Source organism: Pantherophis guttatus, chromosome 15 (assembly GCF_059756535.1).
Source record: "Pantherophis guttatus breed Tessera chromosome 15, ASM5975653v1, whole genome shotgun sequence".
Lineage (NCBI taxonomy): Eukaryota > Metazoa > Chordata > Lepidosauria > Squamata > Colubridae > Pantherophis > Pantherophis guttatus.
This window is the reverse complement of record NC_142077.1, coordinates 19,671,463-19,743,551: the sequence shown is the minus strand read 5'-3', so window position 1 is coordinate 19,743,551 and position 72,089 is coordinate 19,671,463. Positions and strand designations below refer to the sequence as shown.

The 72,089-nt window shown below is 43.4% G+C and overlaps 1 long non-coding RNA gene across 1 annotated transcript; it reads right to left on the bottom strand.

Moving 5' to 3' along the window:
• Positions 1-46,591: 46,591 nt before the first annotated feature.
• On the bottom strand, positions 46,592-51,854 carry LOC148112054 (uncharacterized). Its single transcript, XR_015729923.1, has 3 exons — positions 51,632-51,854; positions 48,408-48,465; positions 46,592-47,690 (listed from the first exon to the last, which is right to left on the bottom strand). It is a non-coding gene; the product is annotated as an uncharacterized LOC148112054 (long non-coding RNA).
• Between the last annotated feature and the right edge of the window lie 20,235 nt (positions 51,855-72,089).

Below are 72,089 nucleotides of genomic sequence, written 5' to 3'. Positions count from 1 at the left end.
GGGCCAGGCAGAGGTGGACTTTGCCGGTTCTCCAAACTGCTCAAAATTCCCATTTCACCCCTGTCTGGAAGCCTCTGACCCAGACGCCCATTTCATTCCCCAGGTGAAGATGCTGCCGAAGGAAGAGTTCCTGCACTGGATCCCAAGGGGGGAGGGGAAGCCCCACAGCTAGCGAGGACTTGGGGGTCACAGACACCCCCCAATCCAAAAGGAAGCTAAATCAGGAAGAGGCGGAGAGGATCTGCAGGGATTCCTCCTACCGTCTCCCCAGGCTCACCCCACTTTCCCGGGGAAATCCTCCGCTCGGCTCTCTCGGGAAAGGCGCAGCTTCACTTTATGGGAGAAAAAACACGATTTCCTTCCTTGAAACTCGCATCTCTCTTGCTTGGAATGACTGTACGACCCGGCTCCTTCCAATTCTCCGCCCCTCAACCCCAAATGTGAAGGAACCGCCCCCCCATCATCTCTCATAGGAAGAGGAAGACTGCCTCTTCCTATGGAAGCTCAGCTAAGCTAGAGGACTGAGCAAGACTCACTGATGCAACTCTTGCTCAGCCTCCAGTTTGATTCCCTTTGTGTTGAGATGCTGGGGGGGGGGCGGGTTGTGTGTGTGTTGCTGTTGTTGTGGCAACATCCCTCTGTCAGCTCCCTATGTTTTTGCTGCTCAGGTCCAGACCTGAGCAGCAGTCTCGTTTGATGGTATTTAAGGGCAGAGAAAGGGGAGAAATTCTCTGCCTGGGTTTTTAAATGCAGACACCATTTCTAATAGCTTAATGGGGCTTTTTCAAGGCTTGTGATTGGTTGAGGCCCTGTGTGGTCCCAGAGTATCAATTACAGGGATTTGCCTGCAGTTCCTCAGTTCCAGTTTTAAGTCAATAGATGCTGTTGTATTATAAATGCTGGTCTGTTTCTTGCCTACTGAAGCCCATTATAGAATAAAAACTCTCATAAATTGGCTCTGCTTCGACTCCATGACTGCCATGACTGAGTCACGGCATCTCCATTCTGTCTATTGTATAGTTATCTGCTTGTCTTTTCCCCTTGTTTTAAAAAGTTCCTGTTTATCGCCTCTTTCCTCTTTCTCTCTTCAAAGATAATCCATTCCCATTTGAAAAAGAAAGATTTTCAAAGTTTTGTAGCTTTCCAAAAAAACCACCCGATCATTCCAAATTGGTAATAGCAATGATTCATTAATGGGTCTTTTCCTTCTGTAAAGTATTTTACTAAATCTTCTTGCCCCGATAGTCTATAGCCGCTAATTAAGGCTAGGGGCACACTTGTAAATATCCATTATTTAAGCGCTGTTCCCACCTGGGTTGGGTCTCACTTACCCGGCTTCTGAACACTTCACTCTTTCTCTTCCTTCTTCCTCCAGCACGATGCTTCTCCAGTTGGCCCCGGCTTCAAGGCATCCGCCACGGCTGCCATTCCCTCACCACTGACTCAGAGGGCTGCCTCCGGCCCCGAGGAACCTGCCCGTTCCTCTTGGCCATCCAAGGGGTCCCTCTCTTTCCCCCTGTCTCTACAGGACAGGGTCAGTCCACAGACCTGTCGGCGGCGGCTCGACAGTCGGGGTTTTTGCGGGGTTCGTGAGAGCCCCGCCATTTCCCCAACTGAATCGCCATGGCATCAACCGGAAATCCTTGTCTGTCTGTGTGTTTTTTCAACTATGCAAAGTTCTGATAACTACTTTTTCATTAAAGTTTAATCTCTTCATCTCTTTTCACTTGTTTTTTTTCTAGTTAGGGTTTTTTTTTTTTTTTTACTAAAGTTCTTGGAGTCTGGCCACACTATTGCATCAGCCCTTTTGTGCGATACCCTTGAGCATTAGCTTTCAAAATAAAGTAAATTTTAGTTCCAACTCAGCTGGCAGCTATTTCAGATCTGTGGAAGGCTCCAGCATTAACTGGCCCCTGGAGTTTTGTCTTTCATCACTATGCAAACAAATATCAGATTTATTTGTTTCTTCAGCCGCAGGTGTCGTATATTCCCTCTGGGGCCAATTTGAAGCATGGATCCCAAACCTCTCAATTCTAGATGACCGATTTAATTCCATCTCTGCTCCTGTTATTTTGAATCACATGGGGATTATTTCCCTTTCATTTCCCTCCAGAGAATTTCCCAACAATCTCCAAGTCCAAGAACTAGCTGAATTATCCAGGGATTCCTCCTGAGAGGGAGAATTATGATAAAAGTTTCAGCTCTGCTCTTTGGCCGAATCCTCCAGGGGAGACTTTGGGCAGAGAAATATGGAGGTTTGGTACAGGCAGAGTCTGTGCTCTTGAATGTACGTCTCTCTCCTTTCCAGGTGAAGCTGAGTGTTTCTCTGTGTTTGAATCAGGAAAGCATCTGGATGTTCCACCTTGTGAGAGTCCTTTAAATTCTTCTAATTCTTCTTTAGAAACAGGAAACAGATTGATTGATTCACCCCATGAATTATGGACCTCCTGCTTCTGCCTCTGATGCTGCTTTTGTCCCATTCAGTCTCTGGGAAGCTGAGAATGAAATGCCAGCTGAGTTTGGAGAACCAGGATGGAAAACAACCACAGAGCTTTTACAGCCCAGGAGACCATCTCATTGGTATATTCACCAGTGGAAGGGAAAGATTACATACAAAGTTGCTTTTCAACGTGGCTCCTTCTGTTCAATTTGTTTTCCATGATCCGTAAGTCACTCAGGGTGATGGAGTTGCACTCCCTCCATTCTAACACTCTCCTTCTTTTCTGTTTTTTATTTTTCATTTATTCCTACATTGGGGAATATGTCTAATTTCCTGAATGATTTTGATTTCCATGGCTTCTCTCTTTGGTTTGATTTTGTGAAAGAGACTCAAGAGGGGTCTGAAAAAAAGATGAAAGGGCTGCAGATTATTTTCCTCCCTCAGTTCAATCCGTAATTTATCACTTGGATAATGAATTTTATTTAAAGTAGTGGTGGAACCAGTTGTAATTGCCGTACCTCAGCCCATTTCCATATTGTGTAACTGATCATTGCTTTTGGATCAATGCTGGTTTAAGGCTTAGTAGGCTTGTGGAGGATTATATATATTATATATAACAAAAGTATTTTTTTTAATTTAATTTGATTTATATGCCGCCCTTCTCCGGAGACTCAGGGCGGCTTACAATGCGTTAAGCAATAGCCTTCATACTTTTGTATATTTATGCAAAGTCAGCTTATTGCCCCCACAACTGGGTCCTCAATTTCCCTACCTTAGAAAGGATGGAAGGCTGAGTCAACCTTGAGCCTTGGCGAGATTTGAACCTGCAGTAATTGCAGGCAGCTGGTCTTAATAACCAGCTTAATAACAGGGTGCCTTAGACCACTGTACTACCAAGGCTCTTTTTTGTTGTGGCTGTTGATTATAATAACTTTTTTTTCAATAGGACTTCTTACGAATTTTTTTCTTGCTTACTATTCATTTTCAACATTCAACTGGCCAACAAGAATTCCCATCTCTTGCACAATCTCACACTTGGCTACAACATCCATAACAACTATGGGAGCACTTTCCACACTTCAGGGGCCTTGCTGGACATTCTCTCCACTGGAGAAGCCAATGTCCCCAACTACGGCTGTGGAAGGAAGGAGAACCTCCTGGCTCTTCTTGATGGAGAGAAGAGGGAGATCTCCATCCAAACGTCAACATTAAGAGGCACCTACAAAGTCCCACAGGTTTGTGTGTGTGTTTCTCCTTCTGGTAAAGTGAGGGGTGAGTGGTGGTGGATGAGCAATAGATGCAATCATGTCTTCTCTGTGGAATTCAAGAGCTGCTTTTCTCCATATCAGCAAAAATCTCAATATTTTACCCCATTATGTTCATGTTGAGATTAATCATAAAAGGCCTGAAATGCAAGCAATACATTCCCTGAAGAAGACATTCTAACAACTATTTAACTGATGAAAAAAGGTTCCATTTTAGGCCCAGTACTCTTCAACATCTTCATGAATGATTTGGATGAGGGGAGAAATGGAGAAATCATCAAATTTGAAGACAACACTAAAGTGGCAGGAATAGCCAACACCCCAGAAGATAGGCTCAAGAAGATCCAGATGGATCTAGATAGACTTGAACCCTGGGCCTATCTAACAAAATGAAATTTCATTGTAGAGAAAAGTAAGGTTTTATACTTAGGCTAGAAAAACCAAATGTCCACTTACAGATGAGGTGAAACCTGGCTCAATAAGTGTAACTGTGAAAGGGATCTTGGAGTCCTAGTGGACAATCACTTAAACATGAGCCAGCATCCAATAAAAAAGTTAATTAAGTCCTAGGTTGCGTTAACAGAGGGATAAAATCAAGATCACATGAAGGATTGGTACTGCTTTATAATGCTTTATATAGAGCCTTGGGAGTACAGTGGTCTGTTATTAAGACCAGCTGCCTGCAATTACTGCAGGTTCGAATCTCGCCAGGCTCAAGGTTGACTCAGCCTTCCATCCTTTCTAAGGTAGGTAAAAGGAGGACCCAGTTGTGGGGGCAATAAGCTGACTTTGTATAAATATACAAAAGGATGAAGGCTATTGCTTAGCACATTGTAAGCCACCCTGAGTCTCCGGAGAAGATGTAGAGAATCTGGAAAGAGTGCAGAAAAGTTGATTAAGGGACTGGAGACCAAAACATATGAGGAACAGTTGCAGGAATTCAGTATGTCTAGTCTAGTGTTATTACTATCTCTCTTGATCTTGATTGTATCCCTCTGTTAATGCAATTTAGGATTGTATTGGCTTTTTTGGCTGCCGCTGCACACTCTTCACTCATATTTAATTGGTTGTCCACTAAGACTCCAGGATCCTCTCACAGTTACTGCTATTATGCCTGGTTTCCTGCTTGAACAGGGGGTTGGACTAGAAGACCTCCAAGGTCCCTTCCAACCCTTTTATTTTGTTATAAGTTCTGTTCTAGGTACACATGTTTAGCCTGCTAAATTCCTATTGGAATACACTATTTATACAGATAATGTGATATTATCCTACTTACACATTGGATTGTATAGACTTGGATTGTTCTGTCTTAATAATTATCTGATAATTTATAAAACAAGTTCAAAAGTTATGGTCTTTGGGAAATGACATTGTAGTGGAATGGAAGGACTAAAAAACATTCCCAGGTCAGTCAGAGACAGCTTTATTGCGTAAGGTTCAGAGCCAGATTTGTACCTGAAGCTTTGAACAAAGAAAGAACTCTGATACAATGGTTTTTATACATTTCTAAGACAAAGGATTCAGTGAGATCATACATTTTCCATATATGGTTAATCATGAGATCATACATCCGATTTTCCTTCTATGGTTACATACACTGGATAATAAGTTTACTTAAAGCATTAATCTTAGTTTACAAAATTATCTTAGCCGCACAACTTTTCTTAAGTGCTCAGAGTTGCTAATGGGAGAGTTACTACTGTCCTTGGGTAAATTCATTGGATTAAGTAACTCTTTGTAACATATAGGTCTTTGTGTCATTCACAGTCAGGTCACTCAGATGTTTTTCCATATGGCAGTCCTTTCTGTGACATCTAGGTATCAGAAGATATATTACCACTTAAAGGGGTTTAACTGTTTGTTAATGTAATTTCCAACAAGCACTTTCCTCTCTTATAATAATGTGAATAGATAGGGTCTCTCAGAGTTCATGTATCTGACTCTGTATGATTCCTATTTTATTCACATTATTTCTTTTATCTACATTATTCTTTATTTGCTATTTACCTCAACATCATAGCCATAAATGGTCAACCAATAAAGCAAGTAACACCTTTCCTTACCTGGGGCAGGAGTGAAATGTAAAATTTGTTACTACCGGTTCTGTGGGCGTGGCTTGGGGGGGTAATGTGACTGGGTGGGCGTGGCCAACTTTTTTTTTTTTTAACTTTTCAAAGCATTTTTTCTGCAAATGCAAAAAAATGCTTTGAAAAGCCTCTGCCGATCAGGAACACAGCTGGGATCGTCAGAGCCTTTTCAAAGCATTTTTTAAACCACCTCTTCCCAGAAGAGGTTGCAGAAAAAAATGCTTTAAAAGTCTCTCTGCCGATCCCAGCTGAGTTGCCTGATTGTTTTAAAAAATGCTTTGAAAAGTCAACTCAGCTGGGATCGGCAGAGAGACTTTTAAAGCATTTTTTCTGCAACCTCTTCTGGGAAGAGGTGGTTAAAAAAATGCTTTGAAAAGGCTCTGACGATCCCAGCTGTGTTCCTGATCGGCAGAGGCTTTTCAAAGCACTTTTTTAACCACCTCTTCCCCGGAAGAGGTTGCAGAAAAATACGCTTTGAAAAGCCTCTGAGATCCCAGCTGAGCCACGTGATCATCTGCATTTTTTCGGCGGAAGAAGTTGTAGAAAAAATGCTTCTAAAAGTAAAAAAAAAAAAAGCCTCTGATGATCGTGCGATTCAACTGGGCATGGTGGGGGGGGGGCGCAGGGATTTTTGCTACCGGTTCTCCAAACCACCCACCAGCATCGCTACCAGATCGGATGATCCGGTCCGAACCGGGAGCATTTCACACCTGACCTGGGGTTGTTTTCTCTGAGCCTGAATCTTGGCTCCCTCATCATCCAAGGAGCTCAGTTAGAGAAAGGGCAGGAGTGAAAGTGGTGCTTAAATGAAAACCTCTCAGCTCTCCAGCTTCCTCAGCCCCAATGATTAAAGAATCTGAGGCCCAGTTTTTCCCCATGTTCTTCCATCAATCTGATGTTTGGGGCTTCAGAGAGAAACCACCAGCAGAACCAACCCAATCTCAGCCTCTGAGGAGGATCTTGGGGTGGGTAAAAGGACTCCAGCTGCTGCCCTCAGAGCTGATTTGGGAATTTACACCATTTCTGCTTTGTCTAAATTCAGAAAATATGAACATTGGCATAAAATTTAATCTATGGAAACTGACAGACTCATGAGAACCAGGTTGGATTTATTAAAATCTAATATTTTGGACTTGATCTGATCCGAAATGTAACACAGCGTTCTTGATTGCTTTTTCAGATCAGTTATGACATTGCTTCAGAAGCTCTGAGTGACAAAAGGAAATTCCCCTTTTTCCACCAGATGAATCCCAAAGAAGGATTCCAGTACCCAGCAATTGTCCCACTGCTCCTCCATTTCAGATGGACCCTGATTGGCCTCTTTGCTTCAGACACAGAGAAGGGAGAGAATTTCATGAGGATTTTTCCTCCTATGCTTGTCAGGAGTGGAATTTGTGTGGTTATATCACAACTGTTCTCAACAACTGGATATACAGCATCCCTCAGGAATTCCATATCTAAGTGGAGACAAGTCAACGTCTTTGTTCACTTCATGGAAATGGATTCCATTTGGGGCAGAATCCTTCCTTTCCATTTAACATTTATGCGTCTGCCAGGACCCATTGAAGGGAAAGTCTGGATCCTCACAAATTTGATAGGGTATAAAATGAACAAACGCAGACTTCTCAAATACATCCATAGTATTTGGAACTTTGGTTATCTGGCAAAAGAAAGGCCAATGGATTCTGTCTTTGAACCCCATTTCTTTGTGGAAGGAAAGTTTCAAGATTATTATTTCCGCTGTTCTCTTTCAAAGAACATATTTTCTGTCAAAGGCCGTAGAAGATGCACCCAGAAAGCCCCACTGGAGACCCAGGAGAAAAGGAACAGGATCCGGGCCCCAAATGTCTATCACTATTATAGTATCATGAAGACTCTGGCCCAGGCCTTGAATGCCGCTTATTCCTCCAGATTGAGGAGGAGGAGAAGGCAGGAGGAAGAAAAGATTTTGGGGTCTCCAAGGCTGCAGCCATGGCAGGTATGGGGGTCCCAATACGGATCCATTAGTCTTAGATCCATTGGAGAAGGAATCCAGAGGAGAAGGAGGGGAACCATCTCAAAAGATCTGTCCAATTCAATTACTCAGGGAATAATGGTTCCAAAGAGTAGATACCGTGGCATTTTGATATTACACACTGCTAAATGTAAATACAGAAAATGCTGCATTCTTTTTTAAAATGAATTCCTGTATTTGTGGGTTTGTGATGAGCACGGTGGAATTTCCCCTTTGTTCCGTCCCCACTGCAGGTGGGTCTGTGTGCAGCTCGACAGGCAGCTAAACCCCCCTCTTCTCCTCCAGTGAAAGGGAGCCTGGGGTGGATCTGGGTGTTTCATTGGGAGAAAAGGGCACGGAGAAACTGAGGAAGTGCAAAGAGTGAGAATCAAATATAAATAGGAGATAGGCAGCATTAACTAAGAGCCAACAAAGAAGCAGCTGGAACCTCTCCAGCGATGCTCCGTGTGAGGGAAGGAGGCCATCTCTGGATGACCATGTGTCTCGGTCAAACCGGCTGCTTCCGTCTCCTCCAAAGGCTGACAGAAAAGGGAGTCTGGCTTCAGACCATACAGTGAGGCTTATCTGCCCCCGGCCACTAGGTGGGGCTAGAGCAACAACAGCACAATAGATACATGTTGTGGCATAACAACCTTTATAAATTTGGAGGAGACCCTGAGACCATCTAGCCCAACCCCTCCTCTCTGCAGGAATCACAGTTAAAGCTTCTCTGACTGATGGCTGCTCAGTCTTTGCATTCAGACAATCTATGAAGAGGAGACTGAACTTCTCTGCTTTACTGGCTCAGCTCTAAAACAGCAAATTCTCCTCCAAGTGTGGTGCCTGCAAGGGGACGTGGTCCTTGAGTTGGGGTCTCCCCAAACCAGAACGTTCACTTCCTGAGATTCTTATGGTTGCATTTGCCTTCTTTCCATGAACATCTCTCTGCTAACTCAGAATCAGTTACCGTATTTTTCAAAGTATAAGACGCACCTTTTTCCCCCCTAAAAGGGGGTGAAAATTTAGGTGCGTCTTATACACCGAATTTAGCCCTGCCCACCCACTGGCCGCCACCCTTTGGCCTCTGCCTCCTTGCAAGCAAACAGCAAGAAAAAACAGCTCCTTTCAACTTCAGCACAGCCTACTTAGCACAAGTTGATTGGATCGGCCTCCTGACTCTCAGCTGATTTGCTCTCAGCTGTTTTGCGCAGGTCTCTGCTGCTTGCTGCAAAGAGGTAAATTGCTGGAGCAGATTTTTTTTTCCCCTTGTGCTAATCAAGCTATGCTGAAAACCAAAATGAAAGTAAAGCAGGCTGTTTGCTGCAACGAGGCAAAATTACTCAGAGGCAGAGGGAGATTTCTTTTTCTTCTTTTCCTCACCAAAAAAGGTAGGTGCATCTTATACTCTGGTGTGTCTTATATTCTGAAAAATACAGTAACTATAATTTTGAGATCATTTTCACAAACATAAATATGAAGTTTGGGGTCCCTCATCTTTCTTCCAGTCCATCATTCATGTTCTTATATGAGACTCTATTTAGTTAGTCAAGTTCTAGTTGCTAAAAATCAGATATTTTTCTACTGCTTTTTACATATGCACCCTTCTGCGTGCGCTGATGATAAATATTGTTTCTGGAAACTTGATATTCCTCTCATTAAATTTTATTTTATTCAAAAAGGTAAAATACAAACTTCAAAAAATGAAACTATTACAAAGTCAAAACAAAATTAGATGTAACATTTTCTTAAAAAAATGTGCATTAAAAACAGATAAAATCACATACGCATATATTGTTCCCCAGTTGAATACTGACAGATGTACATTTCTCCCCCTCGTAAAATAGGCCCACAATTATAAATTTCTACCGATATATTTGCAACCACTTGACTTGTTATCTGTCTGCTGTATATAAAAAATGTAGTTAATAGGCAATCAAAAAAAAAATTAAATTTCAAAACGTCAAAACTGTCTGTTATCTGCTATTATATTTAACTCTCAGACAATTTGCAGGGGCTTCTTATCTACCACAGACCATCACAATCATTATCTCTGATCCATCATGAATATGTTCATGATTCAATATCTTTGTGTGATTCTTTTTTTTTTATTGCAAAAGTTTTACAATTACATTTTCACCCCTTTTCCCCCCCCACCTCCCCCCCAGACTTCCCAACCTCCCTAACCCTCCCTAACCCTCCCCTCCCCCCAGACTTCCCTATAATATACTCATACTCATGAGGATTATTGATTCCATTGGTTGTGATAGGGTAACAACCAGATCATCTGCAAATGCCTTTATTCTGTAATCCTCTTGCCTAATCATTATACCTTTCAAGATATTAGAGTCCCGTATTGTGTTTAGCAAGACTTCTAGTGTTAGAATAAATAAAAGTGGGGACAACGGACATCCCTGTCTTGTTCCTTTTTCAATTTTGAACTCTGTTGTCAAACTTCCATTAATGATGATCTGTGCCTTTTGCTCTTGGTAAATTGCTGAAATCGCCTGTATAAATTGATCCCCAAAATCCATCTTTTTTAAAGTCTTTAATAGAAAATTCCAATCCACTCTATCAAAGGCCTTCTCTGCATCCAAAAAGACCAGCACTGCAGGAATCTGTTTATTCTTCTCAAGATATTCCAATAAATCTATTACTTGCCTTACATTATCCTTCATGTGTCTGCCCTCGATAAATCCCGCTTGATCATCATGAATCACCTTTTGGATTACTGGCATCAACCTGTTGGCTAATACTTTCGCATAGATTTTATAATCTGTATTCAAAAGAGATATTGGTCTATAATTCTCTGGTTTTTTAGGACCGACTTGTTCTTTTGGTATCAAGGATATATAAGCAGTTGTCCATGATGGGGGTATTTTACCCCCTTGTTGAATATTGCAAAATAAATCTCTGAGTTGTTCCACCATTTCAGCTTGCAAAGTTTTATAATACACTGCGGTCAAACCATCCGTGCCAGGAGCTTTGGCTATTTTTAACTGTTTAATTGCTACTATTATCTCCTCCTCTGTTATAGGATAATTCATTCTTTCCTTTTGTTGATCAGTAATTTTTGTAACTCTTTTATCGTTTAAATATTTTTCTATAAGTCCATTCTGCACCTCCTCTTTGGCATATAGTTTGGTATAATAGTCCACAAAAGCTTCTTTAATTAATTTTTGTTGAAAAATTTCTTTCCCTCCAATATCAATACTATCAATAGTCCGTATACTTTGTTTTTTCCTCAATGTGTAAGCCAACCATCTGCCCGGTTTATTAGCGTTACAAAATGTGTTATGCTTCGCATATTGTAAGTTTGTTGCAACTTGTTCCGCCATAAGCATTTGAAATTGGTCTTTCAAAAGTTTTATAGCACTACGTATTCTTTCATCTGTTGGATTTTTAATAAGTAACTGTTCTTTATTCTTTATTTCTATTTCCAGTTCAGATCTTTTCTTTTGTCGGAACAGTCTATGTTTAGAGTTCATGTAGATGAGTACCCCTCTCATATAAGCTTTACTTGCGTCCCACACAATTTCAATTGGGGTACCTTTATTCAAATTTATTTCAAAAAATTCTTTCAAATGCTTTTTAAGTTCTGTTGTATTTTTTTCATATCTAAACAAATTCTCATTTAATCTCCAAGAACGTCTCTCAACCTTATCCATCTCAATTTCTATCCATACTGGGCTATGGTCAGTCAAAGTTCTTGGAAAAATCTTTGTTCTTTTTGTCTTAACAAGTAAGTCATCTGTCAACAAAATGAAGTCAATCCTAGAGAAGGATCTGTGTCTGTCAGAAAAAAAAGTATAGTCCAATTCTTTTGAATTATGTATTCTCCAAACATCTTTTAGTTCCATATCTTCTTTCATGTCAAAAAAGGTCTGTGGTACCAAAATGGATTTCTGCCGGGACGCCAAATAAAGAACAACATGAGAATAATACTTAATGCTTTAGAATATTATGAATCACACCCGGAGAAGCAGGCAGCGTTGGTTTTTCTTGACGCCCAAAAGGCCTTCGATAACCAAAATTGGAAATTTATGATTGAACAACTACAAAATATGCAAATTGGGGAAAAATTTGGGAAAATTATAGCAGAAATCTATACCAAGCAATCAGCAAGGATTATTATGAATGATGACATAACAGACAAATTTAATATAACAAAAGGAGTCAGACAAGGCTGTCCACTTTCCCCCTTACTATATATTCTATCGTTGGAAATCCTGTTGAAAAAAATTAGAGAAGACCAAGGAATTGAAGGTTTAAGGATCAATAGAGAAGAATACAAAGTTCAAGCCTTTGCTGATGACTTAGTGTTTTTGACAGAAAATCCTATGGAATCTATATCTAATTTATTCCAAAAAATAGAAGAATTTGGAGAAGTGGCTGGACTAAAAATCAATAAAAGTAAATCAAAGCTAATTGTTAAAAACCTTACGGAAATCCAAACAAAAGATTTGACAGATAATATACAAATTCAAACAACAACAAAAATAAAATATCTAGGAATCTGCTTATCTACAAGAACATCAGCAATTAAAGAAAACAATTATGATAAATTACTAGAACAAACAAAGAAAGACTTAGAAAAATGGGAAAATTTACACATTTCATTCTTAGGAAGAATTTCGGCCATCAAAATGACTATATTACCTAAATTTTTATATTTGTTTCAGGTCACCCCAATTAAAATAAATAAATCGTTTTTTGAAAAGCTGAATAAAATAACATCTAAATTTATATGGCAAGGGAAAAGGCCACGAATAAAATTTAAACTGCTTCAGGATACAAAAGATAGAGGAGGAGCTGCACTCCCTGACTGGGAGATATACTACCAAGCAGCAGTACTATCGTGGGTCAAAGATTGGATAGAATTAAAGGACTCTAGAATTTTAACAATTGAGGGACACGAACTTCAAACTGGCTGGCACTCCTTTATGTGGGATGAGAAATACAAAACACATTCATATTTTAAAACACATACAATAAGGAACTCACTATTACAAATTTGGCTTAAAATTAAAAAACAACATTATATGAAGATACCAAATTGGCTAGCACCGGCTGAATCAATTAGGCACCCAAACTTAACAGATAAGACAAAAATAATTAGATATAAAGATATAATTGACTATCAAGGCAAACTAAAGACAAAACAACAATTGGAGATAGATTTACACAGAGGAATAGACTGGTGGACTTACACTCAAATACAATCCAAATATAGAGAACATATAAAAACATATGAAATTTATAATCAAAAACAAGAAATAGATAAAATTATATTAGATTCAGAAAATAAATTAATTAGTAGAATTTATAAATTTCTCCTACGCTATAAATTGGAAGAAGAGACAGTCAAAGAAACGATGATCAAGTGGGCTCAAAATATCAAACACACAATACCTTTGGAAAAATGGGAAAAGTTCTGGCAGGTAAATCTAAAGTTAACGAAAGCAACGGCGTACAAGGAAAACCAACTGAAAATGTTTTATCGGTGGCATATGTCTCCAACCAGATTGGCAAAAATACAACCTAAAAATAGCCCAATTTGTTGGAAGTGCAAAAAGGCACAAGGGACTTTCTATCATTTATGGTGGACGTGCCCGGCAGCAAAGAAATTTTGGTCTAACATCAAAAAATGGTTGGAACAAATAACAAAAACACAGATTGAAAAAGAACCAGAAACATTTTTATTAGGAATATTTAACAAATCATACCCTAAGGATATCAAATATCTTACAATCCATATATTAACTGCTGCAAGAATAACTTACGCAAGAAATTGGAAACAAGAAAAAATACCAAGTGAAACAGAAGTAATAGGGAAAATTTTAGAATGCGCTGAAATGGATAGGTTAACCAAAGAATTACAAGAAAAAGAAGAATCAGACTATTATAAAATATGGAATAATTGGTATAATTGGTTAAAAAATAGAAATATACAAAAAATATAGGGGATATATTACCGATTGATACATATATATGTAATAAAAAATATTATTAGATTAAAGAGAGGTGAAGGAATATATTATAAGTAGAATTGTAGAACGTCACTCTGAAAAAATGCTTAAGAAGAAATTACACTCTTTTTGTGTATATGTTGTATAAATGTTTGTTGTGTATATGTTATGTATGTCTTTTTTAATATTTATATTCAATAAAAACTATTTAAAAAACAAAAAAAACAAAAAAGGTCTGTGGTAATCTGATCCTAGACTTTGCCAAACTCTTTTTATCTAATTTAGAATCAATTACTCCATTCCAGTCTCCCATAATTAAAATAGATCTGTAATCCCATTGCAGTATTTTAGTATGTAACATCTTATAGAAATGGTCCTGTTGTTGATTGGGAGCATAAATTCCAATCAGAAGAATTTGGCCCTTTGCCGTAAACAATTCAATTGCTACAAACCTACCATCTTCATCTGCTTCTATAACTTTAGCTGTTAACTTTTTATTTACATAAATAACCACACCATTCTTTTTTTGCGAAGTTGAAGATATAAAATGTGTTCCTAGTTTGGAGTTTATCAAATATTTTTTATCTTGAGTTGTGATATGCGTTTCTTGTAAACAAATTATATCATTATTAAATTGTTTCAAATATGTAAATAATTTCTTCCTTTTCTGTGCTGAATTCAACCCATTAACATTCCAAGATAAGCACTTAAACGTCATCTCCCTCTTTCTGGAGCAAAGAGCAGAATAATCGAAGGTCATCCGAAAGCTTCGATCTCGCTCCCCCCATGGCTCCAGTCTCTTGTGCAGTACTCTTAACTGCCTCCTTGTCTTGTCTTTCCTGTTGTTGTTGTTGCTTTTGTTTAAGTAACTTAGATTGAGCTCGAGTTATACGTTGATCCTTAACTTCAATCATCCGAACCGGGTCCAAGATTGGAGAAGATTCCAGCAAAGGCTCATCCAGAAAACCTCCTTCTGCGCCTTGCATTTCCTCTAATTCCTGCTTAGACTGTTCTTGCAATTCTCATTGAGGTTGCTTCTCTTCACTCTCTTTAATCTCCAAAACTGTAGATGTACGTGGAGATGGTGTTCTTTCCTTAAGAATAGTAGTGTAGAAGTGCTGTGCCTTCTCCACGGTATTCAAACGATATCTTTCTCCCTTATATCTGAAAATTATACCAGCTGGTGCGTCCCACCGGAAAGGTATCTGTAAATTTTGCAATTCCTTAACAAGAAAGCCAAATTCTTTTCTAGCTTTCAGCATTTTAGGAGGTAATTCTTTATAAATTCCAATTCGTGAGCCCCCCACTTGCACAGAAGTGTAAAAGGATTTTTGCAGGATATCGTTTCTTATTTCTCTATCTGTAAAATATATGACCACATCTCTAGGTAATTGTCTTTGTCTGGCCACCCAGGAATTCACTCTGTAAATTTTGTCTATTTTGTGAAAAACCACATCAGGATTAACTTATATAATCTTGGCCAGGGCCTCAGAACAAACTTGTCTCAAATCCTGTCTTTCCTCCTCTCGAATTCCTCGAAGCCGTATAGCAAACTCCATTGCCCTGAATTGTATCATGACAATCTCGTTTTCAACTCTTTGCATTTTATTGTCAACATCAGCAATTTTATAATCATTGTATTTCATCTTAACATTAACTTCTGATTTAAGTTCTTCAACTTTAAAATCAACTTTCCCAATAAATTCTGCCAGACCAGATGCCACTTCTGATATTTTTTTGGTCACCTTGTTTTGGTTCTGTTTCACCATATCTTTAACTTCATTAATTTCCTGCATAAATTCCTGATGTGATTTTTGAAGTTTATCATCTATCTCCTGTTGAGATTTTTGAAATTTATCATCCAAAGTTTTAGAAATAAATTCTTTTAAATCTCCCACATCAAATTCTTTTTTCTGAGTCTGTAGCTGTTGAGCAGGGGGAAGCTGCGTTTCATGTTTGTGTGTGGGGGATCCCCCCCTGTTGCCTTCCCTTCCTGCTTCTTTGAAGCCATCCTGCCACGTAATCTAGTTTTTCTAAAGAGGGAAGTTCCTTTTCCTTTCCCTCCTGCACAAAGACTTCTAAAAAAGTCCCCCAGATTTGATCAAATAAAAGCTGAAGTAAAGCAAAGTCAAGTTTTGAAAAAGGAGAAATTTTCCACTTGTTTCTCTTATTACAAACAAGGCAACTTTGTAGCAACTTGGAAACTTTGTAACAAAGCAAGATAACTTCACCAATCCACACTCGCTGGCTCGTTAACTCTAAGGCTGAGCGCCATGTTTTTTCAAAGCACTTTCACTCATTCTCATTTTTCTCAGATTAAAAAGTCAACAAAGCGCTAATACTTGCGTTTCCAAGTTTCAGGGTTCAGGTAGTTTCGTTGTTTATTAAGGCTGGTTCTTTTCGCTTTAAGTTTCCTGCAGCCGGCTTGTTCTGCAAAAGCAGAATCGTCCCACGTCGCCCGGAGTTTCAGCAGGTTGGGAGGGAGCCGCGCCTGTTCTCTCCCCAGAAACTTCCCTGGGGGGTTACAGGGGCTCGACCTGTGCCCTGCGATCTCTGCTTCAACAATCCTGACGATTTTGAAGTTTTCGAGCCGCTTCTGGGTCGCGAAGCGGCTGTACAGGTGGCGGGGCTGGCGGAGCTTCAAAAGGCACCGCCGTCGCCGAAGACAAGGAAACCGGAAGTCCCTCATCTTTGTGTGATTCTTAATAATAATGCATTTCCTTAAACTTTTAATTAGGATCTTTCCCAACAACTGCTTTCCATTCCCCAAAGTCACAGGACCTCCTGTAAATTGAAACACGATGACTCTTAAGACTTGTTTTCCAGTTAAATATGACAAGTCCATTCCCCAATCTCCCTCAATCTCCTTGAAAGAATCCTTTTCTTCAGTCATCCGTTCTGCCCACTTTGAGTCTTCAGGGTCCATGGCCTCTCCAGCCATCTCCAAGCAGCCTGCCTTCAAACCAGACTCCTCCTTCAGGGATGCCAGCAGGAAATTCAGTTCCAGTCCATCCATCCAATTCATCTGATTCAACAATTGTTGCTTGCTTCTGATTATCGCCTTTAAGTTGATTTAAAACCATTGTTATTTTATCAAACTTTTAAAATGAAGTTTCAAATAAGGTTTCTAAGTAGAAAATCTTTTTTTTAAAGTTTTTTTATTTTAAACATAGTTAAAAAGACATACATAGACATACAACATATACAAGAATCTTAATTTATTTTTCAGCTACATAACAGTGATCCATTTCTTACTATATATAAATATTTACAGATATTATAATTTTAACTTATTCAGCCTTTTTCTCCTACTCTATTTCATTTCTACTAACATGTTAATTGATCTATCACATTTTTCTCTTTCCCTTCTTCATTCCTTTAATTTATTTCCTTATTTTTCAGCCATTCAGCCAATTTTTATAGTCTTTAAATTAAATCACATCAAATAGTTGACTCTAGGATCTACATCTTAGATCAAATCTTGTGTGAAGGGAATTTATCAACTTGACCGTATTAATGATAACATAGAAAAATTGATGTCCAATAGCAAACAGTTATCCCTAACCTTCAATCCCTGGCCCATTAATTAAACTATATAAAGGTTAGGCCTATTCTCTTATATGGAGCAGAAGTTTGGGATTTCTATTCAACCACAGTACTAGAACAAACACAGTCCCAGCACCTGAGCTGTATTGTGCGGGTAGATTTAAGGACATCTGCTGCAGCAGTTAGAGCTAAATTGGGAATGTATACAATTCATCCACTATCAGTCTCAATGAAATGGAGACTGATAGACTCCCCAAGTTATGCTTACTAGAGCAGATAAACTCACAATCACAAACCTCTTGGATCACTAAACTGATTAATTGTGGAAGCAGCTGTGGCCTTCCTGTCTCTTGCGTAACAGGAGAACAATTCAAAAAAACAGCTGCCCAAAGAATTAAGGATGTAGAAGCACAAAATGACAAGGCTATTCTTAGTAAGGTGGGTAAGTTGAAATGGCTGAGCAAATACAAACCTACTTTTCAACTAGACAACTATTTAAAGTTACAACTGCCAAAACATCTTAGGGAGAGATTTACGCGAGCGAGATTCAAACAGCTGGACACAATGGTCAGATATGGGAGATTCCACTCTAGACCTTATAATGGAGGTCTCTGCATTTGCAGAGTGGCAGAGGCAGAAGACCTGGCTCACATCCTGTTTGATTGCTGCCCGCAGAAGAGGGTGAGAGGCAGGTACCTTGGTCCATAGACCAAAGGAAGGACCCATTGGGAATCCCATATCAAAATGACTCACCTTATCTGCAGCCAGAATTTGAAAACAACATTTAATACAGCTCAGTACTTGAGCAAAATGGCTCAGTTGAGATCAGAGTTTGTGGGACTGATTGGGGTAGACTGAAGGGGTGATATTGAAATATAATTTTATCCTATTTTATTTATCCATATATTATTGTATTCTATTCCAATCTCATTTTAAATTGTTTTTATTAATTTTAGTAATAATTTATGTTTGGAACTCTGCACTTTGATTTGGCCCATGTAATCAAACATAACCTTCAGGTGTCGTAGGAAAAATTTAAAAAGATTAAAAATTATTTGAGTATCATTTTGAAGACAGTTTTTATCCACTTAGTTATCATACCATCCGTCCCTCAGTTTTCTAATCACATCACACAATTGTTTGTGAGTCCGTTACTGAAATCCAGTGATATCACCAGAGTTCCCATAATCTATTTAGGAAGTGCAATGATGGGTGAGAGTGACTTTTGAGATGAGGAGAAGAGAGGCTGCCTAGGGAAGGATCAGAGAAGAGGGGAGAATCCAGGGGTGAAATTCACTTACCTTCCCTACCGGTTCGCAAATGTGTGCGCACTACCACAGAGCCCTCATCAGAGCCTCCCCAGACTCCAGGACTGGCCCATGTCCCTCCCCAACCTCCTCACTGTCCGAATCTGCTGTCAGCTCCACTATACGGATTGTTGCTTCGGCTTCTGTCAATCCTGTCTCCAGGCTCAGAAGTGCATTTGAGACACAACGTGGCATCTGGAGAATTGATCTGGTGAATTTGGATTGAACTACTTCTAATGATGTAAAACATGAAGCTGACGGTCCGAGCAACGTCCCATAAAGGAGCTGTGCTAGCGACTTGGGCACAAAAAGCTTAAGAGCAGCAGGGACATAGTAGCCTCCCTTTGTGCAGAAACAATGAAGAATGGTCAGGGCCGGATTTAGATGAAAAGAGGCCCTAGGCTATTCCACTTATGAGGCCCTTTCACCTATACTGAAAGTGTAATTTTAATTTTGCTAACAATTTGAATGTAGGCCCCTCTTGATCTTGAGGCCCTAGGCTGAAGCCAAGTTAGCCTATAGGAAAATCTGGCCCTGAGAATGGTGCTGGCTGATCTTTGGCCCAGGGCAGCTGCATCTTTCTTGAACCCTTGGCCTGAATGGCCACCCCCAGGGATTTGAAGGTGCTTCCCTGCTTTATTTTGTGGCCATTTAGATACCATGAATAAAGTTTTGGCCTTTTTGATCTTTGTTTTCTCATCATTTATGCCCAGTTGATTGTAATTACAGTACTGGAGAAGGGCTCGCAAAGCTCTTTTAAGGCCTACTGGTGTCCTGGAGAGGATCACAGGTGTTGAGTTGGGTGATTGAGGAGGCAGAAGCAAGGTAGTGACAACAGCTCTTTAATGAGTTGAGTTTGTGGTGGCATACCAACTTCCACAATTCCTGGAGGAAACTGATTATCTGGACCCGTACCAATCGGGCTTCAGGCGTGGGCACAGCACGGAAACGGCATTGGTCGCCCTGATGAATGATCTCTGGCGGGCCCGGGATGGGGGGTTTTCCTCCATTCTGGTGCTACTTGACCTCTCAGTGGCTTTCGATACCATTGACCATGGTATCCTACTGCGACGGCTCCGGGGGTTGGGGGTGGGAGGCACTGTTTTACGGTGGTTCTCCTATCTCTTGGGCCGTACGCAGTTCGTTTGGGTGGGGGGTCAGAGATCCTCCGCGAGGCCCCTCATTTGTGGGGTGCCGCAGGGGTCGGTTCTCTCCCCCCTGCTCTTTAACATCTACGTGAAGCCGCTGGGTAAGATTATTCGTAGTTTTGGGGTGGGGTATCATCAGTATGTTGATGATACCCAGCTCTTCATCTCCACCCCAGACCAACCCAGGGATGCCCTTTCCGTGATGTCCCAGTGCCTGGAGGCGGTACGGGTCTGGATGGGTAGAAACAGGCTCAGACTCAACCCCTCCAAGACTGAGTGGCTGTGGATGCCGGCATCTCCCGATCTAGCTGCCCCATCACTCCAGATGGGAGGGGAGTCTTTGGCTCCCTCTGGAAGGGTTCGTAATCTTGGCGTCCTCCTTGATTCTTGGCTGTCCTTGGTGGATCATCTGATGGCCGTGACAAGGGGGGCTTTTGCACAAGTTCGCCTGGTGCGCCAGTTACGCCCTTTCCTAGACAGGTATGCCCTCTGTACAGTCACTCATGCTCTCATTATTTCTCGCCTGGATTACTGCAATACCCTCTACATCGGGCTGCCCTTGGGGTGCACCCGGAGGCTCCAGCTGGTCTAGAAAGTAGCCACGCGGGTTGTTACGGGAGCTTCTCATTACTCCCATGTGATAACTCTCCTGCGCGAGCTGCACTGGCTGCCAGTTGTTCTTTGGATCCGCTTCAAGGTGCTGGTTCTTACCTATAAAGCCCTTCATGGCATGGGCCCGGGATACTTGCAGGACCACCTCCTACCGGCCTCCCACCGCCCTGTGCGGTCACATAGGGCTGCCCTCCTCCGAGTACCATCGGCCAGACAATGTCGGCTGGTGGCCCCCAGGATGAGGACGTTCTCAGTTGCTGCACCAATCCTCTGGAATGACTTACCCATCGGACGGCCCCTGACCTCCGCACTTTCCACACCGACCTGAAGACATGGCTGTTCCAGCAATTTCCCTGATCTGCTACAAGATTTTATTTTGTTTGGGGTTTTATATTGGCTGTTTTTAGGGTTTTTATTGTTATATGTTTTAATTCTGTATGCCGCCCTGAGTCCTACAGGAGAAGGGCGGCATATAAATTTAATAAAAATAAATAAATAAATAAAATAATGTATAGTAAGATTTCAGCAAAGGTTACAGGCAAACAGCTCTCCTTAAATACTCTGCCAGCCAGGGAGCTGACCAATCACAAGTGACCTATTGTAGTTTAAATCTCCCGCCATAACTATATACATAATACCTTTCCCCTCCCAGAAGGCACTTAGTCAATACATTTGCATACAAAATCACGCAGGTGACCAGGGCGTGTCTGGGCCCTAGTTGACCTGCACAGTTCAGTCTGAGGCGTGGTGTTGAGCTGGTCGGAGGGACCTTTTGTTTCTCCCGGCTCCGGCAATGGAACCTCCTGGATTTCATCAGGGGCGTTGATGTCCTTGGCTGGGTGTGGCGTCTCGCTGGGGCGGCGCTGGATCCCGGGATTTGCAGCTAAGTCTTCTGACCTTCTCGGACTTGAGCTAGCTGTTGTGGGAAAACTTTGGTAGTCAGGGCTTGACATTTCTGCATACACTTCTGGTTCTCCAGCTGACCTTTTTCTGAGTTGGTCAATGTGACTACGCCAGATCCTCCCATCTCCCACGTCTACTGTATACGATTTTGGGCCCTTGATGTCAGAAATTATCCCGGCTACCCATAGGGGCCCCTCTCAATAATTCCTTGCAAACACCGGTATCCCTATCTGAAACTCCCTCAACTTCTGGTTGGTTCCTCTAAACCCGTCCAGGGAGTGGCCAGGTGAAATGGGGCAGAATGCATGTCTGACGCCCAACTCTGCCAGGTACCCCTCGAACTGTGTGGCGGTGAATTGGGGCCCGTTATCTGATACAAGGGTATTGGGCAATCCGTGGGTGGCAAAGAGTTTCTGAAGCACATTTATTTATTTATTTACTTATTTACTTATTTATTTATTTATTTATTTATTTATTTATTTATTTATTTATTATTCAAACTTCTATACCGCCCTTTTCCTTTTGGACTCAGGGCGGTGAACAGCCAAAATAAAAACATTTATACATAACATTGCAATTAAAAATAGATTTAAAATAATTAATAAATTTGGCCCATAATTTAAAACTTGTCAATTTAAAATCAGTATCAAAATTTTAAAACCAACCCTAAAATCAAGACAGACCGGCTAACTGAAAAAGTAAGTTTTTAGGGCCCGACGAAAAGTCCGGAGGTCGGAGATCACTCATATCTCTGGGGGTAGATAATTCCAAAGGGTAGGTGCCACCACAGAGAAGGCTCTCCTCCTGGGGGTCGCCAGCCGGCATTGTCTGGCCGACAGCACCCTGAGGAGGCCCTCTCTGTGGGAGCGAACCGGCCAGTGGGAGGCTATTGGTGGCAGAAGGCGGTCCCGTAAGTACCCGGGCCCTAAACCATGGAGCGCTTTAAAGGTGATCACCAACACCTTGAAGCGCACCCGGAAGTCCACTGGAAGCCAATGCAGCTCGCGCAGGAGAGGAGTCACATGGGAGCGCCCCGTCGCTCCCATAATCCCCCACGCGGCCGCATTCTGCACCAGTTGGAGCCTCCGGGTGTACCCCAAGGGGAGCCCCATGTAGAGAGCATTACAATAGTCCAGATGAGAGGTGACGAGTGCTTGAGTGACCGTGCGTAGGGAGTCCCGGTCCAGAAAGGGGCGCAACTGGCGTATCAGGCAAACCTGATAAAAAGCCCCCCTGGCCACGGCCGTCATGTGCCCTTCTAAAGACAGCATGCATCCAGGAGGACACCCAAGTTGCGGGCCCTCTCCGTGGGGGCCAATGATTCGTCCCCAATAACCAGCGATGGTGTCAGCTGGCTATACCGGGACGCTGGCAGCCACAGCCACTCGGTCTTGGAAGGGTTGAGTCGAAGCCTGTTTCTCCCCATCCAGACCTGCACGGCCTCCAGGCACTAGGACATCACTTCCAAGGCATCGTTGGGATGGTCTGGGGTGGAAACGTACAGCTGAGTATCATCAGCGTACTGATGGAACTCCACCCCAAAACCACGGATGATCTCACCCAGCGGCTTCACATAAATGTTGAACAGGAGGGGCGAGAGGACCGACCCTTGTGGCACCCCACAAACAAGGCGCCTTGGGGTTGACCGCTGCCCCCCTGTCAACACAGATTGCGACCGGTCGGAGAGATAGGAGGAGAACCACCGCAAAACGGTGCCACCCACTCCCAGTCCCTCCAGCCGGCGCAATATGATACCATGGTCGATGGTATCAAAAGCCACTGAGAGGTCTAATAGGACCAGGATAGAGGAATTACCCCTATCCCGGGCCCTCCAGAGATCATCCACCAACGCGACCAATGCCGTTTCCGTGCTGTACCCAGGTCTGAAGCGGGACTGGAGTGGATCCAAATAGACAGCTTCATCCAGGTACTGGGGAAGCTGTCGCACCACCACACTCTCAACAACCTTCGCAATAAAACGAAGGTTGGAGACTGGATGATAGTTAGCCAAAACAGCCGGATCCAGGGATGGCTTCTTGAGGAGAGGCCTCACCACCGCCTCTTTCAAGGCGGCCGGCAGAACACCTTCACTCAAAGAAGCATTGATAATCCCCTGGAGCCAGCCTCGTGTAACCTCCCGGGAAGCCAGCACCAACCAGGAGGGACACGGGTCCAATAAACATGTGGTCGCGTTCAGCCGTCCCAAGATCCTGTCCACGTCCTCGGGAGCCACAGGATCGAACTCCTCCCAGATAACACTCTCAAGGCCTGCCTCAGTCATCTCGTCTGAACTAACCCAGTCGGCGGCCAAGTCTTCCCGAATCTGAGTTATTTTATCATCCAGATACTGTACAAAGTCCTCAGCTCGGCCCTGCAAGGGGTCTTCCCACGCTCCCAGATGGAGAAGGGAGCGGGTCACCCTAAACAGGGTGGCTGGGCGGTTATCTGATGATGCGATAAGAGCGGCAAAATAACTAGATTTTGCCGCTTTTATCGCCACTAGGTAGGTCTTAATATGAGACCTTACCAGTGTCAAGTCAGATTCGGAATGACTGGCCCTCCAACCGCTCTCTAGGTGTCTTTTCCGGCGCTTCATCTCTCTCAGCTCCATGGAGAACCAAGGAGCTAGGTGAGTTTGGTGCCGGGTCAGAGGCCGCAAAGGCACGACCCGGTCCAAAGCTCCGGCAGCCGCCCTATCCCAGGCGGCCACCAGGTCATCAGCCGAGTCATGAGCTAGAGTCTCAGGAAATGGCCCAAGCTCCATCTGGAACCTATCAGGGACCATCAGGCGCCTGGGGCGGAACCACCTGGTCGGCTCTGCCTCCCTGCAGAGTGTGTGGCAGTCAGAAAGTCAAGTCGAAGGAGCGAGTGGTCAGACCATGACAAAGGTTCAATATCTACATCCCCTATATCAAGGCCACTCAACCACTGACCAGAGATAAAAAACTAATTCCAGAGTGTGTCCCCCCATATGAGTAGGGCCGTGAATGACTTGGGTCAGGTCCATGGCCGTCATGGAAGCCATGAACTCCCGAGCTACCTCAGATGCTTCACCGATGGATGGCAGGTTGAAATCCCCCATGACCACAAGTCTGGGGGTATCAGCCGCCACCTCGGCTATAACATTGAGGAGTTCGGGCAGGGTCGTTGCCACGTGGCAGGGAGCCAGGTACGTGATCAACAGACCCATCTGCACCCCACGACCCCATTTCACAAAAAGGGACTCACATCCGGCTATCTGAGGTACAGTGGTCTCCCTCGGATCAAGACCTTCTCTTAGAATGACCGCCAACCCCCACCCTGGCCCTGAGCTCTCGGCTGATGAAATGCACGGAAGCCTGATGGGCACATCTCCACGAGGGGAACTCCCCCTCATGGCCCAACCAGGGCTCCGTGATACCTGCCAGGTCCGCTCCCCCCTCCTGAATAAGATCACAAATGAGGGGGGCTTTATTTACTACGGACCTGGCATTACACAACATCAGCCGGAGACTCGGGCCCTGAGACTCTAAGCAGCCTGGGGAACGGGAAGAGCTAAGGGGGCCGGGGCACGCAATCGCTCGGAGATAGCGAGCGCGTGTCCCCACCACATGATACGGCCCTCTGCTCCCGCCATACCTGCCCCTCCCACTCAGCATATTAATGGAGAATCCCTCACTAGAGGGCATTCTAACAGTCCCCTTTCCCCCAGAGTCCGTACCCCCTATGGCACCATTAATAGCAGCCAGACTAGTCTCCAACCCCCGTGGGTTTTTTTCCCCCAAACCCACATAACCTCCTCACCCCTCAGAACCCCTTAAAAGTCTGTTTAAAAATGTCTTTATGACTGCTTCGGAAGTTGTGGATTGCATTAGGATGATCTCGAGCCATTTTGGCATCGACGATCACCAGGAATGTTTGGCCGTGAAATGGGCTGGCAAAATCTATGTGTATCCTCAACCAGGGCCCCTGGGGACGTTCCCATTCCCTGACCAGTGCTGTGGGGGGATCTGGCCTGGATTCTTAGCAGGGGTTACAATTCCCCACCCACTCAGTAATGTCGTTATCCATTTGGGGCCACCAGACATAGCTTCTAGCCAGCCCTTTCATCCTTACAATTCCAGGGTGCCCTTCATGCAACATTTTAAAAACTTTTTCCCTTAAGCATAAGGGCACAATGATGTTGTCACCCCATAACAAACACCCCCCTTGCATAGACAGTTCATTCTTTTTGTTTGAAAATGCTTTGAATTCCCCGCCCTCAGTCTTTGCCGGCCAACCCCTCGCGACCCAACTCATTACAGTCCTTAGCATGTGATCTTTAGCAGAGGCGCTCACCACTTCCGTCGAAGTGAGAGGCCCTGAGTCCAAAACATCAATCAGGAGGACTGGTGCCTCTGGAGTTGGGTCTTCTAGGAGGTCGGGTAATGGACAGCGGCTGAGGGCATCAGCGTATCCCAAACTTAGTCCCGGATGGTAGACAAGTTGGTAGGAGTAAGCTGCCAGGAAGATGGTCCACCATGTCATGCATGGAGACAAGGCAGCGGGTGTGGGCCGATCCCCAGCCAGGAGGCCTAAGAGAGGTCGATGGTCTGTGATCAGTTCAAAATGTCATCCGAATAGGTATTCATGAAATTTTTTGATCCCCGAAACGGCTGCGAGGGCTTCTCTGTCCAGCTGGCAGTAATTCCATTCCATGCTGGACAGGGTTCGTGAGTAGTAGGCGATGGGTGCCTCTAGCCCGTTCGGTAGTTTATGGCTCAAGACAGCTCCCACACCAAAAGGGGATGTGTCACAAACTAAGACAAGCGGTAGCGTCGCATTATACTGAATTAAGAAACTGTCCGCGGATATGAATTTTTTCACTGCATTGAATGCGGCAGCTTCAGCCTTCCCCCAGACCCAAGGTGCATTCTTGGCCAATAACCGGTGTAGAGGTTCGGCGACCATTGCCTTGTCTCTCAGGTATATGGCATAAAGGTTGAGAAGACCCAAGAAAGCCTATAGCTCTGATTTGTTTTTTGGTGTGGGTGCATTTTGGATGGCCCTTATTTTGCTCTCGGTGGGGTGTATGCCTAATTCATCCACCTGGTACCCCAGAAACTCCACAGAGGGAACTGCAATCATGCATTTGTTCCTTTTTACACCGAGTCCAGCCTCCCTGAATTTTGCCAAAACTCGTCTGAGTCTGTCCCCTAGCTGTTTCTTGTCTGTTGTGCTAATGAGTACATCATCAAAGTAGGGTACCATCCCTGGCAATCCCTGTAACAGATGTTCCTGGTACTCTGGAAAAGTCCAGGGGCTATCCTGACTCCGAATTGTAGCCTGGTGCATTTGAAGGCACCTCTGTGGGTGACTATAGTCTGTGCTTCCCCGGTAGCGCCATCTACCAGTAGTTGCTGGTACACCTGCGCAAGATCGAGTTTTGCGAATATCTTGCCAGGGCCCAGCAAATGGAGCAAATGATGCACAATTGGGATGGGGTACGTGCTCTGCTGAGGGGTAGCTCCTTCCGGTATTCACCATACGTGACCTGGAACATGCCCACTCCTTCCACAGGGATGCGGTTTCCCTGGTAATCTTGAAGCCGAATTCGCTGGATCTGCAGCTGGCTCTTCTTCATGCTGGGAAGGACGGTCTTCAGGGTGGCCCAGGACATGATGGACAGAGATGACCCAGTGTCAATCTCCATCTCGCAGGGTTGGCCTTTGATCTCGACCATGGTATGGACCTTCTTTTCAATGGTCGCGCTGGCCTGCCCGATTCTGGTGCTGCAAGTCTCGTGGCTTTGAAATTCATGCCGTTTCCTTTGGTCACCATCTTTACTGGTCCGCTTGTGCCGCGCTGGCTCTGATTGGCTGAAATTGTCCCAGGGCTTGTGGTTAATTGGTAGTTTTGCCCGGCAGACTCTCGCCAAATGCCTCTTCTTTTTGCAACATCTGCAGATGGCATCCCTGAACTTGCAGGTTTGTCTCTGGTGTGCCCCTCCGCAGTTCGAACAGCTCCCATGGCGCTCTCTCTGCTCTCGTGTCTGTCTTTCAGTTTGGAAGACGTCCTTGTCCGACTCTTCCTCGCTGCTGGTCTGGGTGGCCTCTCCATGTACCGGTGTCGACCTCAGGGTTCATTGCGAGTTGGCTGGTAATTGCAGTGTCTCTGCAGCCTTGGTGGATGACTCGTGTGCCCTAGCTTCATTGAGGGCGATAGATAGAGTCAGATTCGGCCTTGCGAGCAACCTTCTCTTTAAACATATATCTCTTACACCACAGATTAGTTGCTCTAGGAGCGCATCATCGAGGTCTCGGTATTCGCAATGTATCGCAGCCTTATGCAGGGCAGCCATGTATGCGCTGATCAGCTCTCCTTCATGCTGTACTTGTTGCCTGAGCTCGTAGCGCTGCACAAACTTCGATGGTACCGGGGCGTAATGTGCCTTAAGCGTGGCTTGTAGCACTTCCCACGAGACGGTTTGGACCGGAGTCAGTTCCAAAAGTGACTCAGCCATGTCGGAGACCTCCGGTCTGCAATGGCTCAGGAACAGGGCTCGCTTTCGGTTCCCGGGAAGGCCCTGCATGTCGCTGGCTTCCAAGGAGCACTCGAACCGGATCATGTACGACCCCCACTTCTCTCTGGCTGGGTCAAAAGGCTTTGGTGGTACATACGCAGACATCGTGGTCATCCTGCTATGTACAGGCTCGTCAGCCTGGCTGAATCCGCTGTAGGTAGCTCTTTCTTGGCTTGCTTCTCAGTGCCTCAATCCCACCTTCGTCACCAATGTTGAGTTGGGCGATTGAGGAGGCAGAAGCAAGGTAGTGACAACAGCTCTTTAATGTATAGTGAGATTTCAGCAAAGGTTACAGGCAAACAGCTCTCCTTAAATACCCTGCCGGCCAGGGAGCTGACCAATCACAAGTGACCTATTGTAGTTTAAATCTCCTGCCAAAACTATATACATAACACCAGGGGCATCTGCATAGAGCAGGAGGGCGATGCTTCAGTCACCTAATTTTTTTGGGGGGGGGATGATTTGTTTTGTTTAGCCATTTTACCATGCCAGTTATGTAAAAGTTGAAAAGCAGGGGGGGGGGCAAAATGCCCCCGTTTAACCCCCTTTTGAGTTTTAACTGATTTCGAGAGGGACCCCTGCATATCACATCTCACCTTGAGGGATGTTTTAGTATGTAGGGCAGGTAACAGATGAAGAAGCCTGTGGTCAATTGAGGCAGCTTCCAGCTTCTCCCATAGCTTAGTCCTGGGAACCGTATCAAAGGCTGCCTTGAGATCTATAAAGGAGGCGTAGAATGATGCAGGTCTATTTGATATGTATTTTTCAATCAGTTGATGAAGAACTAAGCACTGATCGGTAGTGCCTCTCCCCTCTCTAAACCCGGCTCCCTCTTCAGTGATCAAATTCTCAAGAGCCAGCCACTCTCCATCTGGAGGTGTTTTCCATCAGGATGACCAGGGAGATTAGCCTGACAACTTTCTTCTTGATCAACCCATGCTTTCTGGGAATCAACCTCTTGTTTTCAAAGAGTTTGTGAATCATGTTTTTTTCCCCTCTGTTCATTTTATTTGTCATCTGCTCTAGAATGTTCCCTATAATTGACCAATTGTGTCGATTATATTTTCTCTCTATTTTGTCGGTATATGATGGACAAATTTTTTTCAAAGTTTTTCATTCACTTATGAAGATAATGGCAGTATTTGTATCCTATTTAACCATATTTGGAGATTAGACAATTGTGGAAGAAAGATTCAATGTGGGATAAGAAATAACGTTCTCTGTTTTTCAAATTCCTGGATGTTCCCATTCTAGTTTCATCCCTTTCTGGAGAAGAATGAATTTTGGAATATTTCTGAGAGGAAACTGTACTTGGACCAAAATGGAGAGATAACAGCAGATATGGCCATTACTGGCTTCTTGGTTCTGCCCAAGGAGGATCCCAGGAGAGAAATTCTGGCGTATTCTCTAAGTCAGAGACTTACTCTCGACCAAGATGCTCTTTCACGTCTAAAGTTGCTCAATAAGGTGGGAGAAATTTTGGTGTCTTTTCTCTGTTTTCCAAAGCCTGAGGTCCCATTTCAAGTGGGGAAAGCAGGGGTGAAATACTACCGGTTTGCTCTGGTTTAGGTAAACTGGTAGTAATAAAAACTATCAGTTCAGGTGAACTGCTAGTAAAAAATACTTTTAAAAGGTAAAAAAAGGTTCCAACGATTACACAGCACAGCTGTGATCATCGGAACATTTTTTTTAAACTTTTTAAAGCATTTTTTACTACCTATTCGCCTGAACCTATAGTAAAAAAAAAATGCTTTAAAAAAGTAAAAAAAAAAAAGTTGGCCAAGGCCACCCAGTAACACGACCCCATCAAGCCACGCCCACCAAGCCACACCCACAGAACCAGTAACAACAAATTTTACATTTCACCACTGGGGCAAAGCCTAGAGTCTCCAGGGTGGTTGGCCTCCCATGCCAGGTGGTGTCATCTCACGGAAGCTTTTCAAGAGATGGGACCTAAGTGGAGTGGCTTTGCCATGTTTTATGGAAACCTCTCAAGATCTTACTGGTCAGAGTTTCTTAATCACAGTTTAATTTCATATTAAAAAATCTAATGGAGTAAAAGTTTCCTAAATATTTTACAGTAAACTTTATTATCAGTTTTAATAAAAATATATCATCATATTTAAATCTTTTTTCAATTCCATCCCTCTAGACTACATTAAATAGAAAAGTCCTTTATTGCAGTGTTAAATGCCAGAAGCAAAGGAGAGGAACTAAAGAAAGTACCTTCCAGTTGTTTTACCTCCTGCATCTGTTTGGAAGGAGTCAGAGATTTCACATTTACCTCCGTGAAGCCCAGAATCTACTTGTCTCCATCCATTTCTACCTCCATTTTCCATGGATGGAGAGTCTTAACATATTTTCTTTGGCATTCCTTTTCTTCTGCTCAGTCTCTGCCTCAGTCCAAATGTGTGGAAAGTTGTCATCCTGGATTTGTCAAGAGGGCTCGAGAAGGAGAGCCAGTTTGCTGCTACAACTGCATTCCTTGTCCGGAGGGGACCTTCTCCACTCAGGAAGGTGGGTCACACTGAGGAAAATGGGAGGCTTTGTGGAACTGGATCCCTTCAGAACATTTTCATGAAAGTGCAAGTTAAAGGATAGATTGAAGCTCACCTGGTTTTTTATTTTCAACCTGCACAATTTCTTATCTAAACAGAAGTAAAACAAAAAGACTTGGAAGGAGGGGCTGGGAAGAGATGGGAGGAGGGGGTGGCAGACTGGGCAAGCTTTACTAACAGCAGAGGAAATATCTCTTCTGCTTTTTAGTTTGGATATATGCTGCTAAGTTTACCTTTCTAGGAACATCTGAGATCTTTGAAACTTGATGAATTGTTTCAGGTCCACCTTCTGAAAGACCTTGCAATCCACTGTATATTGGATCCTCCCCTTGAGGATCTCTGAGAAGGTGTCACAGGTCCATAATATGGTGCTGTGGATAGTTATGGGGGGAACTCATTACACAAATAGTCTGCCAGTCATATACATCAATCAATCAATCCATCAATCAATCAGAATAGAGTAGAAGGAACTTTGGAGGCCTTATAGTTCAGCCCCCTTGTTAAGGATATTGGTGTTGTGTTACCAACCAGCAGAGTAAATGCACAAGGAAACGTTGCTGAGAGCAATGAATAAGAGATATGCAGACTTACTTTATAGTAGAAAAACAGTCTCATAGTCTTTAAACAAATTCCAAGTCTTTGCCATTAAATCAGTCCAGTAGTTACAGAATCTTCTTACCCAACAAACAGTAGTTGGTTAGAATAACAAACTCACTCTGGGTCATAAATCACGATGGTTGCAGATCCATCCAACGATGATTAGCAGATAACAACTCCTCTCAATGGTAGCTTATCATAGCAGCTTCATCATCAATGGCAGCATATCATAGCAGCAACTGAACATGTTACAATACCTTGCTTAAATACTCTCACAACTAGTCATTACCTAATTACAGCATGACTCAGCATTAAAGTCACATAATACATTTACAGATTAAAGTTACAGTACACTTATATTACCTGGACAACTAGTTAGGCTCAAACTATATCCTAACATTCTCCCCTTTGGACAGGTCAATATATACAGTCTAGATTCTTAATCCATAGCTTTCATGATACGTTTTATGTTTGATAGCACCTTGCGCTTTGGTAAAATTATCAGCTATATTGTCTTCCGACATACAATATTCCAACTTAACCATGTTGCTTTGGATACACTGACGAACATTCAGATACCTAATGTCAGTATACTTAGATGTAGTTTTAACTGCTAAATTTGTTGCCATTTTTATAGCAGCTTGGTTGTCCTCATGTATTACAATTGGATAATCCATCTTTAAACCAATATCCATCATTAGTTGTTTGTAATAAATTAAATCAGTACAAACTAGTGACAAACATGAGATCTCTGCCTCCATAGTCGAAAGACTAATATGTTTTTGACGAATTGATTTCCAGCCAATCAAACAATTGTCTAACATGATAGCTATACCCGATGTGGACTTTCTGGTGGTCACATCAGTAGCAAAACTGGCATCAGCATATGCTCTCAATACTAAATCATTGTTAGGTTCTAGATACAATGCATAATGCATCGTCATTTTCAGATATCTTAATATACGCTTTGCGGCCTGCCAATGCCTATCAGTTGGCTCTGCATTATATCTCACTAATTGGTTTACTCCAAATGAAATATCAGGTCTTGACCAATTGCTTATATAAGATAGACTACCTATTAGAGACTGGTAGATCTCCTTACTAAATTTAGGACTTTGGATTTCTCCTTGTTGAAAATCCTGTGCCATAGGCGTTTTAGCTGGCTTACATAGCTCCATGCCATAACGTTTTAACATTTGGCTTATTTTGCTAGATTGAGATACTTTATAACCTCTAGCTGTTTGATTGATATCTAAACCCAAATAATGCCTAATATTTCCTAAATTTCTGATCTTAAATTTGGTTTCTAACTGTTTAACAATATCTATGGCTTTATTATCAGTTTTAGTTATTATGGCTATATCATCTGTAAACAATAATAGAAATGATACTACACCATTATTTTCTCTTTTAAAGAGACACTTATCCACTACACCTTCATGAAAACCGATCGTATTTAGCTCTTTCACTATACATTGGTTCCACTCAAACCATAAAGGCTTTTGTTTAACTTCCAACAATCAGTGTGGTTTTGTGTTTCAACTCCTAAAGGCTTCCTCATATAGATGGTGTGTCTTAATGGAGCATGCAAGTATGCTGTCTCTACATCTATATGGTTAATACTATATTTATACTTAGCCACCCACACTAGCATTGTTCGTAAAGTACTAGCACGTAAACTAGGAGCAAAAACCTCATCGAACTCCTTTTCGGTCTGAGAAAAACCTTGAGCTACAAGGTGAGCTTTATGGGTTACTGTCCCATCTATGCTTTTCTTAATTTTGTAAACCCACCTACAACCTATTAATTTTTCACCAGGTGGCAATTTCAGAGTTTCATAAACACCTAACTTAGTTAAAGAATTAATTTCCTTACTTATTGCCTCCTTCCAAGCATTCTGCTCCTTTTCAGGATAAAGCCTAATATCTTCATAACTTGAAGGTTCAATATTAACCTGGCAAACTACGGTTGCTTTATATCGATCAGGTGGACGCCTTTCCCTAGTAGATCTTCTAGGTAATACAGGACTTACAGCAGATGGTTCATCTGACTCCTCCCCTAAAACTGCATCCTCTAAACCTACTTCCTGTTCTTCCTCCTTGGTAGAGGATTTTACATTATCTAAATCCTCAGGAATATCATCAGGAATATAATGCTTTATACTAACAGTATTATTATCATGTCTATAATCTGCACCTTCTAGTTTATCCCATCCTTTGTGCTCTAGAAATTTAGCACTTGCACTACAGTAAACACTAGTAGTTCCCTGTGCCCAAAATCTAAAAGATCTATGATTTGATTCTTAGCCAACGAAAAACATTTTTCTGGCTCTCTGTTGATCCTTTCTCCTTAAACTAGATGGAATATGTACCCAAGCTGGGGTTCCAAATGTGTGTAAGTAATTAAGATTTGGTTTCCTCCCATGCCATAAGATGAATGGTATTTCACCTCTAGAGGAATTAACCACGTTGTTTAACACATGGTTAGCACACATAACAGCCTCACCCCATAAATTTTCAGGCAAACCAGAATCTGCCAACATAGTTCTAGTCATGGCTTGTAATGTTTGACCTCGTCTCTCAATATATGAATTGTGCTGTGGTCTGTACGGTGCAGACTGTTTATGCTGGATCCCTGCATCCTGTAAAAACTTTTCCAACCTTTGGTTAGTAAATTCTGTACCATTATCAGTCACTAAGCATTTAACCTTAAATTTCTGTTTCCTTTCCATAAAACGTAGCCAGTTGCTAATATGCTGGAATGTTTCACTTTTTGGTTTCATAAAATAACAGAATCCGTATTTTGAATAATGGTCTACTATGCTCAGAATATAGCAGGTACCTCCTATGCTAGGTTTCTTGGGTCCAATTAGGTCTATAAACACTACCTCTAATGGATTTGTGGTTTTAAAACCATTAACACGGTTTGCTGGTGTAACCCTACTTTTTTGCTGACTACAGGCATTGCAATTTAGATATTTACTACATGCATGTAGTTTTATCTTTTCAGATAACTGAACTGTTTTCTTTAACATCCTGAAATTTAAATGCCCAAGTCTCCGGTGTAACAGATGAATACATTCATCATGTGGTTTAACATTCTTATAAACAGACTTAGATTTAGCCATCAATACTGGGTTATCACTTAAAACAAATAAATCATTTTCTAAACTTGCAGTAACAATTTTGCCATCTTTCTCAATAAAATACTTATCATTTTTAAATGTTACTGAAAAACCCAAATTGCAATAATGATTTAACAAATAATAAATTGAATTTTAACCCAGGAATATATAACATAGGCAATGGTTCATTACTAAATGACCAATGAGCAACACCTTCTCCAGCTACCTTAACCTTCCAGCCATTTGCTAATTTTACATGCTGGTTATTCTTCTCCATTTTAACAAAAAAATTTCTATTCCTAGAAATTGATTGAGAAGCACCACTGTCAACAACCCAACAATCCTGGTTAACATCAGTAGTTGAACTGGATATAGCTAAATTACAACCCTTCTTGAGTCTAGTATTGTTCCTAACAGACATTTTCTTATTCTTACAATACTTAGCTATATGCCCTTTAGCCCCACAAGCAATACAACGTTTTACAAAATAGGCAGTTGAGTACATTTTTTCCTCTTTTGGTTGTTGCACTCTCAACTGATCCCTTTCTTGTCTTCTTTTGGATTCTTCCAATAACCTACCAGTTATGCCAGCCAATGTCAGTTCATCTCTGGACAAAACCTCTAACGAAGAAACATAGTTGTCATAGCTATAGTCCAAAGAAGAAAGAATTATATAAACTTGTTGTAGTTCTGAGAAAACAAGTTCTTTTTCATGCAGCTCCTGGAAAATTCTGGTCATGGATTCCAAATGAGCCATCATATCTCCACCTTTCAGAAGGTTTTGTTTAAATAATCTCCGTGTGAGATAAATATGAGCACCCACAGAGTCACGAAAATATAGTCTCTTCAACTTGGTCCAAAACCTAGCAGCAGACTCTTTGCCATGAATATAGACAAGCTGCTGGTCACCCAGTGTTAGTCCAATAATGCAAAGAGCTCGTTCATTGTCTCTGTTAAACTTGGCTAATTTCTTCTCATCTTCTTCATCAGCAGGATTCCATGCTGTTACATCTGGTGGATTATTAACTATGCCCCACAGTCCTTCTCTATGCAGAAGTAGATTACATTTTGCAGACCAGGATACATAGTTTGTTCCATCCAGCCGGGTTATCATGGAAAAATTTGCTGCTTGTTCTAGTGCCATCTTCACTTGGATTGTTTATCACAAACACAGTTTGTTCTATTCACATTAACTCTCTGTTTAGCTTTAACAATCCTAGTTAGTTCTGGTTGGCTCTGGGCCCATAACCAATGTTAAGGATATTGTTGTTGTGTTACCAACCAGCAGTGTAGCGCACAGAGAAATGTTGCTGAGAGCAATGAATAAGAGATATGCAAACTGGTTTATCAAAAGCTTACTTTATAGTAGAAAAACAGTCTCATAGTCTTTAAACAAATTCCAAGTCTTTGCCAGTAAATCAGTCCAGTAGTTACAGAATCTTCTTACCCAACAAACAGTAGTTGGTTAGAATAACAAACTCACTCTGGTTCACAAACCACGATGGTTGCAGATCCATCCAACGATGATTAGCAGATAACAACTCCTCTCAATGGTAGCTTATCATATCAGCTTCATCATAATGGCAGCATAGCATAGCAGCAACTGAACATGTTACAGTACCTTGCTTAAATACTCTCATAACCAGTCATTATCTAATTACAGCATGACTGAGCATTAAAGTCACATAATACATTATCAGATTAAAGTAACAGTACATTTATATTGCCTGGACAACATAGTTAGGCTCAAACCATATCCTAACACCCCTGTTCAAGCAGGAGACCCTAAACCATTTCAGACAAGTGACTGTCCAGTCTCTTCTTAAAAACCTCCAATGTTGAAGCACCCACAACTTCTGGAGGCCAGTTCTTTCCACTGGTTAACTGCTCTCACTGATAGGAAGTTTCTCCTTAATTCCAGGTTGCTTCCAGATGTTACAGGATACTGAAGGTATCCTCCAAGTCCAGGATATTAACTGCCATGTGGCAGGACTCAGGATGTTTGCCTGAAAATATTATATGATTCATTATTTACCTCTAATAATGTAGGTTCCTATGAAGATTCTACACATTACACAGGAAATAATTAACATCCTGGGACTTCCCTCAACTTCATATACCTAGCTACATTTTTAAAGAAAAAAATATCCTTCTTATGCTCTTTTTAATGAAATAGTTAAGAAATACTTCTTGGATAATGCCTGTAGTATCAACTGTATCCAGAGAAGGTTTTTTCTTGCAAGAGAAAAGGACAGATATTAAGGATATATTGCTTTTTTGCTTTCTCAGATACAGAAAAATGCACCAAGTGTCCAGATGATAAATACCCAAATGAGGACAGAGTCCAATGCACCCCCAAAGTTATAACCTTCCTGTCTTATGAAGAACACCTGGGCATCATCCTGATCTCTTTTGCCCTATTCTTCTTCCTAACCACAGATCTTGTTTTAATCATCTTCACTAAATACGGAGAAACTCCCCTTGTCAAAGCCAACAACCGGGACCTCTCCTACATCCTCCTGGTCTCCCTCCTGCTTTGCTTCTTGTCTCCTCTTCTCTTCATTGGTCAACCAAGGAAAGCCACCTGCCTTCTCCGACAAACGGTCTTCAGCATCACCTTCTCAGTTGCCGTTTCTTCTCTCTTGGCCAAAACCATCACAGTTGTGTTGGCTTTCCTGGCCACAAAACCAGGAAACCGAGTGAAGAGATGGTTGGGGAAGAGCTTGGCCAACTCCATCATCTTCTCTTGTTCTATAGTCCAAATTATCATCTGCTCCACCTGGCTGGGAGTTTCTCCCCCCTTCCCTGACTCTGACCTCCACTCCCAGCCTGGAGAGATCATCCTGCAATGCAACGAAGGGGCCGTTGTCATGTTCTACGTCACCCTCAGCTACATGGGCTTCCTGGCTGCCATCTGCTTCACGGTGGCTTTCCTGGCCAGGAACCTGCCTGGGGCCTTCAACGAAGCCAAGCTGATCACCTTCAGCATGCTGGTCTTCTGCAGTGTCTGGGTGACTTTTGTGCCCACCTACCTGAGCACCAAAGGGAAATCCATGGTGGCTGTGCAGGTCTTCTCCATCCTGGCCTCCAGTGCTGGTCTGCTGGGCTGCATCTTCATCCCCAAGTGCTACATTATCCTTCTGAGGCCAGACCTCAACACAAAGGAGCATCTCACAGGCAGAATAAATGTAAAAACATGAGATATAACACAAATATGATAGTGGAAGAATTTGTAAGGAGATATTCTTTCCATTTAGATAGTATGCAGGAGTCAAAGAAAATCATATGTATACAGTATGTTTCAAATTTGGAAATTATTGAATTCTTCACAAAGGAGCAGCTTATAGCCAGAAGAAATGTGTAAATGTGAGAATGAGGAATTTCAACCTTTAACATTTTCCCCAGTCCAAACATAGAAAATGGTCCAAGCTCTTCTCCATGCATGAGTGGGCCAACTATTTTTCTTGAAATAAATAAAGGGTGTGTGGAAGATTGTGAGGAGACCAATTTCTTGGATAAATGGGAGCATGTTAGCAAGACAGAAATATAGAAGGCTTGTATGGAGCAATGTTGATGCCCTCATTTCTCAGTACATTTCACCCAAACTGCTGTGGCAATGCAATTGAGACGTTTCTTTTTTTTACACAATAACTCTTTCTTGAGGGTAGCAACAATACAAGGCTGGGGAGGTAACTTGAGTCTTGCTAATTCTGAATATTCATGCTTACATCATCTATTAAATGAAATATGTATGATTATCATTTTCTCTTCCTTTCCTGAAATGTATAAATAGGACTGCATCCTTTTGTCTGTAAATATTTCCTCCCACTATTTTATGGAGCAAAATTCCTCCAATGGACGCTAAATAAATCACAACTGCAGTGAACCTGGATTATTGGTTTTTTGGCTCCTGTGTTTGATTCCACACAAACTGGTGTCAGGAGTGGGATTCACAATCTTCCATCTGCCACCAGGGACAACTGATGGGGCAGCCCTACAGGATGAGTGTTGTAAGATTGAGCCCATATCCCTTCCCACTGCCACATAAAGGCACCGTTTAGGAATGTGTGTGAGACCACAATCTGTGTCCAAGAGTCTCTTGTGGCTGGAAAGGTTTGTGGGGTGTTTGTGGTCCCTTCTGTCCCAATTTCTCAGCCTCCCTGGCCCTGCTGTGAGCTCAGCCGAGCGATGTCTGGAGGTGTCCAGAAACCGAGGTGAATTTGGCTTTGGGGGGGAGGGGTCAGAGTGACCTTTCCATGTGGAAGAATGGAGGCTGACCTGGAGGCTCTGTCAAACTCCCCTTTTCCTGTTGTCTGAATGGAGGAATTCAGTTGATCCCAGGCAGGGAGGGAAGTGGATGATGGGGCTCAGGCGGACTCTGAGTGGGGAAGGAATCTTTCCCAAAGAAACAGAGAAACCTGCTGTGTCCCAGGGCTGGGAGGGGGTCCGATGCCCCCACTGGTGCCCCCAAAGGCTGTGAAAAAAGGGAGTGAATGTAATTGGAAGGGATGATTAAAAAAAACTCTTCCTCCTTCTGAGAAGAGAAATTTCTTTATCTGCACAAGGCTAGGACAGATTCCATGCAAACAGAAGCAAGAAAGTTAGTTTTTATTTTTGTTAGATTTCCCCCCCACTGTTTTATTATTTTTTTCAAATAACTAAAGGAGGTGAACATCTCCAACTCTTCTTCCTCTTCCTCTTTTCCCCACAACAATCACCCTGTGAGGTGGGCTTGTCTGAAAGAGAGTGTCTGTCCAGAGGTCAGCAAACAGGCTTTCAGGGCTAAGGCAGGACTTGAACTCAGGATCTCTTGCTTCCTAGCCTGATGCCTTAAACATTGTCAGTGTTAAGGCAGGGCGGATTTTGGGCAAAGGCCCTGCTGGTCACCACTGCCGCCTCGTCTTCCGACAGAACCCCAAGTCCCCCCTCCCCCTCCCGGGTCTTTCTGGGGTAGAGCAGCCTCATCCGAGAGGAAAGGAGAGAAACTCCTGGACACAGAGAGCCCCTCCCCCCATCATAGCCCCTCCCTCTTGCCAGGGGTCAGCTAAGAGTCACTGCCTGTAGGGGGCAGCATAGAGTCTGGCCCTGAAGTCCTAGCTGGGCCCTGGGAATTGAAATCGGGGCCTCCTGGTGATTGGCTCAAAGCCCCCAGCTACCTTTGATGCCTAAGGCGGGACTAGAACTCAGAGTCACTTACTGATTGGTTCAAAGTCATTAAAGGCCCCCCCACCTAATTTTCTTGATAGCAAGATAGGTTGGCCACTGCCTTCTCCTCAACCTACCCCTGGCATTTCCTGGTGGTCTCCCAGCCCTGCTTAAGCTTGTCCAAATCAGACTGCTGCTCCATCCTACAGCTAGTCCTCCACTTACGACCAGAATTGGGACCAGAAATGGCATTGCTAAGCTAGGCGGTCGTTAAGTGAGTTGTGCTGAATTTTACCATGTTTATTGCCACCGTTGTTAAGCGAATCACTGGGGTTGTTGAGTGAATCCTGCAGCCATGAAACAAACGCCGTTTCGCCCACTGATTTTCCTGGTCATAAATCCGTGTTGATTGCCAGGCACCCAAATAGTGACCTTGTGTCCAAGGGGATGCTGCACTAGTCGTAAGTGTGAGGACCCATCATAGATGGCTTTTTTCAATGGCCGTGGAACTTGGAACTGTCGCCAAATGAATGGATACAAATCGAGGACTCCCTGTAGGATACTTGGTTAGGGACTGAACCAGCGGTGAAATGTAAAATTTGTTACTACCAGTTCTGTGGGCGTGGCTTGGTGGGGGTGGGGTAATGTGACTGGGTGGGCGTGGCCAACTTTTTTTTTTTTTTACTTTTAAAAGCATTTTTCAGGTTGTAGAAACCACCCGCCGCCATCGCTACTGGATCAGGAGATCCGGTCAGAACCGAGAGCATTTCACCCCTGCCTTGGGGGGAGGGGAAACAGGGTCAGGGCCCAGGTGCGAATTAAGTGAGCTCAGAGTTGGCTTCCCTTGGTCCGTGCCTACCTGAAGCTCCTAATCAATACCTGGATTTCTTCTGAAGCTCCGCTTGAGGCTCACGATTCAATTAGGGCATCGGTCGGAACCCTGACAGCCTCCCTGAGCCCCATCATCCACTTCCCAGCTAGCATGAATTACCTTGGCTAAACCAGGTGAAAAAGCCAAGGAAACCAGCACTTTTCAGACTCCTTGCCGGCCTTTGAGAGACAAACTAATTCAAATCACAAAATGCACAAAACCAGCCTCTAAATTCCAAAATGCTGCAGAAGAAACTGCCTCCAAATCCCCGTCCTGACCGAACCGAGAATCGAAGGCTGTGGTGGCTTCCGCCTCCATTCAAGCTTCTTTTTGAGCTGCTGGCTTCCCTCTTCCTTCTTCCTCGGATCCTCCCAGCTGAGGACCCAGCGGATCTCTTCCCTGAGATTGGCAAGATCCCGCTGATCTTGCGCAGAATCCAAAGGATTCCCCCTCCTTTGATCTAGAAATTAGAAATCCTTCTGGGTTAAATACCAGGCAGGTACGAGTTCATATAGGGGATCTTCCTTAGTTTCCCCTAATGAATATAGTACAGGTAAGTCCTCGACTTACAGGAATTCTTTTAGTGACCGTTCAAAGTTACAACGGCATCACTGAAAAAAGGTGACTTATGACCATTTTTTACACTTTCGACCTTTCTAGCATCCCATGATCGCTTGATCAGAATTCAGACACTTGGCAAATGGTTCAGACTTATGACCGTCGCTGTGTCCCAAGGTCACGGGATCCCCTTTTGCAACCTTTCCACAAGCAAAATCAAGGGGGAAGACAGATTCACTTAACAACCGTGATACAAACTTCACAACTGCTGTGATTCACTTAACGACTGTGGTGAGAAGGGTCGTAAAATGGGACAAAATTCACTTAACAAACATCTTCCCTAACAACATAAATTTGAAGTTCAATTGTGGTCGTAAGTCAAGGACCACCTGTAACTCCTTTTTCATGCAATGTCCTGGTGTCTGATCTTTGTCTCATCCCAGCTATGAACTCAGCCGAAAGTCTCCTCTGATATCCACCGTTTCCCTCGTCTCCTGATAACCCCACTCCTTCCTTCACCCACGACTGAGGGATGGGGAGGGGGGGGGATCTGGCAGCCCCTGTTACTTCCTCAAACTGATCTCCCCCCCCCCATGGATGCTTTCCTCCCAAGGTCCTCCTGGCTGGAGGGGCAGAGAGGAGCCAAGGCCTGGCTTTTCCAGGGGGGTCTGTGGATGGGAGCCTCCCCGGTGCTTCCTAAGCCCCTTGAGAAGCTCCTTTTCAATGTAGGCTTCCTGGCCATGGAAAAGAGCATGGAGTGAGTTAGTTCAAGGCCAGTTTGACCTTCCTTTGAAGGACTCTTGGAATCTTGTGCTGCACAATTTATATCAGGAAGGGAAGTTGGGTTCTGCCAGCCGTAGGTTTCTGATTCGGCCATTACTAAATGAATTACAGGGTGGTTTTTTATGCTTCAGATGATAATGAGTCTCTTTAGAGCCAGACTTTTACTGTTTTTACTACTTTTATTCGTTTTTCAACACTGCACTGTTGCCCTGCCTGGTGGATGCTCTCAGGACAAACTGTATAAAATATATACCATCCTCATTCAGATACTGTTAAGTCTGCTGTTCTCTATAACCTTCACACAGATCATAAGATTTCTACTGTCCATCATACGAGTCAAATGGACAGAAACAGAAGCAATCTGGGGGGGGGAGAGAGAGAGAGAGAGAGGGAGAGGGAGAGAGAGAAATGGACCCAAACGAGCTGCTGCGGCCATCCCTTGACAGACCCCAGAACGTCCTTGGAGACCCCTGGAAAGTGACCTTGTTTGTCTTTGGGGGTCTATGCATTGATTGGCCTCTGCATTTTCTTCCACCAGTGCAGGTAAGTTGCTCCTGATCAGGGGAGTGGCGTCACCACAACCTGGGGAGCCCTGGGGCACTGAAAGCCTCCCAAAATGTTGGTGGGACTAACAGGAGAAAGGATAGAGTCCCTCCGGGCTGGAAGGGGCCTTGAAGATCTTCTAGTCCAACCCCCAACCTTTTCTTTAAAATCTCCACTAATGGGCCCCCCATTAAGAATAGGTTTATTATCCTTGTTAAGAAAAGAATGTACCAGTCAGTGATATTTTATTCTTTTTTTCTTCTTCAATCCCCAGAAAAAGGTGTCTGCAAGTGTCACCAGAGCAACGAAGTGAAGATGTGGAGGCCGCCATCATCATGGTGGAACCCTACATACCGGAACCCATCAACCCCAACCTCACCATCATTGATGAACGGAGGAGGATGTCAGATGTTCTACCTTGCTCAACAATGTGATGGTTGGTAAGTGTTTGAACTAATTTGGTTGTCAGTTTTTCTTTATTTTTCTATTTGAAAGATATTCTGTTATTATTGTTGTTGTTATTTAATGCCTTTTGTTTTGCATTTCTTGCTTTGGGGTTTTGGGTGGGAGTTTTTGGACTATGGAAGCCAACAGGAAAGAAAACTAGGAGCCTTTAATCTTAATTTGGTGGCTCAGTTTTTTGAATTGTTTTGTTTCTTCCTTTCTATTTCATTATTATTAAAATATTCAATCTGTGCTTCTTTTGCCCCAGGACAAGGAGCGGCCACGGCTGAGATGCCAACCATCCCATTGTTGACCAGGGCTGAACGTCTGACATCGTCTTTCATCAATGATGGTGATGTGGGAAGTGATGGATTCTGGTATGGAGGTTCCACAGTGATTGAAGCCGCCTCCTCATCTTCACCTGGTGCTTCTGGTGACACTTGCAGCACCTTCAACGCAGAGGCCAAACCAAGCATGGACCCCAAAGAGGAACAAGGTCACTTTCCAGGGTCTCCAAGGAACTTTGGGGGTTTCTGTCTGGATGGCCGTAGCAGTTCTGTATTTGTAAATATGTATTATACATGCAATATATATAACTATGTAATATACCTTTTCTTCTGTTTGTGTATTTGAGGCTGCAATAAATTAAATCAATAAATGCAATAAATCTCTGGATGGCCGCAGCAGTTCTGTATTTGTAAATATATATATAACTATGTATTATATCTTTTATTTTCTGTTTCTTTTGGGTATTTGGGGCTGTAATAAATTCATTTTAAGTTCAAGATTGCTCTCTAAATATTTCTTCTTTCAGATCTTCTTTCAGATTTATTTTGGTCTGATTTTTTTTTTTTTTTGGTGTCTCAGAAACCTCAGAAACATCTCAGCATTTTAATGGGGTCTGTAGACTTTCTACCTTGCACGACAATGTGATGGTTGGTAAGTGTTTGAACTAATTTGGTTGTTAAGTTTTTTTCCCATTATGATATTATTGTTATTTAATTCTTGGATGGATTCCATTCAAGAGGCGGAAAACCCCAGGTGACTGCAGTCAGTGGACAACTTGGAGGCGGCAAGAAGTGAGAGGACCAAGGACTTGTCCACAAGAAGAGTCCTAGCTGAAGGGAGAGGATTTGGGGTCTCTTGAGGTCACCTGGTGTCCTTGGTTGCTTTGCATTTCCTGCTTTGGGTTTTTGGGTGGGGATGGCTGGCCTTGGAAGCTAAAAAGCAAGAAGAGTGGGAGCCTGGTAGTTTTAAATACTAATTTGATTGCTAAGTTTTATTTATTTATTGCTTCTTGCTTATTTTTATTTATTTATTTTATTTATTTAATCAAATTTCTATACCGCCCTACTCCCGAAGGACTCAGGGCGGTGAACAGCCAAGATAAAATACAGATAATACAAATATTAAAAATCCCTTAAAATTATTAAATATTTTGGCCGAAACACAGATTAAAACACCCAATTTATAAAATCACGAATTAAAAAATTTAAAAAATAATTTAAAAGAGGGGAGTTAGGCCAGGCCAGCTTGCTGAAATAGAAAAGTTTTGAGAGCACGGCGAAACGTGCGCAGGTCCGGGATCTTCCGTATCTCTGGGGGGAGCTCGTTCCAGATGGTAGGTGCCCCCACAGAGAAGGCTCTCCCCCTGGGGGCCGCCAGTCGACACTGTTTGGCCGACGGCACCCTGAGGAGCCCCTCTCTATGGGAGCGTACTGGTCGGTGAGAGTCTATTGGTAGCAGAAGGCAGTCTCGTAGATACCCCGGTCCGATGCCATGGAGCGCTCTAAAGGTGGTAACCAAAACCTTGAAGCGCACCCGGAAGACCACCGGGAGCCAGTGCAGCTCGCGCAGGAGGGGGTTCACATGGAAGCGCCACGTCGCTCCCATAACCACCCGCGCGGCCGCATTCTGGACCAGCTGGAGCCTCTGGGTGCTCCTCAAGGGGAGCCCCATGTAGAGAGCATTGCAGTAGTCCAAGCGGGAAGTAACGAGAGCATGAGTGACCGTATTTAACGAGTCCTGATCCAGAAAGGGATGCAACTGGCGAATCAGGCGGACCTGATAAAAAGTCCCCCTGGCCACGGCCATCATGTGCTCTTCTAAAGACAGCCGTGAGTCCAGGAGGACACCCAAGTTGCGAATCCTCTCCGTGGGGGCCAATGACTTGCCCCCAATAGTCAGTGATGGCACCAACTGACTATATCGGGATGTCGGAAACCACAGCCACTCGGTCTTGGATGGGTTGAGCCTGAGTCTGTTATTAAAATATTAAAGTTATTAAAATATTAAATCGGTGCTTATTTTGCCCCAGGACTAACTGGCAGCTGGGGTGAAATCCCAAAACAATTGGAGCCCCATTTCGACACCCATGGCATTGACAACCTCACCATCGGTCAATTGCCAAAGGCAGCTTTCCTTGGAAGAGCTGACATCCAGTCTGGCTGACAGTGTGAAGAACCACAATCCCCCCTGTGAGGCAGGACCTTGACGTGGTTGTGGGGCTTGTGTGCTCAAAGGAAGATGAGGGCTACACCTGAGGTTCAACCATACTGGACAGGACTCATGAGAGGAACCGGACAAAGAATGCCTCTCCCATAAACAATAGGGAAAAACACACGACAGAAACCCAGGTGGGCTCTCCAGTTGCCCAGGTCAGGAAGGACCGTGCCAGGGGTTCAAATTCCTGGACATCTGGTGGAAAATGACCTGCAGGACTCAGGACTGCTGGCTGAGCATCCAGGGATGGCAGCTGCTGAACCACTGGAAGGAAAGTGTTTTTCCGACTCTCCCCAAGATGGCAGCCAGACTCAGCAGGGAGTTTTCCCTTACTCCTAGTTTCCTCACCTGAACTGGTTCTTTTCTTCCCTTTTTTCTTTTTTATGCACTTTTTAATCTAGTTTTATTTAGGTTTGGGGGCTTGTTTATCATTCCCCCCCCCATTTTTTGGAGGTTTTGAATGAAATAAATAAATGATTTAAGAAAAAGAAATGATATGAGAAAAAGTACAAATGAAATCTTAATGAAAGATTCACATTGTAGCTGCCATTCGTTTGTTCTTATATAAAATAGGAGAGCTTGTTAAGTCCTCCTGCTAAAAATTGTATATTTTTCTACTGGATTTTACTTATGCACTCTATTAGGAAATCATAGATATTGTTCTAAAAACTGGGTGGTATTTTTAAAACAACATCAAAGTAGCTTTGTCTAAGAGTCAATATAAACGTTGCATCCTGAAAAAATCCTATTTCTTCAACTGTCCCGCCTGTATTAATGACAATATAGAAGAATAGATGGAGAAGATGCTCCACAGGGAATGATCAGATAAGGGGGGAGGGGAGCCCCCAGGTGCATAATTGGCAGAGAAAGAACCTCAGAAAGGACCCTCCCTCACTTTTCAGGCTTTCAAAAGCTTTGGTGGGAGATTTGTACTTTCAGACATGCAAGGTTCTCTTATGTGCCCTTCCAATAAAGTAGAGTTACATCATGTTTCCCATCTGATGTACCTGGGAGAAGATATGGGGGGGGGGGCTTGATACCTAGTGTGCCAGGTGAGTCTGGCCAGAGCCGGATCTGGGAGGTCTGATGTGGCTGCTGCAGACTTTTGAGGTCCTTCTGCTTCTTTTCTCTCATATTCTGAAGCACGCTTTCTCAGTTGGCTTTCTCAGTTGGCTTTCTCAGTTGGCTTTCTCAGTTGGTTGTAGTGGTTTTTCTCCACATGGTAATTGTGGTCCATCTCAGCCAGTTCATGCTGCAGACTCTCGAGGAATTTCTTACCTTCTGGCGGAAGGTTCCTCACCTCTTCGAGGTCTTTCTCAGAGTCAGGCTTCTCTTGGTTGAGATGGACACTTGCCTAGTGACCTCATGCAGTTCTTTGTGGAGTTCTTCAATGTATTTCACCAAAGATTTCTTCTCTAGCTCTAACTGATGGCATGATCTTCTGCAGGTTTTCTGCAGGTCTTCTGCTGTGGTCTTAAGTTGATCCACTTTCTCCTGGAGACAGCTGTGCTGATCTTTCATCTATTTAATCTAGTTTTATTTAGCTTTGGGGGCTTGTTTGTCTTTTTTTTTCCATTTTTTGGAGGTTTTGAATGAAATAAAAAAATAGATTTGAAAAAAAGAAATGATATGAGAAAAAGTACAATTGAAATCTTAATGAAAGATTCACATTGTAGCTGCCATTCGTTTGTTCTTATATAAAATAGGAGAGCTTGTTAAGTCCTCCTGCTAAAAATTGTATATTTTTCTACTGGATTTTACTTATGCACTCTATTAGGAAATCATAGATATTGTTCTAAAAACTGGGTGGTATTTTTAAAACAACATCAAAGTAGCTTTGTCTAAGAGTCGATATAAACGTTGCATCCTGAAAAAATCCTATTTCTTCAACTGTCCCGCCTGTATTAATGACAATATAGAAGAATAGATGGAGAAGATGCTCCACAGGGAATGATCAGATAAGGGGGGAGGGGAGCCCCCAGGTGCATAATTGGCAGAGAAAGAACCTCAGAAAGGACCCTCCCTCACTTTTCAGGCTTTCAAAAGCTTTGGTGGGAGATTTGTACTTTCAGACATGCAAGGTTCTCTTATGTGCCCTTCCAATAAAGTAGAGTTACATCATGTTTCCCATCTGATGTACCTGGGAGAAGATATGGGGGGGGGCTTGATACCTAGTGTGCCAGGTGAGTCTGGCCAGAGCCGGATCTGGGAGGTCTGATGTGGCTGCTGCAGACTTTTGAGGTGCTTCTGCTTCTTTTTTCTCATATTCTGAAGCACGCTTTCTCAGTTGGCTTTCTCAGTTGGATTTCTCAGTTGGTTGTAGTGGTTTTTCTCCACATGGTAACTGTGGTCCATCTCAGCCAGTTCATGCTGCAGACTCTGGAGCTGCTTCGTAACCTCTGGCAGAAGGTCTTTCTCAGAGTCACCTTCTCTTGGTTGAGATGGACACTTGGCTAGTGACCTCATGCAGTTCTTTGTGGAGTTCTTCAATGTATTTCAAAAAGATTTCTTCTCTAGCTCTAACTGATGGCATGGTCTTCTGCAGGTTTTCTGCAGGTCATCCGTTATTGTCTTAAGTTGATCCACTTTCTCCTGGAGACAGCTGTGCTGATCTTTCATCTATTGATTTTTTTTCCCTGCAATTTCTGGGACTGAAAGTCAAAGGAGTCTCTCAGTTCATCAACCTGGAGGTTGGGACCATCAGTGGTCACTGAGAGATCTCCCAAGGATATTGACCATTTCTTCCTTGTTGCTGACCTGTTTGAAAAATGAAGAGACACAGTCACATCCTCTCTCCGTTCAGGGCCAATTTTGCTAACCTGCCTTTTCCACTCTGGTTTTTTCCTACAGTTTTGGAGTCCATCATCTTCTGCTAGAATGAGATGCAGGAGGAGTGAAGACCCAATGGACAATCTGCAGAGGGGTTGCCTGCCAAAGGATCCTTTAGATATAATCTACCCAGATCAGTTCTCAACTAAAAACCACCAGGTTCAAAACATCATATTTGAGGGCACATCAAGTGAAAACCAGCTCTCTGGAGACGTTCCTAATGCTGGGAAAGGTGGAAGGGAAGAGAAGGAGAGGACAATTTGGGGTAAGGTTAGTGGATTTGATTATTGTGTGGATGGGTGAATTTTAGGGAGACCTGAAAATCCAGACTGGGGACAGGTCATCCATCTACCTCTTTGGCCACTCAGAGTCCACACAGTTTCAATGCTGTCAATCAATGCAGACGAAGCTCCCTGGAGAAGTCGGTAATGCTGACATGGGTGAAGGAAAGAAAAGAAGGGAAGGATCACTAGTAAGCAGCTATAGTGGGGATGGGGGAAGGTTGGGAGACCCGAAGGACCAGGTTGGGGCAGATCTACACGGAGAAAATCATCTATGGGCTGCTAGGCATCAACATTCAACTTGATGACATAGAATTAATCCATCAATCAGTCAATCAATCAGGCAGGCAGGCAGTTGACTTACAAGGTCCCTTTCAGCTGTAGGCTTCTATTGACTACTTCCTTTTCATTGTCAATTTAACCTGCAAATAGGGAACAGATGAGGGTTAATACAATCAAATGACAATAGCCTAAAGCAGTCATTAAATTACAGTATAACAACTTTGTGTAAAAACCACAGTCTTGGCCCCTTTAACAGATGGATGGTCTTCAACTCCCAGAATTCTGCATGCTGGCTGGCTGGAGAATTCTGGGAGTTGAAGTGTCCCTCCATACCTTAAAGGGGCCTAGTTCAAGAAACACCAACAGAATCCCTCAATACTGATCTCTCTTCAAACTATCCTGATTTCCCATTTGATTCCAAGTCCAACTCAAGGCATATTGTTGCTCAAAACCCTCCAAAGAAGCTGGTATCGGCTCTCCATCAATTTGGACGTCTTTGTATTGCTATGATTTCTGATAACAGGAAAAGGTGATGACCATTGGAATTAAGACAGATCCCCCTCAAGTACTTACGAGTCTCATCTTAGCCACGAAAGCCAGGTGGGAGACCAGGAACCAGGGCCGGATTTAGATGAAAAGAGGCCCTAGGCTATTCCACTTATGAGGCCCTTTCACCAGTGGTGGGATTCAATTTTTTTAACAACAGGTTCTGTGGGCGTGGCTTAGTTGGGGGTGTGGCTTGGCAATCATGTGACTGTGTAGGCGTGGGTAGCTCATCATGTGACCGGGTGGGCATGGCTATGTGCATAGGGACTACTCAGAGGGCTGAAAAAAGTCATTTCTGACTGGGCCTCGCACTTTTGACTGGTCCTCACACTTATGACCATCCTCACATTTATGCCCGTGCAGCTTTCTTAACAACCATGTCACTCATTTCACAACTGCTTCTCTTCACCATGGTGACAAGATAGGGCAAAAACGTAAAATGTGAGGACAGTCGTAAGTTCGAGGACTGGTTAAAAGTACGAGGACCAGTCAAAAATAACTTTTTCAGCCCTCTGAGTAGTCCATATGCATAAAAGGATACAGCAATAGAGAGGGATGAAGGAAGGGAAGGGAGATTAGAGTAGGAGTGAGGGTAAGAGAGGGAGGAAGAGAGGAGGAGAAGGAGAAAGGAAGAGGAAGTAGGGAGGAGAAGAAGAAGGGGTGGGGAAGAGAAAGTAAGAAGGAAAGAAAAGAGAGAGGTGGTAGGTTTGAGGAGAAAGATTGCTGTACAATAAAAAAGATGAAAGGGAAGAAAGCCAACCCCAAACAAATATAAAGATATTAAGATAAAGAATGAATTGTTAAACTTTAAAGAATAAAAGAGAACAAATATGAATAAATAACAATAATTAGAAACACACATACAAACATACAATGTATTTTCTTTGAACAGAGTATTTGGCCGGTTCACAAATTTAAACAGTGTTTAATCATTTCAATTAAATTTACAATTTCTATATTTCCTTTTTGCCATATTTATTCCTCATCTATTTTTGTAAAAAACCAATATTACCCTTCATCCTCATCTCTAATCTTAATCAAATTCAATTTTTCCCTTCTATTCTATATTATACCCCTTCCCATTGTCATCTATTTTTATATCCATCCTCACATTGGTTAATTATGTAATATTAGTTGTTTAATATAAATTCAACATTTTAATATAAATCAATTAGTTATATAACTACCTTTTTTGTATATTAATCAATATGAACATGAATATTCCAATTATTTCCATGCAATCCAATTTCTTACAAATCAATTAATTATATTTACCAATAATAATAAACCAAATAATTTCCCCCATATATTCCTCCAAACCACAACTTAACCATTTTTGCTTTCAGAAATATACAATAGTATCTCAATTATTACCATTCCCTAGTTAAATAGAGCTTTTTTTCTTTTGTGTTTTAAAATCTTGAACTCTCCTCTTTTTCCCTAAATTTCCCATTGTTTGTACCTACCTTTTTTGGTGAGGAAAAAGAAAAGAATTCTGCCTGCCTAATTTTCCAACCTTGCAGCAACAGCAAAGCAGTTTCACTTTTGTTTCTCCGCATAGCTAGGGGGAAAAAAACCAGCACTCTTTTCAAGGAAGCAGAAGAGCTCTGAGCAAAACAGCTGAGACAAATCAGCTGAGAGCCGGGAAGCCAATTAGCCTATGCTGAAGCTCCGGGGGCCAATAAAATTATAAAAAAAACACTGAACCGTTTGTTAAATTGCTGGCTCCCCCGCCCCTCGCCCACCACTATTGATTGGCAATAAATAGTGGTGCGGAGGGGCGGGGCAAGCCAGCAATTTAACAAAGGGTTCAGCTGCACCACTGGCTCTAGGGTGGCCCTTTGAAGCCCCGCGGCAAGAATTTGAAGGTTTTTTTCCCTCTAGCCATCGGAGGCAGCAATAGATGGGGAGTGGGCGGGGTAAGCGAACGGCCGACGATCCAACAGAGCAGAGAGTGAGGGTGAGTGAAGGCGTGGAAGCTGCTTTCTCCATCCTGCTCTCTTGCGTCCGGAGCCGGTGGAGAACCACGTGGCAGCCCACGTGCATCCCAGGCAGCGGAACTCAGGCTAGGGAAGGGGTGGGCAATTGTGGCTCTTTTACAACCTGTGGCCTTCAACTCCCAGAATTCCTGAGACAAGCCAAGCTGTCTCAGGAATTCTGGAAGTTGAAGTCCACAGGTTGTAAAAGAGCCACAATTGCCTACCCCTGGCTACGGTAGGCTGGCGCCGCACGGGTGGGAGGCGAGGGGCGGGCGGGCCAGCAATTTAACAAAGGGTTCGGCCGAACCCCCTAGAACCCCCAGAATCCCACCACTGTGTAGGCCCCTCTTGATCTTGAGGCCCTAGGCTGAAGCCTAGTTAGCCTATAGGAAAATCCGGCCCTGCCTGGAACCAGTCTCTCTCTCAGCCTTCACAAGGTTGTTTTTGTGGGGATGAAGGAATCTTAGATTCGTTCACTGTCTTGAGCTATTTAGAGAAATCATAAAGGTGGTATAAAAACCTAAGTAATAAAAAATGAAAATAAATGAATACTTCAGTTGCCAGGCCAAGTGTGTTTGGAAAATAACTACTATCTGGCCAATGGAATCACAGTTTAGGTTAATTTCCCCAAATCAGGTCAACCTCTAGCTTTGGGGTCACAATCTCCATCCAACTGGGACAGCCTGAAGCCAATTTTTGGCCTTAAACCTTGCAGATTTTTCCTAGCGCACTTCACCGCCAGCCAGCCAGCCAGCCCCAGCCCCTTTCTGGAGACAAGGACCTTCGAGATGGTGGATGAGGAGTTTGGTGACAGGTATGGAGGCTGCAGACAGGGCAGGTATCAGCACGTCTGTCGTGTTTGGTTGAACCCCATTTCACTCATCTCCCCCCCCTTAATTCTGCCTTAAAGGGGAGGGTCTCTCCCTCCTGAGGAGCCCAGGCGAGGGAGGCCCTGCAATGCCCCCAGTGCTGCCATCCAATCCAGCCACTTTCCAGGGATGTTGAGCAGAGCCTCCATTATGTGGTCCAGACTCCCCAAGGATGCTGGAGGTTACCATGGTGAGCTCCAGCCAATGAGCTCAGGAGGAGCCTCTGACGTCACAAGCCAAGGGTCTGATTGGCCTGGACCTGAGATTTGAATAATAACCCCCAACTGCCTGCCTTCACCTGGGGGCGGGGCTTATCCATGGATGAACCGACTCTGAAGGGGCTTCAAGCCCAAATTCCCTTCAGCCACTGCGGCTCCTTCTGAGTGGGGAACCGTTGGTCGCCTGGGGAGGTCGGGGAGGCCCAGATTCTGCCCCTTCTGTGGGGATGGAGCCCAGATTGAAATGTCGCCCCTTGGATCTGGAATTAAAGCTCCAGAGAGTCCAGGTTTTCCTCTCCAGGCCCAGATGATGAAGGGGAGCTGAGAGGGAAACACCACAAAAGATTAAATATTATTCGTATCCAAAAGGCCTTGTGAAAATGTACCTAAAGGAACACAGGGGTCTTTGCCAGCTTTAGGTGTCCTCCTCGCTGCCTGCAGAGGCCAAGTATGGCTTAAGGGCCAGAGTATAGGCTGCCCCCTACAGGCAGTGAGAGGGACCGCTAAATCATGGAAGGACCCGGTGGAGGAAGGACCCTGAGTGCTGATTGGAATTCTGGGAGTTGAAGTCCACACCTCTTCAGGTTGCTAAGGCTGAGAAAGACGCTCTAGTAAACCCTTCACTGGGCAGTTGGAGGGATGACCTCTGAGGTCTCTTTCGACTCCATTTGTCCATTATTCTAACTCCTCCCCTCTTTACAGAGGGCAAAAGAATCCTCTCCAAAAAGGGACTTGGGTGACAAAATGGAGGATGTGGGATCTTTTCCAGCTTTAGCTGTCCCTCTCAGTGCCTGCGGAGGCCAGGTGTGGCTTAAAGGCCAGAGTATAGACTGCCCCCTACAGGCAGTGAGAGGGACAGCTAAAGCGCAGCCGCCTCCATTTTGTGGCGGGAACCTCCAGTAGAAAGAAGGAAAGGAGGAAACTGGATGTAGCTAGAATTCTCTTCGTGGCTTTTTTCATCCCTTTCTAAACTCTGTTCTGTGTGTGGAACTTAATCTCTTCTTTTGACTCCTTGAATAAAGTCCACCTTGGTTGAAGCCCCGGAGTTTCCTCAGGGCCTCCCTGTCTCCCCCTCAGGCCGGCTGAGCCCCTGAGTCCCAAGGCCAGAGCTTCTCCCCTCGATCCCCTCCTGGCTCCCCAGAATCAGAATATGATGAATTACCCTCAGAGAAGCAAATAGCGCTGCTGTTTTCAGATGCACAAAAGGCGTTTGATAACATGCATTATGGCAATTTATGATAAAACAGTTGAAAATGATGGATTTTGGAGACAGATTCATAAATATGATCCAAACTATATATAGAGAGACCAAGCAGCAAAGGTGAAATGACAAAGAAAATAGAAATCAGAAAAGGAACAAGACAAGGATCCCCTTTATCTCTGTTATTATTTATATTGACATTAGAGGTTTTAAATAGAAAAGTGAGACAGGAAAAGGAAATAAAAGGAATGAGAATCAAAAAAGAAGAATATAAACTACAAGCATTTGCGGATGATTTGGTGTTTATCATGGAAGCTCCACTGGAGACAGCGCCAAAACTATTAGAGCAAATAGAAGAATATGGGAAAGTAGCAGGACTGAAAATCAACAAAGATAAGACAAAAATATTAGTTAAAAATATGAGAGAAAATCAAAAAAAGGAGATGATGGAGAAACTGGATATCCAAATTGTGAAGAAAGTGAAATATTTGGGCATTCATCTGACATCAAGATGTGCAACGCTCAAGGAAGACAATCATTATAAACTGAAAAAACAAATCGAAACAGACCTGGAGAAATGGAGAAACTTGCAATTGTCACTAATGGGAAGAATAGAATTAATAAAAATGAATGTACTGTATTACCAGAAATATTATTTTTATTTCAAACTATACCAATAAAACTAGAGACAAAATACTGTACTTTGAAGAGCTGAAGAAAATAACGTGGAAATATGTGTGGCAAGGAAAGAGATCAAGAATTAACTTAAAAATACTACTAGAGGTGGCTTGGTTTGGTGGGCGTGGCAGGGGAAAGTTACTGCAAAATCCCCATTTCCTCCTGATCAGCTGGGACTCCGGAGGCAGAGAATAGATGGGGGTGGGGCCAGTCAGAGGTGCAATTTACCGGTTCCCTGAACTACTCAAAATTTCCACTACTGGTTCTCCAGAACTGGTCAGAACCTGCTGAAACCCACCTCTGTTCCAGTCCTGCCTTAGTCCTTTTTGATTGGGGGTGTGAAACTTGGAAAAATGTTCTTGGGATATCAGAATTGGGGATTCCTAGTGTGTGAGATGGCCAAGTTTCCAATATTGTGTAGTGTGATGGAGGAAAGTGAAATTGTGGGAAAATGTCTGTTCCATGTTGGGCAAAGCCAGAAGTCTCTCTGCCTTCTGCTTGTGGGAGAACCAGAGGAATTTGTGTGGTCACTGTGAATCTTAGACTGATCTTGGTCTGATCCATCAGAGCTTTTCTTATCTTCTTATCTCCTTAAAATGGAATTTGCAAAGGGATCCTGTTTGCAATTAGGAGCCATTATAAGACATAAAAATTGATTAGCAACTGATCAGCAATCTGTGTGGTTAGAGAGCAGAACAGCTTCCATGGGTGCCTCTTCCTAGAAACCAGGAAGTCCCCCCCCTCTATTCACCCCCTTCTTGGACCTGGATGAATATTATGCAGCATTGAAGGTTTCTGATCTGGTCAATGATGCGGCTGCCTTTAGACAGGATCCCCTCAACCTCCTCCTGGCTCCCCAGTCTCCTTTCTCTGGACATCTTCTCTAGCCCTTCACAGGCAAGACAAGCTTGGAAGAGGAGCAAAGAAAATGCTTTACGTAGAAATTGTAGAGTGGAAAATTAAAGGGCCTGAAAACTGCTATTTTAATTCTCTGGTTGAGGAAAGAAAAAAACACAGTGGAAATTTATTTTCATTTATTTTTTTATTTATTTATTTATTTTGGTGTGAAGTACACACCAAAAAAGAAACAATCCCAAACTGAAATCCCAGAAGCTCTTCTGCTGAACACTTTCTGCAAAGGAGGTTTTATCAGAAAATCAAGAAAGAATTATATAAGAGAGATGAAGATTTTCCTCCCCATCTGACAGCTGGTCAAACATGGCATTTCACATCATTCCGGCATTCTCACAGAGGTGATCAGGCAACCAGGTGGGTTCTTGGTTCCCGCAGCTTCCTTCTGGCCTCTTTTCCTGCTCACTCTCTCTCACATACACACTTTTAGCTGTAGGAAGAAGTGCCCAAATTATTTTTTATAAAGTGTCACATTCAATAGCTGTTGCTGAACAGCAAATTTCTCTGAATGACTCTTACAGAGTTCTCTTTATTGAGCTGAAAGGGAAGAGAGCTAGAAGAATTCCAGTCATTCAACAATTTCCCATTTTGAAACATATCGATATGATTTTCTTTTCCTGCATACTATCTAAATGGAAAGAATATCTCCTTTCAAATAAAAGAAACTATAATAATTCTACCAATATGATAATGGTGTTATATCTCATGTTTTTACATTTGTTCTGGCTGTGAGCTGTTCCCTTGTGTTCAGGTCTGGCCTCAGAAGGATAATGTAGCACTTGGGGATGAAGATGCAGCCCAGCAGACCAGCACTGGAGGCCAAGATGGAGAAGACCTGCACAGCCACCATGAATTTCCCTTTAGTGCTCAGGTAGGTGGGCACAAAAGTCACCCAGACACTGCAGAAGACCAGCATGCTGAAGGTGATCAGCTTGGCTTCATTGAAGGCCCCAGGCAGGTTCCTGGCCAGGAAAGCCACCATGAAGCAGATGGCAGCCAGGAAGCCCAGGTAGCTGAGGGTGACGTAGAACATGACAACGGCCCCTTCGTTGCATTGCAGGATGATCTCTTCAGGCTGGGAGTGGAGGTCAGAGTCAGGGAAGGGGGGAGAAACTCCCAGCCAGATGGAACAGATGAGAATTTGGGCAACAGAAGAAGAAAGGATGACGGAGTTGGCCAAGCTCTTCCCCAACCATCTCTTCGCTCGGTTTCCTGGTTTTGTGGCCAGGAAGGCCAGCACCACAGTGATGGTTTTGGCCAAGAGAGAAGAAACGGCAACTGAGAAGATGATGCTGAAAACCGTTTGTCGGAGAAGGCAGGTGGCTTTCCTTGGTTGACCAATGAAGAGAGAAGGAGACAAGAAGCAAAGCAGGAGGGAGACCAAGAGGATGTAGGAGAGGTCCCGGTTGTTGGCTTTGACAAGGGGAGTTTCTCGGTATTTAATAAAGATGATTAAAACAAGGTCTGTGATTAAGAACAAGAGTAGGGCAAAAGAGACCAGGATGATGCCCAGATGTTCTTCATAAGACAGGAAGGTTATGATTTTGGGGATACACTGAACTCGGTCCTTATTTGGGTATTTATCACCTGGGCACTTGGTGCATTTTTCGGTATCTGAGAAAGCAAAAAAAGCAATATTTCTTTAATATTCTGTCCTTTTATCTTACAGAAAATACCTTTGAAATGGCATAAGGTCTCCTGCTTGAGCAGGGGGTAGGACTAAAAGACCTCCAAGCTCCTTTCCAACTCTGTTCTGATTATTGATTGATTGATTGATGTACATGACTGGCAGACTATTTGTGTAATGAGATCCCTCCCATAACTAACCACAGCACCAGATTATGGACCAGTGACACCTTCTCAGTGATCCTCAAGGGGAGGATCCAATATACAGTGGATTGAAAGGTCTTTCAGAAGGTGGAGCTGAAACAATTCATCAAGTTTCAAAGAATTCAGATGTTCCTAAGTCCAAACTAAAAAGCAGGAGAGATATTTCATCTGCTATTAGTAAAGCTTGCCCAGTCTGCCACCCCCTCCTCCCATCTCTTCGCAACCCCTCCAGAGTGGAGATGATCCCCTCCAGACAAGGAACGCTGTCCTAGCAGCAAACCGACACAATGACAATTTTCCTCCATTTAGACTCAGGCAGGGACTAAACAGAAAAAAGGGAATGGCAAAGAAAAGATGTTAGACTCTCCATCCATGGAAAATGGAGGTAGAAATGGATGGAGACAAGGGTTCCACAAAGAAATGGGGTTCAAAGGCATCATCTTTTGGCCTTTTTTTTTTTGACAGATAACCAAACTTCCAAATACTATGGATGGATTTGAGAAGACTGCGCTTGTTTATTGTATAGTCTTTAAAATTTGTGAGGATCCAGACTCTCCCTTCAATGGGTCTTGGCAAACACCTAAGTGTTAAATGGAAAGGAAGAATTCTGGTCCAAGGGGAAACATGTTCTATGAGGAAAACAAAGACATTGATTTGTCTCCACTTAGAGAGGGCATCCCTGAGGGGGGCTGTATGTTCAGATGGTGAAAATTGTTGCGATATATCAAGACAAATTCCATTCCTGTCAAGTACAGGAAGGAAAGTCCTATTGAAATTCTGTCCCTCTTCTGTGTCTGAAGCAAAGAGGCCAATCAGGGTCCATCTGAAATGGAGCAGCAGTTGGACAATTGCTGGGTACGTTCCTTCTTTGGGGAGCATCTGGTGGAAAAAGGGTAATTGTATCTTGTAACATCTGGAAGCGACCTGGAATTCAGGAGAAATTTCCTAACAGTGAGAACAATTAACCAGTGGAACAGATCTACATGACTGGCAGACTATTTGTCTAATGAGTTCCCCCCATAACTATCCACAGCACCATATTATGGACCAGTGACACCTTCTCAGTGATCCTCAAGGGGAGGATCCAATATACAGATTACAGATTAACAGAGTTGGAGAGGACCTTATAGGTCATCTAGTCCACTCCTCCCTGCCTAAGCAGAGACCCTACACCATTTCTGACAAATGGCAGTCCAGTCTCCTCTCGAAAGCTCCAGTGATGAAGCTCCCACAACTTCTGAAGGCCTTTCAGAAGGCAGACATATAACAATTCATCTAGTTTCAAAGATCTCAGATGTTTCTAGAAAGATGAATTTAGTAGCACATATCCAAACTAAAAAGAAGAAGAGATGTTTCCTCTGCTGTTAGTAAAGCTTGCCCAGTCTGCCACCCCCTCCACCCATCTCTTCCCAGCCTCTCCTTCCAAGTCTTTTTGATTTACTTCCGTTTAGATAAGAAATTGTGCAGGTTAAAAATAAAAAACCAGGTGAGCTTCAATCTGTTTTTTAATTTGGATCCAGTTCCACAAAGCCTCCCATTTTCCACAGTGTGACCCACCTTCCTCGGTGGAGAAGGTCCCCTCCGGACAAGGAATGCAGTCATAGCAGCAAACTGGCTCTCCTTCTCGAGCCCTCTTGACAAATCCAGGATGGCAACTTTCCACACATTTGGACTGAGGCAGAGACTAAGCAGAAAAACAAGGAATGCCAAAGAAAAGATCTTAGGACTCTCCGTCCATGGAAAATGGAGGTAGAAATGGATGGAGACAAGTAGCCTCTGGTCTTCATTGGGGTAAATATGAAACCTCTGACTACTCCTAAACAGACACAGGAGGTAAAACAACTGGCAGATTCTTCATTTAGTTCCTTTTGTTTTCGGAATTTAACATTACAATAAAGGACTTTTCTATTTAATAAAAGTCTACAGAGATGGAATTGATTTTTTAAAAAATATGATGATATATTCTTATTAAAACTGATAATAAAGTTTACTGAAAAAAGACTTAGGAAGCTTTTATTCCATTAGATATTTTAATGTAGAGTAAAAACTGTGATGGAGAAAGAAACCTCTGACAAGTTAGTCTTGAAAGGTTTCCATAAAACATGGCAAAGCCACTCCACTTAGGTCCCGTTTGTTGAAGAGCTTCCATGAGATGACACCACCTGGCATGGAAGGCCAACCACCCTGGAGACTCGAGGCTTTGCCCACTTGAAATGGGAATTCAGGCTTTGGAAAACAGAGAAAAGACACAAAAATTTCTCTCACCTTATTGAGCAACTTTAGCAGTGAAAGAGTATCTTGGTTGATAGAAAGTTTCTGTCTTTCAAAATACGCCAGAGTCTCTAGCCTGGGATTTTCCTTGGGAAGAACCAAGAAGCCCCAAATGCCCAGATCTGCTTTTATCTCTCCATTTTGGTCCAAGTACAGTTTCCTCTCAGAAATATTCCAAAATTCATTCTTCTCCAGAAAGGGATGAAACTAGAATGGGAACATCCAGGAAATTGAAAAACAGAGAACCTTGTTTTTTATCCCACATTGAATTTTTCTTCTACAATTGTCTAATCTCCAAATATGCTGAATTAGGATACAAATGCTGCCATTATCTTCAAAAGTGAATGAAAAAGTTTGAGAAATATTTGTCAATCATATACTGACAAAATATAGAGAAAATATAATTGACACAGTTGCTCAATTATAGGGAACATTCTAGAGCAGATGAAAATAAAATGAAGAGAGGGAAAAAAAGATGATTCATAAACTCTTTGAAAACAAGAGGTTGATTCCCAGAAAGCATGGGTTGATCAAGAAGAAAGTTGTCAAGCTAATCTTATCCCTGGTCATCCTGACGGAAAACACCTCCAGATGTGCTAATTCTACTTGATTGTAATGCGTCATTAACAAAATTTTGCAGATTTCAAAGAACAAATCTCCCACCAACTCTTTTCTCAGCCTGAAAAGTTAGCCAGGATCCTTTCTGAGTTTCTTTCTCTCCCATTATGCAGCTGCAGGATTCTCCCCTCTTCTCTGATCCTTCCCTAGGCAGCCTCTCTTCCCCTCATCCCAAAAGTCATTCTCACACATCATCACGCTTCCTAAGTAGATTATGGGAACTCTGGTGACATAACTGGATTTCAGTGAAGGACTCTGTAAGGTCCGGCCTCACCTCCTCATTCAGGAAAGTACAGACTCTTGAAACTTGGCCTTTCAAAAGGAAGCTTTTATTGGGAAGGAGTGGTGGAAGGACGGAATCAAAGCAGGCTCTGAGGGCCCTCAGGCAATACAGTTAGAATAAAGGAAAGTGGAAACCCTCCCAACAGTCCAGAGGGGATTCAGCCAATCCGCAGGTGTGAAGATGTTATTGTACCTGCAGCTCTGAGAAAGTGATAAGGGAACTTTCCCAGGGTCCTCTTCCGACACATGGCCCCCCCTCCCCTTACACTCCCCAAAAGGTGAGAAAATGCCAGGCCACTTAGGCACCAGGCTAAAGGTTATAAATCAATCGGCTGCAGGATACAAGATACATGGGGGGAGGAAAGTGGTAGAAGGTAAAGTATAAATGTAATCTGGGGTCCCCTCCTTCCCCCAAAGAAAGGCAGATTCACGGATCTGACAGACTCACAAACAATTGTGTGATGTGATTAGAAACCTGAGAGGCAGATGATATGATAACTAAGTGGATAAAAACTGTCTTCAGAATGATACCCAAATAATTTTTAACCCTTTTAAATCTTTCCTATGAAACCTGAAGGTGATGGATAACAGTTTGCCGTTGCTCATCAATTTTTCTACGTTGTCATTAATACAATAATTAATAGGATCTTAGAATAAGCTAATTTGATCTGATTTAAAGAATATCAAGCTTTTCAACTGACAAGCCTTATTTGAAACTTCATTTTTTTTTTTTATTTGATTTATATGCCGCCCTTCTCCGAAGACTCAGGGCGGCTTACAATGTGCTCAGCAATAGCCTTCATCCTTTTGTATATTTATACAAAGTCATCTTAAAACGTTTGATGAAATAACAATGGTTTTAAATCAACTTAAAGGTGATAATCAGAAGCGAGCAACACTTGTTGAATCCGATGGGTTGGATGGATGGACTGGAAGTTAATTTCCTGCTGGCATCCCTGAAGGAGGAGTCTGTTTTGAAGGCAGGCTGCTTGGAGATGGCTGGAGAGGCCATGGACCCTGAAGACTCAAAGTGGCAGAATGGATGACTGAAGAAATGGATTCTTTCAAGGAGATTGAGGAAGATTGGGGAATGGACTTGTCATACTTAACTGGAAAACAAGTCTTAAGAGTCATCGTGTTTCAATTTACAGGAGGTGCTGTGACTTTGGGGAATGGAAATCAGTTGTTGGGAAAGATCCTAATTAAAATTTTAAGGAAATGCATTATTATTAAGAATCAAACAATGATTTTTAACCCTGGACAGATTCTGGATGGATCAGAGATGATGATTGTGGTGGTCTGTGGTAGATAAGAATCCCCTGCAAATTTTCTGTGAGTTAAATACAATAGCAGATAACAGACAATTTTGAAGTTTTTAAATTTAACTTTATTGTTGGATTGCCTGTTAACTACGTTTTTTATATACAGCAGATAGATGACAAGTCAAGTAGTTGCAAATAGATGTGTAGTTTATAATTGTGGGCCTATTTTGCAAGGGGGAGAAACTATTATTGCTGTATTTTATTCAACTGGGGGGACAATATGCATGTTTTTGCCTGCTTATAATGCACAATTTTTAAAAAATATTTTGTGTAGTTTTTAGTTTTATCTTTGTAATAGTTTTATTTTCCAAAACTTGCATTTTACTTTTGAATAAAATAAAATTTAATAAGAGGAATATCAAGTTTCCAGAAACAATATTTATGATTTCCACACAGAGAAAGGTGCATGAATAAAAAGCAGTAGAAAAATATCTGATTTTTAGCAACCAGGACTTGACTAACAACAGAGTCTCATATAAGAACATGAATGATGGACTGGAAGAAAGATGAGGGATACCAAACTTGATATGCATGTTTGTGAAAATGATCTCAAAATCATAGTTAACTGGGAACAGAATCTGAGTCAGCAGGTTGATATTCATGGAAAGAAGGCAAATGCAGCCATAAGAATCTCAGAAAGTGAATATTGTGGTTTGGGGAGACCCCAACTCAAGAACCAGAATCCCTTGCAGGCACCACGCTTGGAGGAGAATTTACAAAAAATCTTTGCGTGAACTTCAGGGAAGGACAATGAAGCCAAGGAAGAGATCAAAGGAGCTGCTCTTAGCCTTGAGGAAAGAGAACAAGGAGAAGAGCTGAAGATCAGGAGGAGTCTGGGAGCCCCTTTTCCAACTGACACAATCTCTCGGTTGGAGAAGGGAGGATGCAGCCCTCTTCCAATCACTGACACACGTTACACACGAGCGTAAGATCTGCTCACTATCATTCCAGAGTGTCAGTCATGCAAATATGCATTCAGTTACAAGAGAGGAGATTTTAGCTGAATGAGAGAAAAAATATGATAAAAGTTTGAGCTGTTTGAGAGCTGAGCCAGTAAAGCAGAGAAGTTCAGTCTCCTCTTCATGGATTATCTGAATGCAAAGACTGAGCAGCCATCAGTCAGAGAAGCTTTAACTGGGATTCCTGCAGAGAGGATGGGTTGGGCTAGATCAGTGGTTCTCAACCTGGGGGTCGCGACCCCTTTGGGGGTCAAATGGCCATTTCACAGGGGTCGCCAAAGCCCTCTCTCGCCCCCCCCCACGCCTTCACTCACCCTCACTCTCTGCTCTGTTGGATCGCCGGCCATTCGCTTACTCCGCCCACTCCCAATCTATTGCTGCCTCCGGAGTCCCAGCTGATGGCTAGAGGAAAAAAAAACTGCTTAAATTCTTGCCGCGGGGCTTCAAAGGGCCGCCCTATAGCCAGTGGTGCAGCCGAACCATTTGTTAAATTGCTGGCTTGCCCCGCCCCTCCGCACCACTATTTATTGCCAATAAATAGTGGTGGGCGAGGGGCGGGCGAGCCAGCAATTTAACAAATGGTTCGGTGTTTTTTTGTAATTTTATTGGCCCGCGGAGCTTCAGCATAGGCTAATTAGCCCTTGATTAGATCGGCTCCCGACTCTCAGCTGATTTGCTCTCAGCTGTTTTGCTCAGGGCTCTGCTGTTTGCTGGAGCAGATATTTTTTCCCCTAGCTATGCTGAAAAACGAAACTGAATGTAAAGCAGGCTGTTGGCTTTGCTGTTGCTGCAACGTTGGAAAATTAGGCAGGCAGATTTCTTTTCTTTTTCCTCACCAAAAAAGGTAGGTGCAAACAATGGGAAATTTAGGGAAAAAGAGGAGAGTTCAAGATTTTAAAACACAAAAGAAAAAAAGCTCTATTTAACTAGGGAATGGTAATAATTGAGATACTATTAATTGTATATTGTGTTGAAAGCAGAAATGGTTAAGTTGTGGTTTGGAGGAATATATGGGGGAAATTATTTGGTTTATTATTATTGGTAAATATAATTAATTGATTTGTAAGAAATTGGATTGCATGGAAATAATTGGAATATTCATGTTCATATTGATTAATATACAAAAAAGGTAGTTCAATTAATAAATCAATTAGTTATATAACTAATTGATTTATATTAAAATGTTGAATTTATATTAAACAAATGTAATATTACATAATTAACCAATGTGAGGATGGATATAAAAATAGATAACAATGGGAAGGGATATAATATAGAATAGAAGGGAAAAATTGAATTTGATTAAGATTAGAGATGAGGATGAAGGGTAATATTGGTTTTTTACAAAAATAGACGAGGAATAAATATGGCAAAAAGGAAATATAGAAATTGTAAATTTAATTGAAATGACTAAACACTGTTTAAATTTGTGAACCGGCCAAATACTCTGTTCAAAGAAAATACATTGTATGTTTGTATGTGTGTTTCTAATTATTGTTATTTATTCATATTTGCTCTCTTTTATTCTTTAAAGTTTAACAATTCATTCTTTATCTTAATATCTTTATATTTGTTTGGGGTTGGCTTTCTTCCCTTTCATCTTTTTTATTGTACAGCAATTTTTCTCCTCAAACCTACCACCTCTCTTTTCTTTCCTTCTTACTTTCTCTTCCTGCCCTTCTTCTCCTCCCTACTTCCTCTTCCTTTCTCCTTCTCCTCCTCTCTTCCTCCCTCTCTTACCCTCACTCCTACTCTAATCTCCCTTCCCTTCCTTCATCCCTCTCTATTGCTGTATCCTTTTATGCATATGGACTACTCAGAGGGCTGCAAGTTATTTCTGACTGGTCCTCGCACTTTTGACCAGTCCTCGAACTTACAACTGTCCTCACATTTTACGTTTTTGCCCTATCTTGTCAACATGGTGAAGAGAAGCAGTTGTGAAATGAGTGACATGGTTGTTAAGAATGCTACAATGGGCATAAATGATGACCAGTCATAAGTGCGAAGACCGGTCAAAAGTGTGAAGACCTGTCAGAAATCACTTTTTTCAGCCCTCTGGGTAGTCCTTTTGTGCACACGGACTACTCAGAGGGCTGAAAAAGTTATTTTTGACTGGTCCTCGCACTTTTGACCAGGTCTCGAATTTACGACTATCCTCACATTTTACCTTTTTGCCCTATCTTATCACCATGGTGAAGAGAAGCAGTTGTGAAATGAGTGACATGGTTGTTAAGAATGCTGCATGGGCATAAATGTGAGGATGGTCATAAGTGTGAGGACCAGTCAAAAGTGCGAGGCCCAGTCAGAAATGACTTTTTTCAGCCCTCTGAGTAGTCCCTATACACATAGCCATGGCCACCCAGTCACATGACCAGCTAGCCACGCCCACCCAGTCACATGACCTCCAAGCCACGCCCACAAAATAAGCCACGCCCACAGAACCGGTAGTAAAAAAAATGTAGAACCCACCCCTGTTTGGGGGTCACCACAACATGAGGAACTGTATTAAAGGGTCGCGGCATTAGGAAGGTTGAGAACCACTGGGCTAGATGGTCTCAGGGTCTCCTCCAAATTTATAGAGGTTGTCATGCCACAACATGTATCTATTGTGCCTCCGTCCCTGCTTCTTTGTTGGCTGTTAGTTAATGCTGCCTATCTCCTATTTATATTTGATTCTCACTCTTTGCATTTCCTCAGTTTCTCCGTGCCCTTTTCTCCCAATGAAACACCCAGATCCACCCCAGGCTCCCTTTCACTGGAGGAGAAGAGGGGGGTTGAGCTGCCGGTTGAGCTGCACACAGACCCACCTGCAGTGGGGACGGAACAAAGGGGAAATTCCACCATCCTCATCACAAACCCACAAATACAGGAATTCATTTCAAAAAAGAACACAGCATTTTCAAATTAGCAGAGTTTAATATCAAAATGCCATGGTAACTACTCTTTGGAACCGTTATTCCCTGAGCAATTGAATTGGCCAGATCTGTTGAGTTGGTTCCCCTCCTTCTCCTCTGGATTCCTCCTCCAAAGGATCTCAGATTAATGGATCCATATCGGGACCCCCATACCTGCCACGGCTGCAGCCTTGAAGACACCAAACTCTTTCCTCCCTCCTTGTTTCTCCTCCTCGATCTGGAGGAATAAGCAGCATTCAAGGCCTGGGCCAGAGTCTTCATCACACTGTAATATTGATAGTCATTTGGGGCCCAGATTCTGTTCCTTTTCTTCTGGGTCTCCAGTGGGGCTTTCCGGGTGCATCTTCTGCGGCCTTTGACAGAAAAGACGTTCTTTGAAAGAGAACAACGGAAATAAAGATCTTGAAACTTTCCTTCCACAAAGAAATTGCGTTCAAAGGCAAAATCCCTTGGCCTTTTTTAAAACAGATAATCAAAGTTCCAAATACTATGGATGTATTTGAGAAGTCTATGATTGCTCATTGGATACAATAAAAAATTTGTGAGGATCCAGACTTTCCCTTCAATGAGTCCTGGTAGACGCATAAATGTCAAATGGAAAGGAAGAATTCTGCCCCAAATGAACTCATTTTCTATGAAGTGAACAAAGACGTTGACTTGTCTCCACTTAGAGAGGGAATCCCTGAGGGCTGTTGTATATCCAGTTGTTGAGAACAGTTGTGATATAACCACAAAAATTCCTCTCCTGACAAGCATAGGAGGAAAAATCCTCATGAAATTCTCTCCCTTCTCTGTGTCTGAAGCAAAGAGGCCAATCAGGGTCCATCTGAAATGGAGGAGCAGCTGGACAATTGCTGAGTACTGGAATCCTTCTTTGGGGAACATTTTGTGAAAAAAGGGGAATTGACTTTTATCACTTAGAGCCTCTGAAGCAATTTCATGACTGATCTGAAAAAGCAATGAAGAATACTGTTGTGGCGCGGGAATAACGAGAGACACAAGCAGGCTAGCAACAACAGCTCTTTAATTCAGGGTGAGACTTCAGCAAAAACTCACAGGCAACAGCCCTCTTTATATACTTTCCAGAGGTGACCAAGAACCAATCAGGATTCACTATGCATTTGAATTTCCCGCACAAAATAGATACATACACAACACCCCTCCCTTCCCAGAAGGCACTTATTCTATCTATTTACATATTTACATACAAAATCACGCAGGTGACCAGGGCGTGTCTTAATCCTGGTTGACCTGTGCAGTTCAGTTGTTGGCAAGGCGTCAAGCCGGTCGGAGGGACCTCCCGTCTCTCCCGGCTCCGCCAATGGAACCTCCTGGATTTCTCCGGAGGTGTGGCTATCTCCAGCTGGGAGTGTCGGCTCGCTGGGGTGGCGCTGGAACTCAGGGTTGCCAGATAAGTATTCCGGCTTACTCGGGCTTGAGGTAGCTGTGTCGGAGAGACTTGGGTAGTTAGGACATGGTGTTTCGTTAGGTAAACGTTTTCGTAATTGATCTATATGTCTCCTTCAGATTTTACCATGCCCAATATCTACTGTGTATGACTTTGGACCAGTAATTCCTACGATGGTTCCTTCTACCCATAGTGGTCCATTAGTGTAGCTTCTAGCAAAGACTAGTGAACCTACTTCAAAGTGTCTTAGTCCTCCCCCTTCCCCGGTGAAACTATCAGAGGAGTAGTTAGGATGCAGTCTGTCTAGAACGCATCGTAGCTTTCGGCCTATTAAAAGTTCGGCCGGACTGCGGCCCGAAGTGGGGCACAGGGTGGCATGCTGTACTGCTAGGAACTCGTCTATTCTAGCCTGCCAGTCCCCAGCATCGAGTCGGGAGAGGGCTTCTTTGGCCGTTCTTACAAATCGTTCAGTAAGGCCATTAGAAGCCGGATGAAAAGGAGCGGATAGTGCATGTCTAATGCCTAGTTCGGCTAGGTAGCCTTCGAATTGAGTTGCCGTGAATTGGGGCCCATTGTCGGACACCAGAGTGTCCGGCAACCCATGTGTTGTGAAAATTTTTCTGAGTACTTTGATTACGGCCTCAGAAGTGGTCGATGGCATTAGGGCAATTTCGAGCCACTTAGAATATACATCTACGATTATTAGAAAGTTTTGGCCATGGAATGGGCCAGCGAAATCTATGTGAATCCTCCCCCACGGTCCTTTTGGTTTCTCCCACTCCCGAACGGGCGCAATGGGGGGATCTGGGCGGGACTCCTGGCAGGGCCTACACTTCCCTACCCACTCAGTGACATCTTGGTCGAGATGCGGCCACCAAACATAGCTATGAGCTAGGCCTTTCATGCAAACCACCCCGGGGTGACCCTCGTGCAACATTTCAAGGACCCTGTGCCTTAATCGCGAAGGAATGACCACCCTGTCACCCCGCAACAAGCAACCCCCCAACATTGACAGTTCATTTTTCTTGTTGAAATACAATTGGAAGTCACCACCGTCCACCTTGGTAGGCCAACCCCTCGTTACCCAGCCTATTACTGTGCGCAAAACAGAGTCTCTGGCAGAAGCCCTCGCCACCTCGTTTGAAGAAATGGGGCCCGGGGAAACAATGTCTAGCAGTAAAACCGGGGCTTCCGGGGTCAGGTTGTCCAATAGTTCCGGTAGAGGACATCGGCTGAGGGCGTCAGCATGTCCTAAAGTTTTGCCTGGTCAGTGGAGCAGTTTGTACGAGTATGCGGCTAAAAATATGGACCATCTGGTCATCCGGGGGGAGAGGGCCGCCGGGGTCGGTTTATCTCCAGCCAAAAGTCCCAAAAGAGGCTGGTGGTCAGTAATGAGTTCAAAAGTGCGGCCAAACAAATACTTGTGAAATTTTTTGACCCCCGCTACAGCCGCTAGTGCCTCCCTATCTAGCTGGCTATAGTTCCGTTCAGCACTAGACAGAGTGCGAGAGTAAAAGGCGATGGGCGCCTCTAACCCATTCGGCAGTCTATGGCCTAAAACTGCGCCAACGCCAAAGGGGGAAGCATCACAGACTAACACCAGAGGTAGTTCAGCATTGTACTGAATGAGGAAACTAACCTCGGATAAAAGTCTCTTTACTGCATTGAAAGCGGTCGCTTCTCGCTTGCCCCAAACCCACAGAACGTTTTTTCCCAGGAGCCTGTGCAGAGGCTCCGCAACGGTGGCTTTTTGTTTCAAAAACATCATATAGAAATTGAGTAGGCCCAAGAAGGCCTGTAGCTCAGCTTTTGACTTGGGGGTGGGCGCGCCTTGGATGGCCCTCACTTTGCTCTCTGTGGGGTGAATGCCTGAGCCGTCGATTCTGTAACCTAAGAATTCCACTGATGGCACAGCTATCCTGCATTTATTCCGTTTAAGCTTGAGTCCCGCTTCTCTGAATCTGGTTAGGACTTGTCTAACCCTTTGGCCCAACTGCACTTCGTCCTGGCCACTAATCAAAATGTCATCGAAATACAGGACGATGCCTGGGAGGCCTTGTAGAAGGCGCTCCATGGTACTTTGAAAAAGTCCTGGGGCGATGCTGACCCCAAACTGAAGCCTGGTGCATTTGAAGGCACCTCTGTGGGTTACTATAGTCTGTGATTCTGCCGTAGCGTCATCTACTGGCAGTTGCTGGTACGCCTGCGCAAGGTCTAGCTTCGCGAATAGCTTGCCAGGGCCCAGGGAGTGTAGTAGATGGTGGACTATAGGAACCAGATAGGCGCTCTGCTGCAACGCCTTGTTAATCGAACACTTATAGTCGGCGCAAATTCTAATTGAGCCATCTGCTTTAATTGGAGTAACTATTGGGGTTTCCCACTTAGCGTGATCTACAGGAACTAGCACCCCTTGTTTAATGAGCTTGTCGAGCTCCGCATCGATCTTGGGTTTTAAGGCAAAGGGAACTCGCCTTGCCTTCAGTCTAATTGGCGCTACGTTGGGGTCTAAATTGAAGGAAATAGGGGTCCCCACGTACTTGCCTAGAGTCTCTTCGAAAACGTCCCGAAACTCGTGAAGCAGTGTTTCTTTCAGTGATGATCCGTTGATGTTGTGGACGCCCGTGAAGCCCATGCCAAGGGCTCGGAACCATTTCATGCCCAGTAGACTCGGAAGGGGCTTGCTGACAACGGTCAGAGGCAGCTCTTTCTGAAACTTGCCGTAGGTGACCCGGAACGTGCCCACTCCTTCAACGGGAACTCGGTTTCCCTGGTAGTCGAGTAGGCGGATTTTCTGTTGGGATAGCTGGCTTTTCTGAAGCTTGGGCAGGAGTGCCTTGAGTGTCGACCAGGACATGATCGATAGCGTAGACCCAGTGTCGATCTCCATTTTGCACGATTTGCCATTGATTTCTACTTTCGTGTAGACTTTCTCGTCGTCCGGTGTGCTGGCTTGGCCGATTGTCGTGCTGTAGGTTTCCCGCTTTTGAGGTTCGCGCCGTTTTCTTGCGCCGTCATCTTTGATTGGCTGTTTTGAACGAGCCAATTCTGGTTGGTCGCGGTAGTCACGTGGTTTTCGACTACGCGGAAGTTGAGCTCTGCAAACTCGTGCTAGATGGCCTTTTCTATCGCAACGCCTGCAGATGGCTTCTCTGTATTTACACGACTGTCTCTCGTGATCCCTGCCACAGCTGGGGCAGTTCTTGTGGCGGCGGCTTTGTTCACTCAATCTCTTTTCTGTACGGAAGACGTCCTCGTCTGACTCTTCCTCTGTGATGGTTCGCACCTCTTCTCTATGGACGGGGGCTGTTTTCGGCCCGTCCTTGCGTGAATTAGGACGCTGCAGCGCTTCCGACGCCTTCATTGATGCCTCGTGTGCTCGGGCTTCGTCTAGCGCGCCGGCCTGGCTTGGCTAGAAGACGCCTTTGTAACCGGGTATCACGAACCCTGCAAATCAGTTGTTCAAGCAATGCATCATCTAAGTCTCTGTAGTCACAATGCGTAGCGGCTTTTCGAAGTGCGGCCACATAAGCACTGACCGGCTCCTCTTCTTTTTGAACTCTTTGCCAGAGTTCGTAGCGCTGAACGAATTTGGATGGAACTGGAGTGTAGTGAGCCTTCAGGTTGGCTTGAAGGACGTCCCAGGGTACCTTCTGGACTGGGGTTGGCTCGCAGAGGGATTCTGCCATCTCAAATATGTCTGGCCCGCAGTGGCTTAAGAACAGAGCCCGTTTTCTGTTTGCAGAGAGCCCTTGCATTTCGCTCGCTTCCAAGGAGCACTCGAACCTTGTCAGATACGATCCCCACTTCTCTCGGGTCGGGTCGAAGGGTTTTGGCAGAACGTAGGCAGACATGCCGTGTCTCCGAGTTCGCTAGTCACCCTGGCTGAAACTCCAAGCTCTTTTCGATTTGCCTCTTGTGGCCTCCATCCCACCTTCATCGCCAATGTTGTGGCGCGGGAATAACGAGAGGCACAAGCAGGCTACCAACAACAGCTCTTTAATTCAGGGTGAGACTTCAGCAAAAACTCACAGGCAGCAGCCCTCTTTATATACTTTCCGGAGGTGACCGAGAACCAATCAGGATTCACTATGCATTTGAATTTCCCGCACAAAATAGATACATACACAACAAATACTGTGTTATATTTGGGATCAGATCAAGTCCAAAATATTAGATTTTAATAAATCCAACCTGGTTCTCATGAATGTATTAGAATAGTTTGTTAATCAGACATTGTTTAAAATATTAAAGACAGAATATTAGCAAGATTGTATCATAATAATAGCAAATAATAAGCAAATTAAAAAACAATAAAAATGTAAATCATATTACTGTATCACCCCTACAATTTATCACAATTAGATTAACACGTGCAAATGCCAACTCGAGTATTCTATTCCAATAAAGGGCCTATTATAATTTTCAAGGATAGCTGCACCTTTTTTTGCTTCTCTATCCCAGACTCTTTCTGGAGGAAATTTTTTAACTTCTTTCTCCAGTTATACAAGAAACAGGCAGACCTCAAAGCCTAATAAGATTTGTCAGTTGCATAATCCAAGTTTGGTCTTTAATTGAAGTTTTGTCTGTTCCAACAGCTGTAATTTTCAGAGTCTGTCAGTTTCCATAGATTAAATTTTATGCCAATGCCCATATTTTCTGAATTTAGACAAAGCAGAAATTGTGGAAATTCCCAAATCAGCTCTGAGGGCAGCAGCTGGAGTCCTTTTACCCACCCGAAGATCCTCCTCAGAGGCTGAGATTGGGTTGGTTCTGCTGGTGGTTTCTCTCTGAAGCCCCAAACATCAGATTGATGTAAGAACATGGGGGAAAACTGGGCCTCAGATACTTTAATAATTGGGGCTGAGGAAGCTGGAGAGCTATGAGGTTTTCATTTAAGCACCACTTTCACTCCTGCCCTTTCTCTAACGGAGCTCTTGGATGATGAGGGAGCCAAGATTCAGGCTCAGAGCAAACTACTTACTACTTACTACAAACTACTTACTCAGGTAAGGAAAGGTGTTACTTGCTCTATTGGCTAACCATCTATGGCTATGATGTCATTTCACAAAGACCATAACTTTTGAACTTGTTTCATAAATTATCAGATAATTATTAAGACAAAACAAACCAAGTCTGTACAATCCAACGTGTAAGTATGAGAATGTCACATTATCTGTGTCAGATCCCTAAAAGTGATACTGCCATTCAAGTGAAGGAAGGGGGGACTTGGATGGCCTGTGTCATCAGATATTTTACAACCTATATCCTGGCGCCAAGCAAGCCTGAGATTCCCTTTACCTGCAAGAATTTATATGATAGCCATGTGGGTTGTCTCACTTTACAGGGAAGTGGTGGGAATGCATGTGTGTTCGGGTTCTCAAAGGAAATAGTAAAGAAAACATCTTCACACTTGTGTATTGGCTGAAATCCGCATTCTGACCTAAAGGGAGGGGTCTCTACCACTTTAATCCTACTGCTTTGCCTAAGGGCATTCAGATTGTGCTTTAACTGGATGGTTTTCACTTCTGCTTAATAAAAGAATCCTTTTGAACAACCACATTTCAAGAGTTCATACTTTCTTAAGTTGGAAGGAGAGGCGATCCTTACAGCAGCCTCCATTTTCCTCCCAACGCCTGGCAGGAGAGAGAGAGAGAAGGGAACCCAGGGAGGGTCACAGCCACATTCTCCCTTCTTCAGTTTGATGGGATTCACGTCCAGCCTTTCTGCTCTGGGGAGCAGCCCCAGTATCCTGAGCC